General features: G+C 45.1%; 2 protein-coding genes and 1 non-coding gene across 3 annotated transcripts; all 3 read right to left on the bottom strand.

The window, feature by feature from the left end:
- Positions 1 to 18599: 18599 nt before the first annotated feature.
- Positions 18600 to 28180, bottom strand: LOC109758376 (uncharacterized). The gene is made up of 18 exons (XM_020317227.4): positions 27649 to 28180; positions 26923 to 26992; positions 26343 to 26834; positions 26082 to 26267; positions 25852 to 25965; positions 25171 to 25229; positions 24992 to 25058; positions 24828 to 24879; positions 24634 to 24726; positions 23834 to 23917; positions 23293 to 23705; positions 22297 to 22358; positions 21438 to 21507; positions 21117 to 21197; positions 20929 to 21030; positions 20283 to 20422; positions 19955 to 20072; positions 18600 to 19137 (listed from the first exon to the last, which is right to left on the bottom strand). The coding sequence occupies exons 1-18, from the start codon at positions 27690 to 27692 to the stop codon at positions 18904 to 18906; spliced, it is 2481 nt and encodes an 826-aa protein (XP_020172816.1). The 5' UTR covers positions 27693 to 28180; the 3' UTR covers positions 18600 to 18903.
- Positions 28181 to 31664: 3484 nt separating this feature from the next.
- On the bottom strand, positions 31665 to 31737 carry TRNAE-CUC (transfer RNA glutamic acid (anticodon CUC)). The gene has a single exon. It is a non-coding gene; the product is annotated as a tRNA-Glu (tRNA).
- Positions 31738 to 32825: 1088 nt separating this feature from the next.
- Positions 32826 to 35912, bottom strand: LOC109758375 (protein RMD5 homolog). The gene is made up of 2 exons (XM_020317225.4): positions 35664 to 35912; positions 32826 to 34203 (listed from the first exon to the last, which is right to left on the bottom strand). Exon 2 carries the CDS (start codon positions 34166 to 34168, stop codon positions 33008 to 33010), a length of 1161 nt encoding a protein of 386 aa, XP_020172814.1. The 5' UTR covers positions 34169 to 34203; positions 35664 to 35912; the 3' UTR covers positions 32826 to 33007.
- Between the last annotated feature and the right edge of the window lie 36177 nt (positions 35913 to 72089).

Below are 72089 nucleotides of genomic sequence, written 5' to 3' on the forward strand. Positions count from 1 at the left end.
ATGGGCAGGGAGCTTGATTGCTATGCCTGGCTCTCGAGGAGATCTTACTTGTCTCTAAACCGCCGCCGGGTCGTCCCTTTATATAGAGAGGTTGACGCCCAGCAGCTCTCAGAGTCCCGGCCGGCTCATAAGAGTGTCCGGCTCGGACTCTCAACTATTCTTGCCTTACCCTACAAGTTCTACCATAATAGCGGTTGTAACTACGGGCCTTAAGCCACGTCCGGGTCTTAAGCCCATCTTTGGCCCGCCGTCTTCAAGCTTGGCGCCGGGCTTCAGGCGATGACCATTATGAGTAACCCGGCCCCTCCGGGCGGGTGACTCTAAGGCCTATATCTTCAACAAAGGTGACGGTCATCTTGCCTAAAATCCCGCTAGGAAGAAGAACGAGTCCATGAAGAAGATGAAGCCACGAAGACTAACGAATCCTCACGATCGCAACGACACGGGAACTATCGAGAAGAAGCACACAACATGGTAAACACACCACACATGAACAAGGCATGATGTTCCACCAAGTATGATGCATGACAAGGCTACATGAAGCTACTCATGGCAAGAGATGATGCATACAAGAGCAACACATCAAAGCAAGTTTAAATGAGGCCGGAAACAACATATAACAAATCCGGTAAGTCCTCATATGCAAATTTCGAAATTGGTCCAGATCTGAATAAACCTTATGTTCAGGTTGTTAAACAGCAAGTTAAGATGCACCAAGATGATCTACACGAAAATCTAATCAAGTTACATATAAAGTTCATTTAATTCGAAGCTACGGCCTAGAAGATATGAGCAAAACAAGTTAACCATGACATTGATGCAAAATGCATTCCAACATCAAGCAAACACACTCAAGATAAGGATGCAACATGATAATATGAACCTACATGCAATTCTAAGCAAGTTTCATATAGAGCATGCTCAAAACGGAGCAACGGGACAACACATACACTCCAAACAAGATATAGCAACAATCTGTCCAACACAGCAACTAGGCATATTACAAGCATCAAAACAATATGCTACGGTAACTCAACATGAAAACAAAAGGCATGGACATGATGTACAGGTAAAGCATCACAAAACATGAACACTGAGATATCTCCAGAAATCAATAGAACATGCTCAAAAGGACATGGCAAGATTGCAAATAATAACAGGTTCACAGACTTAGCAGAAATTACTGAACATGGCAGAAATAACATCAGGTTGCGAAGTTTAGAGCTATCAAACAACATTCTACAGGAACTTATCAAGACAACAGAAAGCATAGAATGATTCTACTCAAAGCATATAACAAATGTCCCTTACTGAACATGAGCCAAAAAGGCACAGAAGATATGATGGCACCCATGTAAACATAGCAAGTAATATGACAGTTTCAGACTTGGTGAAAATAACAGGACATGGCAGAAACAACGATAAGTAGGCATGTTGGTGAGCTAGAACCACTCACCACAGAACAATACATGGCATGGAAAGGTAACCAGCAGTAATATGGCATATATATATGAAGCTAAGAATGGCAATAGCATAGTCATAGGGTACATGGATCACTAGTAACAACCATGGCAAAATTGATTAACATGTAAACAATCTGCCAGGAACATTCTATAGCAAAAGTAGAGCAAGATAACAACAAGCTACAGCAGGCTATCAATGCAAACAAGGGCATGGATGGATATATCATAATATGTATAACAAAACATCCTTAGTGAACATATCCAGATTTTGCATAGAATGACTTGTAGCAACAGGTTTACATGGGAACAAAATATAACAGACTCAGACTTAGCAGAAATGACTAAGTCACAGAAATCAGCAACATCATGGAGGCTACTTTGCATGCTTGTGCTAGTCACCACAGAGGTCCTAAAAGTACACTACAAACACCCCTGTAAAGATGGCATGATTTAGTTCAAAACACATGTAGACATTAAGCTCATAGGACGCACACACAAAATACAATGAAAAAGACAAATCACCAAGTTCTGTAAACAGACAGCAGTTAACAGCATATAGCACTCTTGCAACTATGATTAGGGCATCAAGATGAACTCTAACAAGCATGGCACAATGGAACAAAATGTAGAGCATCTCATGACGAACATTTACATATATTATATGTATGAAACGGAGAAGTATACACAAAGTTACAGGGTACACAAGATGCATGCATGATGTTGAAATCTCGGGACTTGGAAGAAAAACGGGGTCAACCTGCTCAGATCTAGGGTTTCGGGGCGCGGATCCCAGGTTCGCCGGCATCTTCGCCGGAGTTGGGGAGGAAGGTGGCCGGGGTCGGAGAAGGGGCGGCTCAGGGCGGCGCTCGCTGCCGGCGCCAGCGGGAGGCGGCGGACGGGACCGCGGCGGAGGCGGCGGACGGCGGGTGGCGAGGTCGCCGGCCGGCGCGGGGAACGGCGGGCGGCGGCGCGGGCCGCGTCGGTGCGGGACGGCGGGGCGGCGACCGACGGGAGGCGGAGAGGCGATCCGGCGGCGGGCGCGGGAACGCGCGGGGCTGGCGGCGCGGCGCGCGGGCCGAGCGGGCCGGCGGCGGAGGGAGGGCGCGGGGCCACGTGGCAGCTTCCCGTTGGCTGCGGGCAGCGACGGCGATGCGTCCGGCGCGGGCGGACATGTCCGGCGGCGCGCAGGGGAGAGGCTAGGGTTAGGGGTAGGATTCATCCGCGAATTTCGGGGGAGGGCACCTATTTATAGATAGAGGGAGTTAGGAGAGTCCAAATTAGGAGCGGTTTTCGCCCACACGATCGTGATCGAACGACCGAGAGCATGGAGGGGGTTTGGATGGGCTAGGTGGGCTGTGTGCAGAGGTGTTGTGCTGCAAAGAGAAGGGGGTTTTCGGGGTACGCGGTTAACCGTTGGGGTATCAAACGACCTCCAAATGGAACGAAATTTGACGAGCGGTCTGTCGGTGCTATACCAAGACCACTCGGCAAATCTCGGTCCATTCCGAGAACGTTTTTCTCCCGCTCACGAAACAAGGTCTGAGAGGGGCGACGGGCGCGTGCGAGAGTGTCGGATCGCGAAACGGACAACGGGGAAAAGGACCGGATGCAAGTTTTGAAAAACATGATGATGCAATGCAGATGATGACATGGCAAAATGCAACACGCAAGCAAATGACATGGCAACAACGACGAATAATTGGCAGACACCTGGCGCATCGGATCCGGGGCGTTACAAGTTCATCTTCATGGGAATCTTGAGCAAGACCACCGACAATGCTCTCGCTCGTGCTCGTGGGGTCAAGAAGCCCAACCTTGCATTGAATTCGAAAGTGGTGCAAGGAGAAGAGGAAGAAGGAGGAGAAGAAGAAAATGTGTCACACAAGGTGGGCGACACGACGGCTGTTTTTTTAAGAGATGGACAAAAACCAAATTATTTATTTTTTTGCGGGATAAACTTCCAATCTATTCATCATCTTTCAAAGTAGTACAAAGAACACTAGAAGTAAAAATTACATCCAGGTCCATAGACCACCTAGCGACGACTACAATCACTGGAGCGAGCCAAAGGCGCGCCGCCATCATCGCCACTCCCTCACTTGAGCCGGACAAACCTTGTTGTAGTAGACAGTCGGGAAGTCGTTGTGCTAAGGGCCAAAAGGACCAACGCACCACGACAGCAATCGCCGCCGATGAAGAGAAGCGTAGAACAGAAGGATCCAATCTGAAGACACGTGAACACAAACTAACGAAAGCCAGATCCATGTGGATCCACCGAAGACAAACCCGACCGGATCCCGCGAGATCCGCCGGAGTCACATCTCCACACGCCCTCCGATGATGCTAGACGCGTCACCAAAACGGAGACTAGGCGGGGAGAACCTTATTCCAACTTCAGGAAGCCGCCGCCGTCTCGTCTTCATGAGCAGAACACAAACCCTAAACTCACTCAACATAAACCCTAAACGCACACAGGAAAATCTCCAAAAACGAAGCAGGAGCCCTCCCGCCGGCAAGAGCCAAGATCCACCGCGCCTTCATGCCCTAAGGCCTCAGAAGACAAAGCCGATCTGCGGCGGCGCTGACGTGAGGCATCAAATCCGGATCGGCCTCGCGCGAGACGCATGAGCCGAGAGACGTACGTGCGAGTCACGTAATCCTATATTTACTTCAACACGCGTCCTCTGTGCTCCACCTTCTAAAAAAGCCAAATTATTTACTTTTGATCACAAAAATAGCATTTTCTGACATCTTGCAAATTATTTTTTGACATCTTGCAAATTATTTTTTGCAAGATTATCTTCGGTAAGAACTATCATGCGACGAGGTTACTGTTCCGGTACCTCGCAAAAAAAGAGGTTACTGTCCGGTGCCTCGCCTAGTTTTTTTTTAGGTATTTCAGAACTTGTAAAATATCATCCGCACATCATCCCAGTGTATTCAGTTCAGAGACTTCAGAGTTGGACATGTACCGAGGTAACCCATCATCCCAGTGTATTCAGTTCAGAGACTTAGTTGGACAAATCCAGCGAAACGACAGCGGGGAGACGCATCAACCTCAGAATCAGAACTGTAATTCTCATTACTATCTCCAATCACCGTACATTTCTTCACTCATGGACAACGTAAAAATTGTCGAGGAAGCGAGATCTAATCGGCAAACCTCAAGGCACGCAGGGACTGGGCCGAACGGGGAAAACTCGATACTACAAAGAAGCACACCTAAACTAAAACAACTCTTGTTCAACCTGCACAATCCCGGTATACATCAAGCACCAGACCATATGATACTCGTAGATTGGCTGAGAACATGCTGCTTGCCCTGATTGAGTGGCTGCTCAGGTGATCATCTTCTGAAGCTGAAGCTGCTCTTGGCGCCCGGCACCACGAGGCTGCCGAGAGTCCTGGCGATCTGCAGCTTGAGCTGGCCTCTCTTGAGCGGAGGCCTCTTCTCCTTGTTGCTGCTGCAGCTGTTGCAGGGGTGCCCGTACTCCATTGCTCCTCTCTTCTTCCTCCTCTCCGCGCTTGAGATTCAAGTGGTGGCTTGTGTCGCAGGGAAGGCGATAGAAGGGTTGTGGATGGAGTGTGCAGGCGGAGCTGATTTATAGTGCGAGTTTTTTAAGCACGTTCCGTTAGTCAGATTGCGCGTGCTTCTTTGTTTGTTTACTTCCCGTGCTGGGGGTCCGGAAATAATAAGTTTGCTTTGTTTGGAGTCGTGTGGGGTAAAATTTGCTCCTGTTGTGGGTGCGTGCAGAGTCATCACTTGTCACTGACACTCGTCGAGGAGCGAGGGAGGGAAGCATCCGTGAAGGACATACATAGCGACTAATGATAAATCACGAGCCAGATTAGGGAGCAGTTAATCACGTGGCAATTAGATTAGACGGCCGGCTGCCTGTGGAGCCAGATGCACGCTAGATTCTTGAGCGCGTCTTTCCCGGACTAAATCTATCGTTAGTGCTAAGTGGGCATGCTTTTGAGTTAAGTAATGCAACTGTGCCGTTAGGTAGGGCTGAAGAATCTAAAGCAGATCTAGCATTATTGTGCTACAAGTGGTTACACGAAACAAAAGTGGTGGGTCGGAACAAACAACGGATCCAGCCAGGGTTTATTGCTGGTGACAAAACCTGTCGATCGAGAGAGGAAGAGAGATTCAGATTAACGCCCTCGACCGTGTCACGTGGTTGGTAGTACGGCCTCTTTTGGCGCACCTGCAGACTAGCACGAGGGAGTGGCAGTAGGTGCCGGCCTGCCGGGGGAGAAAGCATGTATCACATGCCACAAATGGATGGGTTCGAGGAGTAGTTGTACAGGCTCCGGTGGGGTGAGTGGTGACTGGTGGCCTGGTTTTGGTTGGAGCGTCATCCCCGCCGGGCCCGACGGTGAGGCGCAGCCGCGTAGCCAACTCCACAACTCCATCGATCAGTGCGGTTAAGTTTTCTTAGAGCAAACTCTAATGGGGCGACTTAAACGGATGACGATTCGCTTTATGTTTGTTTGGGTCGGCTACCTGTCCGGCGTCCGCCCTGTTTTCGATATGGGTCGGCATCGCGCCCAACGCGCTGACCCATATGTGCCGACGTGGCCGGCTGGCCGTCCTATTTCAACAAATAGCTCAATTTTGCATTGATGAATTTGCATTTAAACATATAGTCAAATAACATAGTTTGAACCGAATAAAATAGCATACTTTTACAAGCCGAATAAAAATAAAAATGTCTCACATAGTTTTGCAAGCCGAATAAAAGAAGATACATCTATTGGTTGCCAACATGAGCCCACATATGCTCAACCAAATCATTTTGCAGTTGCACGTGAGTTTCCCAATCACGCATGTCATGATGAAATTGGGTGAACTGTTCAAATGTTGCCGCTCCTCCATGCTCAGGCACAATATTCTCACCCTGAAACTGAAACCCTTAATCGGACAGACGTTCCAGGCGCTCGTCTTCTACGATCATATTATGCTTGATCACACAAGCAGTCATCACTTCCCATAGTTTCTGCGTGCTCCAGGTATTAGCAGGATACCGAACGATGCCCCATCGAGATTGCAAAACAACAAAGGCACGCTCGACATCCTTCCTAACACTCTCTTGCTCTTGGGCAAATCTTTTTCTCTTCTCTCCGACAGGGTTGGAGATTGTCTTGACAATAGTGGTCCACTGAGGATAGATACCGTCACCCAGGTAGTATCCTTTGTCGTAGTTGTGGTCGTTGATAGTAAAGTTCACCGGTGGGCTGTTGCCTTCGGCAAGCCTAGCAAACACCGGCGAGCGTTGAAGCACGTTGATATCATTGTGTAATCCAGCCATGCCAAAGAAAGAGTGCCAGATCCAGAGATCTTGAGACGCCACGCCCTCTAGTATGACAGTGCAAGCCCTGACATGGCCCTTATACTGCCCTTGCCAAGCAGAAGGGCAGTTCTTCCACTCCCAGTGCATGCAGTCTATGCTGCCAAGCATCCCTGTGAAGCCCCTGCTGGCATTCATCGCCAACAAACGGGTTGTATCTTCAGGAGTCGGCTCTCTCAAGTACTCAGGGCCAAACACAGCAATAACAGCCTTGCAGAACTTATACAGGGACTCTAGGCATGTAGACCCGCTCATACGCACGTACTCGTCAAAGAGATCACCGGGCACTCCGTATGCAAGCATTCGGATGGCGGCAGTGCATTTCTGATAAGAGGAGAAATCAATCTTGCCAACGGCATCCTCTTTGCACTCGAAATAGTCATCATAGCCGACCATCCCCTTTCTAATACGGTTGAAAAGATGCCTACTCATACGGAAACGGCGGCGGAATTTTTGATGTTTGAACTGTTGGAAATATGCCCTAGAGGCAATAATAAATGGTTATTATTATATTTCTTTGTTCATGATAATTGTCTATTGTTCATGCTATAATTGTATTGTCCGGAAATCGTAATACATGTGTGAATACATGGACCACAAGGTGTCCCTAGTAAGCCTCTAGTTGACTAGCTCATTGATCAACAGATAGTCATGGTTTCCTGACTATGGACATTGGATGTCATTGATAACGGGATCACATCATTAGGAGAATGATGTGATGGACAAGACCCAATCCTAAGCATAGCATAAAAGATCGTGTAGTTTCTTTTGCTAAAGCTTTTCCAATGTCAAGTATCTTTTCCTTAGACCATGAGATCGTGCAACTCCCGGATACCGTAGGAGTGCTTTGGGTGTGCCAAACGTCACAACGTAACTGGGTGACTATAAAGGTGCACTACGGGTATCTCCGAAAGTGTCTGTTGGGTTGGCACGGATCGAGACTGGGATTTGTCACTCCGTATGACGGAGAGGTATCTCTGGGCCCACTCGGTAATGCATCATCATAATGAGCTCTATGTGACTAAGGCGTTAGTCACGGGATCATGCATTGCGGTACGAGTAAAGAGACTTGCCGGTAACGAGATTGAACAAGGTATTGGGATACCGACGATCGAATCTCGGGCAAGTAACATACCGATTAACAAAGGGAATTGTATACGGGATTGATTGAATCCTCGACATCGTGGTTCATCCGATGAGATCATCGTGGAACATGTGGGAGCCAACATGGGTATCCAGATCCCGCTGTTGGTTATTGACCGGAGAGGCGTCTCGGTCATGTCTGCATGTCTCCCGAACCCGTAGGGTCTACACACTTAAGGTTCGGTGACGCTAGGGTTGTAGAGATATGTGTATGCGGAAACCCGAAAGTTGTTCGGAGTCCCGGATGAGATCCCGGACGTCACGAGGAGTTGGGAATGGTCCGGAGGTGAAGAATTATATATAGGAAGTCAAGTTTCGGCCACCGGGAAAGTTTCGGGGGTTACCGGTATTGTACCGGGACCACCGGAAGGGTCCCGGGGGTCCACCGGGTGGGGCCACCTATCCCGGAGGGCCCCGTGGGCTGAAGTGGGAAGGGAACCAGCCCCTAGTGGGTTGGGCGCCCCCCCATGGGCCTCCCCCCATGCGCCTAGGGTTGAAAACCCTAGGGTGGGGGGCAAGGCATCCCCCTTGGCCGCCGCCCCCCACCCTAAATGGGTTTGGCCGCCGCCCCCCCCCCTCCCAGGGGGCCTATATAAAGGGGGGGAGGGAGGGCAGAAATAACACAGCCTTGGGCGCCTCCCTCCTCCCCTGCAACACCTCTCTCTCTCGTATAAGCTCGGCGAAGCCCTGCCGACATCCCGCTGCATCCACCACCACGCCGTCGTGCTGCTGGATCTCCATCAACCTCTCCTTCCCCCTTGCTAGATCAAGAAGGAGGAGACGTCGCTGCACCGTACGTGTGTTGAACGCGGAGGTGCCGTCCGTTCGGCACTCGGTCATCGGTGATTTGGATCACGGCGAGTACGACTCCGTCATCCACGTTCATTGGAACGCTTCCGCTCGCGATCTACAAGGGTATGTAGATGCACTCCTTTGCCCTCGTTGCTAGTATACTCCATAGATGCATCTTGGTGAGCGTAGGAAAATTTTAAAATTATGCTACGATTCCCAACAGTGGCATCATGAGCCAGGCCTATGCGTAGTTATTATGCACGAGTAGAACACAAAGAAGTTGTGGGCGTTGATGTTGCCAATTCTTCTTGCCGCTACTAGTCATTTCTTGTTTCGGCGGTATTGTAGGATGAAGCGGCCCGGACCGACCTTACACGTACGCTTACGTGAGACAGGTTCCACCGACTGACATGCACTAGTTGCATAAGGTGGCTAGCGGGTGTCTGTCTCTCCTACTTTAGTCGGAACGGATTCGATGAAAAGGGTCCTTATGAAGGGTAAATAGAAATTGGCAAATCACGTTGTGGTCATACGTAGGTAAGAAACGTTCTTGTTAGAAACCTACAAACCACGTAAAAACTTGCAACAACAATTAGAGGACGTCTAACTTGTTTTTGCAGCAAGTGCTATGTGATGTGATATGGCCAGAAGATGTGATGAATGATATATGTGATGTATGAGATTGATCATATTCTTGTAATAGGAATCACGACTTGCATGTCGATGAGTATGACAACCGGCAGGAGCCATAGGAGTTGTCTTTATTATTTTGTATGACCTGCGTGTCATTGAATAACACCATGTAATTTACTTTACTTTGTTGCTAAACGCGTTAGCCATAGAAGTAGAAGTAATCATTGGCGTGACGACTTCATGAAGACACAATGATGGAGATCATGATGATGGAGATCATGGTGTCATGCCGGTGACGAAGATGAGCATGGTGCCCCGAAGATGGAGATCAAAGGAGCATAATGATATTGGCCATATCATGTCACTATTTGATTGCATGTGATGTTTATCATGTTTTTGCATCTTATTTGCTTAGAACGACGGTAGTAAGTAAGATGATCCCTTATAATAATTTCAAGAAAGTGTTCACCCTAACTGTGCACCGTTGCGAAGGTTCGTTGTTTCGAAGCACCACGTGATGATCGGGTGTGATAGATTCTAACGTTCGAATACAACGGGTGTTGACGAGCCTAGCATGTACAGACATGGCCTCGGAACACACGCAATACACTTAGGTTGACTTGAAGAGCCTAGCATGTACAGACATGGCCTCGGAACACGGAGGACCGAAAGGTCGAGCATGAGTCGTATAGAAGATACGATCAACATGGAGATGTTCACCGATCTTGACTAGTCCGTCTCACGTGATGATCGGACACGGCCTAGTTAACTCGGATCATGTTTTCACTTAGATGACTAGAGGGATGTCTATCTGAGTGGGAGTTCATTAAATAATTTGATTAGATGAACTTAATTGTCATGAACTTAGTCTAAAATCTTTACACTATGTCTTGTAGATCAAATGGCCAACGTTGTCCTCAATTTCAACGCGTTCCTAGAGAAAACCAAGCTGAAAGATGATGGCAGCAACTATACGGACTGGGTCCGGAACCTGAGGATCATCCTCATAGTAGCCAAGAAAGATTATGTCTTAGAAGCACCGCTAGGTGATGCACCAATCCCAGAGAACCAAGACGTTATGAACGCTTGGCAGTAGCGTGCTGATGATTACTCCCTCGTTCAGTGCGGCATGCTTTACAGCTTAGAACCGGGTCTCCAAAAGCGTTTTGAGAAACATGGAGCATATGAGATGTTCGAGGAGCTGAAATTGGTTTTCCAAGCTCATGCCCGGGTCGAGAGATATGATGTCTCCGACAAGTTCTTCAGCTGTAAAATGAAGGAGAATAGTTCTGTTAGTGAGCACATACTCAGAATGTCTGGGTTGCACAACCGCTTGTCTCAGCTGGGAGTTAATCTCCCGGATGACGCGGTCATTGACAGAATCCTCCAGTCGCTTCCACCAAGCTACAAGAGCTTTGTGATGAACTTCAATATGCAGGGGATGGAAAAGACCATTCCTGAGGTATATTCAATGCTGAAATCAGCTGCGGTAGAGATCAGAAAAGAACATCAAGTGTTGATGGTGAATAAAACCACTAAGTTCAAGAAGGGCAAGGGTAAGAAGAACTTCAAGAAGGACGGCAAGGGAGTTGCCGCGCCCGGTAAACCAGTTACTGGGAAGAAGTCAAAGAATGGACCCAAGCCCGAGACTGAGTGCTTTTATTGCAAGGGAAGTGGTCACTGGAAGCGGAACTGCCCCAAATACTTAGCGGACAAGAAGAAGGCCGGCAACACCAAAGGTATATGTGATATACATGTAATTGATGTGTACCTTACCAGTACTCGTAGTAGCTCCTGGGTATTTGATACCGGTGCGGTTGCTCATATTTGTAACTCAAAACAGGAACTACGGAATAAACGGAGACTGGCGAAGGACGAGGTGACGATGCGCGTCGGGAATGGTTCCAAGGTCGATGTGATCGCCGTCGGCACGCTACCTCTGCATCTACCTACGGGATTAGTTTTAAACCTCAATAATTGTTATTTAGTGCCAGCTTTGAGCATGAACATTGTATCTGGATCTCGTTTAATTCGAGATGGCTACTCATTTAAATCCGAGAATAATGGTTGTTCTATTTATTTGAGAGATATGTTTTATGGTCATGCCCCGCTGGTCAATGGTTTATTTTTGATGAATCTCGAACGTGATGTTACACATGTTCATAGTGTGGATACCAAAAGATGTAAAGTTGATAACGATAGTCCCACATACTTGTGGCACTGCCGCCTTGGTCACATTGGTGTCAAGCGCATGGAGAAGCTCCATGCAGATGGACTTTTGGAGTCTCTTGATTACGAATCATTTGACATGTGCGAACCATGCCTCATGGGTAAGATGACCAAGACTCCGTTCTCCGGAACAATGGAGCGAGCAACCAACTTATTGGAAATCATACATACCGATGTGTGCGGTCCAATGAGTGTTGAGGCTCGCGGAGGATATCGTTCTCACTCTCACTGATGACTTAAGTAGATATGGGTATGTCTACCTAATGAAACACAAGTCTGAAACCTTTGAAAAGTTCAAGGAATTTCAGAGTGAGGTTGAGAATCAACGTGACAGGAGAATAAAATTCTTACGATCAGATCGTGGTGGAGAATATTTAAGTCACGAGTTTGGTGCACACTTAAGGAAATGTGGAATAGTTTCACAACTCACGCCGCCTGGAACACCTCAGAGAAATGGTGTGTCTGAACGTCGTAATCGCACTCTATTGGATATGGTGCGATCTATGATGTCTCTTACCGATTTACCGCTCTCATTTTGGGGTTATGCTTTAGAGACTGCCGCATTCACTTTAAATAGGGCTCCGTCGAAACCCGTTGAGACGACACCGTATGAATTATGGTTTGGGAAGAAACCTAAGCTGTCGTTTCTAAAAGTTTGGGGATGCGATGCTTATGTCAAGAAACTTCAACCTGAAAAGCTCGAACCCAAGTCGGAAAAATGCGTCTTCATAGGATACCCTAAGGAAACTATTGGGTATACCTTCCTCAGATCCGAAGGCAAGATCTTCGTTGCCAAGAACGGGTCCTTTCTGGAGAAGGAGTTTCTCTCGAAAGAATTGAGTGGGAGGAAAGTGGAACTTGATGAGGTGATAGTCACCCCTTCCGAACCGGAAAGTAGCGCAGCGCGGGAAAATGTTCCTGTGGTGCCTACACCGACTGGGGAGGAAGTTAATGATGATGATCATGAAGCTTCGGATCAAGTTACTGAACTTCGTAGGTCCACAAGGACACGTTCCGCACCAGAGTGGTACGGCAACCCTGTCCTGGAAATCATGTTGTTAGACAACGGTGAACCTTCGAACTATGAAGAAGCGATGGCGGGCCCGGATTCCGACAAATGGCTAGAAGCCATGAAATCCGAGATAGAATCCATGTATGAAAACAAAGTATGGACTTTGACTGACTTGCCCGATGAGCGGCGAGCCATAGAAAACAAATGGATCTTTAAGAAGAAGACGGACGCAGATGGTAATGTGACCATCTACAAAGCTCGACTTGTCGCTAAGGGTTATCGACAAGTTCAAGGGGTTGACTACGATGAGACCTTCTCACCCGTAGCGAAGCTGAAGTCCGTCCGAATCATGTTAGCAATTGCCGCATACTATGATTATGAGATATGGCAGATGGACGTCAAAACGGCATTCCTTAACGGCTTCCTTAAGGAAGAGTTGTATATGATGCAGCCGGAAGGTTTTGTCGATCCTAAGAATGCTAACAAAGTATGCAAGCTCCAACGCTCAATCTATGGGCTGGTGCAAGCATCTCGGAGTTGGAACATTCGCTTTGATGAGATGATCAAAGCGTTTGGGTTTACACAGACTTATGGAGAAGCCTGTGTTTACAAGAAAGTGAGTGGGAGCTCTGTAGCATTTCTCTTATTATATGTGGATGACATATTATTGATGGGAAATGATATAGAATTCTTGGAAAGTATTAAGGCCTATTTGAATAAGTGTTTTTCAATGAAGGACCTTGGAGAAGCTGCTTATATATTAGGCATCAAGATCTATAGAGATAGATCAAGACGCCTCATTGGTCTTTTACAGAGTACATACCTTGACAAGATATTGAAGAAGTTCAGTATGGATCAGTCCAAGAAGGGGTTCTTGCCTGCATTGCAAGGTGTGCAATTGAGCAAGGCTCAATGCCCGACCACAGCAGAAGATATAGAAAAGATGAGTGTCATCCCCTATGCCTCGGCCATAGGGTCTATTATGTATGCCATGCTGTGTACCAGACCTGATGTAAACCTTGCCGTAAGTTTGGTAGGAAGGTACCAAAGTAATCCCGGCATGGAACACTGGACAACGGTCAAGAATATCCTGAAGTACCTGAAGAGGACTAAGGATATGTTTCTCATTTATGGAGGTGACGAAGAGCTCGTCGTAAAGGGTTACGTCGACGCTAGCTTCGACACAGATCTGGATGACTCGAAGTCACAAACCGGATACGTGTATATTTTGAATGGAGGAGCAGTAAGCTGGTGCAGTTGCAAGCAAAGCGTCGTGGCGGGATCTACATGTGAAGCGGAGTACATGGCAGCCTCGGAGGCAGCACAGGAAGCAGTCTGGATGAAGGAGTTCATTACCGACCTAGGGGTGATTCCCAATGCGTCGGGCCCGATGACTCTCTTCTGTGACAACACTGGAGCTATTGCCCTTGCGAAGGAGCCCAGATTTCACAGGAAGACCAGGCATATCAAGCGTCGCTTCAACTCCATTCGTGAAAGTGTTCAAAATGGAGACATAGATATTTGTAAAGTACATACGGACCTGAATGTAGCAGATCCGTTGACTAAACCTCTCCCTAGGGCAAAACATGATCAACACCAGGACGCAATGGGTGTTCGATTCATCACAATGTAACTAGATTATTGACTCTAGTGCAAGTGGGAGACTGTTGTAAATATGCCCTAGAGGCAATAATAAATGGTTATTATTATATTTCTTTGTTCATGATAATTGTCTATTGTTCATGCTATAATTGTATTGTCCGGAAATCGTAATACATGTGTGAATACATGGACCACAAGGTGTCCCTAGTAAGCCTCCAGTTGACTAGCTCATTGATCAACAGATAGTCATGGTTTCCTGACTATGGACATTGGATGTCATTGATAACGGGATCACATCATTAGGAGAATGATGTGATGGACAAGACCCAATCCTAAGCATAGCATAAAAGATCGTGTAGTTTCGTTTGCTAAAGTTTTTCCAATGTCAAGTATCTTTTCCTTAGACCATGAGATCGTGCAACTCCCGGATACCGTAGGAGTGCTTTGGGTGTGCCAAACGTCACAACGTAACTGGGTGACTATAAAGGTGCACTACGGGTATCTCCGAAAGTGTCTGTTGGGTTGGCACGGATCGAGACTGGGATTTGTCACTCCGTATGACGGAGAGGTATCTCTGGGCCCACTCGGTAATGCATCATCATAATGAGCTCTATGTGACTAAGGCGTTAGTCACGGGATCATGCATTGCGGTACGAGTAAAGAGACTTGCCGGTAACGAGATTGAACAAGGTATTGGGATACCGACGATCGAATCTCGGGCAAGTAACATACCGATTAACAAAGGGAATTGTATACGGGATTGATTGAATCCTCGACATCGTGGTTCATCCGATGAGATCATCGTGGAACATGTGGGAGCCAACATGGGTATCCAGATCCCGCTGTTGGTTATTGACCGGAGAGGCGTCTCGGTCATGTCTGCATGTCTCCCGAACCCGTAGGGTCTACACACTTAAGGTTCGGTGACGCTAGGGTTGTAGAGATATGTGTATGCGGAAACCCGAAAGTTGTTCGGAGTCCCGGATGAGATCCCGGACGTCACGAGGAGTTGGGAATGGTCCGGAGGTGAAGAATTATATATAGGAAGTCAAGTTTCGGCCACCGGGAAAGTTTCGGGGGTTACCGGTATTGTACCGGGACCACCGGAAGGGTCCCGGGGGTCCACCGGGTGGGGCCACCTATCCCGGAGGGCCCCGTAGGCTGAAGTGGGAAGGGAACCAGCCCCTAGTGGGCTGGGCGCCCCCCCATGGGCCTCCCCCCATGCGCCTAGGGTTGGAAACCCTAGGGTGGGGGCTTCCCACTTGCCTTGGGGGGCAAGGCACCCCCCTTGGCCGCCGCCCCCCACCCTAGATGGGTTTGGCCGGCGCCCCCGCCCCCTCCCAGGGGGGGGCTATATAAAGGGGGGAGGGAGGGCAGAAATAACACAGCCTTGGGCGCCTCCCTCCTCCCCTGCAACACCTCTCTCTCTCGTATAAGCTCGGCGAAGCCCTGCCGACATCCCGCTGCATCCACCACCACGTCGTCGTGCTGCTGGATCTCCATCAACCTCTCCTTCCCCCTTGCTGGATCAAGAAGGAGGAGACGTCGCTGCACCGTACGTGTGTTGAACGCGGAGGTGCCGTCCGTTCGGCACTCGGTCATCGGTGATTTGGATCACGGCGAGTACGACTCCGTCATCCACGTTCATTGGAACGCTTCCGCTCGCGATCTACAAGGGTATGTAGATGCACTCCTTTGCCCTCGTTGCTAGTATACTCCATAGATGCATCTTGGTGAGCGTAGGAAAATTTTAAAATTATGCTACGATTCCCAAAATGAACAACGGGTTTGTTGTATCAAAGTAGTCCTTCCAAAGAAGGAAATGCCCGCTCTCTCGGTTGCGATTCAACACCGGAAGGTGGCCCGGAATGGAGCCACGAAACAACGGCCGCTGGCTGTTGAGGTGGTGATGGACCAACACGGCAGCCAATATCTCCTCCTCATCATCGGACGACGAATCGTCGGAGTCACAAAGGAAATTGTGAAAAAAGAACTCGTCGGCGGAGTCCATTTTGTACCTTGGCAAACTGACGAATAACTTGCGGGCGTCGACGAAGGAGACGGCCGGCGAAGGGAGTCACGGCGCGCACGGACCAGCTAGCTGCCCTGCCGGCGTCCAACGAGTGGGCCGGCATCTGACGAGCGTGCCGGTGAGGATCTGGCCGGGGCGGCGAGGCGGCTTCTTGGTCGCGGGCAGCTGTGTGGTGGGGGCGGGGGTGGGAAGCAGTCGACTCCCGGGCGGCAAGACGGCGGTGGCGGGCGACGTGGGAGTTGGCGGCGTTGTTGGGCGGATGTGGAGGCGCCGGCAAAAATGGGCGGCGGCGTCGGCGACGAAGGAGGCGGGCGAGGGTTGCTGTTGGATGGGGGTAGGCCAATGTGCCACCGACCAGCGGGCCGGGGAGGAGAAGGCGAGCGCACGCGTTCGTCTCGTGTCCGCGCCGACGCAAATCCGGCTTAAAAATGGGCCGGGAATGGGTCGCCCGCGGATGAAAAGCAGACACGCGTCCATTTGGGTCGGCGCGTTGAGCTGCCTTTTGTGTCCGCGCCGATTCAAACAGATGCCAGCGGACGAAATGGGTCGCTCTGTTGGAGTTGCTCTTATGTCCAGCAGCTCGGGAATGTTTTGAGTGTGTGACTACTAATGACTACTAAGACCAATTTTATTTGAGTCCTCACGATGCATCAATCGTCATAATAACTATGGATACAGCCATACAGCGATTCTCATAAAAAATACAGTCGTAATACTTGTCTAAATGGTTATAATTTATGAAGTGTCTTCTATATCTGATCTCTCAACCTTTATCTTTGGTGTCTCGGAACCAACTTTTAGAACGCCCTTCATATCTTACCTATGAGGCTTCATGTTTGACGTCTCACGGTCAATTTTTGGACCGCCTCCAATGACAGTCGAATGTGCACGTGTAGGAAGTTCCATCCCCCCCCCCCCCCCCTAACGCTTTTACGTGAGGATGACAGATTAGGAAAAAAGAATACCCCATTGATGAGTGGGTCTCACGATATTGTAGGCAACCAATATGAAGACTCTAAGTTTACGCAACATTTAGGCAACCTCCATAATCCATATGAGTCGCGCTTAATATACATATGAAGGCTGCCAATGTAGCACTCTGCTAGAGTTGATCTAATGGCATCTCCACAAGGAAGGTCAAACCTCCCTCAATTGTTCACCGAAATGGTCACAAACATATTTAGCGCAAGCCTCGTCTCTAACATGGACCTCATTTGTTTGTGGACAGTCCGCAAACAACCAATCCCCAATTAGACCCAATTGTGAGGGAGAAACGGGGTGTCCATGAACATCATGTCCATCCGCACAATGTCCTGACTCCATGCCGACCCCGCCTTATGTCCCACAAAATCCCCATTCTCACTCTTCATGTTGTGTCGGCTCTTTCTCTCACCAACCAAAACTCCAATGCACAATCCCATCGCCACCGACCAAAATGGTGCGCTGCCACACCCATGAGGAGCTACCCGAGGCCTCCCGCACCACCTGGTTACTCTCGAGGTGTCGGCGCCAGCCCCTCTCGTCATCACGGAGTTCCAGTGGATGGCACTAACTCCTCTCGTCGGCGCCTATCTCCACCACCAGATGAAGTGAGTCATCGTGCGCGCCACGCTGTTGTTGCTTGGTGCATCCACCTCAGACTGACCCGTGTCGCCACCCCGCGTAGTGACGCGGCCACGACGTCGAGTGGCCGGTGCTCGAGGCCGACTCGAATGGCTCCGACAATGGCCAGACGGTGCAAAACTCCATCCTGCAAGATTAAAAAAAACTAAGGTACAAGATTACCAAAATAAGTAAATAAATAAACTAGCAAAGGAAACTCTTTTCACCATAGGGGGCAGCGGGCGACCCTAGCCAGCCGCAATGTAGCTCCTGTGTCAAGGCCTTGTACAACGCTAGGTGCTTAGAAAAATAAACCGGGTTTTTCTAAAGCATCAGTGTCTATTTCTACAGGAAAAACGCCTAATTAAGCGTCTACTCTTTACAAATAAGCACTGGTGCTTAAAAAATGTTGTTTTATTTCTCTAGGCACCTTTCCTAAGCGTCTTGCATTATATAAGGCCTAACAGTTGCAGTTTCAAGTGCAAGAATGTTAAAACTTCAAACTTTTAATAGCAATGTATAAGTGGGAGTTAGATTTGCATAGAGGCAAATGTGCAGAATTACCTGAACAGAACCACCGTATCAGGTCTTACATCATACTCCTTCGGATGTTGATCGCTACCACCATGGTGATTGTGCAGCTTTTTCGCCCTTTTCACGTTTTTCTTTCAGTACAAGACACATTGAGGCCCATGTTCGAAGAAAACAATTCCTTCAGATATGTTGCAGAGACCATGTTCTACAAAAATTGCACTTTCATTCACGTCGTATGTCTTTCATGTATACATATCCATAACTTACACTCTTACAGCCATCTTAACAATGAACAGGAAAAACATAACTTATTATCTTTTGGCGAGGTATGGTTGGAAAGGTTGAATCTATGAACCTAAACGAAGTGACACAAGCTGGACACAGGGAAGAATAGGGGGGGAAACTACAACAATACACGATTTAAAAATTGGAGCCGAATGTCGTGACTTCAGCTTCCTTTCAAAATGAGAAGGCACTATCTACCACCAAATGTGATCGGCTGACGGATCAATCCAGTTTTACTTCTTCTAAATGTTCTTCCTGCCCGTTCATTTTATCCGTGGTCGTCTCGACAGTTGGCACATCGCCGTCCATCTTGGCCGTCTCCAATCTGGGTGTTTCTACTTGCTGTTCACCCTCTTTTGGCGTCGCCTCCTGATTTCCATGGTCTGTCTTTGGTGTCTCAACACTTTGCTCAGTGTTGTTATTAAGCTTGCCGTTTGTTGACTCATCTTGTTTGCCCTGTAAAGAATCCATGGCACCAGTAACATAATATAAGAAAAGGGAGAACTTTCATATTGATCGCATATAGCTAGTCGAACGTACCAAAAGTGAGAAAAAGCATAAGGGTGTTATAAAACCAAAGAACAAGAAACCTTGTAAATTGCTAGTGAATGTGCGCTTTAAATATATGTAGAAACAAAGAAGGCAAAACGCCACGTGCCCCTTCAATCGCATTTATCAGCACTATTCAGGATATATTTAAAGAATACAAATCGTTTAAGCACTCAATAAACACATTTTTCATGTACTCTCGTAGGCCATGGAGCTAAGATTACCATGTCTTCCCCGTCAGCATCCCCCTAAACCTAAATGGCAGGAGATGAAAGCCCACTTGTAATTACAACTAGCAGAAGAGCATTTATTATAATATATTTTTTACCACTGATAAGACCTTGAATGAATCAGAATGTTCTCTCAGGTAACAAGCTAGCAAAATATTTTCCTGCTTTTGCAGTAAGATGGAAGCTAAGAGCAAAAACAAAAACCCTGCAGGATCGATTCTTTCGAAATGGACTTGGTGGGTGTTTATGCAAAAAAAGGGCTTATTTGCAAAACATGTGGAGTCAGTCAGATTCAAGCTATGCCAAAGAAAAGTACACTCAACCCAACAGCTGCGTGTACATGGCAAAATTTTCCAACACGAATATGCATAAAAGGAACAATATTGTGTTATCCCTATTTTGGAGTTTGGGAGAAGAAGCCAGTATCCTAGCATTACTACTAAGAAAAAAGGATTACAGCTCGAACATACAATTCACTTGCCAGAAGAAAGTACCTTGTTCTTGTCACGCCAACTGAGTGAAAATGGGGCAAGCAAACTTATTTTTCTAGGCTGAAACTCCTGTGACGAATCTTGGTTCACTTGGCCAGGAGATGCGTCTCGCGTTGGTGTCCTGGAGGAGAAGGGGCAAGGTATCATATCAGATTAGCACCGGAGTACTACAACAACAAATGGCTGTGAATTAAGCAATAGGACACTACCAGTCTCAAGGTATAATTCATGGGTCACTAGATATACCATAGTAACAACAAGATTAGCATAGTCTTTCCTTGCCACTGTGTGTAGTTATCTGGTCTAATACCATCAAACAAGACTACTATACCTTGGAGAAGGGGAAGGGGATGGTAGTTGTGCTTTCTGATGGCTAGATTGGTATTGAAGTGTTGCCTCCAACATTGTTTCTGCCATGACTGCTCTGTTCTCCATTTGCGCGAGTGAAGCCATAGCTTCATCATACTTTTCCTGCATGGAGAGTTGAATGTATAACACATATAGCATAAACTGAGCAAGCAGAAACATATTTGGTTTTGTTGCATGCAAATCCCAGACAGGTGACCAGTGATGGCAAATAATCATGACCCAATATAGGTGCATTCAAGATAGTCATCACTCATCACTAATATTAATAACTAAGTAAAACATAAGTGCATGTACATTGCAATGCATGTTCTATGAACAATACCCAGCTGACCAGCGGGAAATATTTACTGCACAGATAATTACAAACATAATGCTGTCCTCAACCAGATAAGTATCATCAGGCAATGGTTGTTTTATATGTGAACGTGATTTTCAAATGAAAAAAAAATTAATGTGTAGAAAGACCACTTCCATTCGATATTGCGGGCTCCCAATTTGATCGACAAATTTAGAGGGCCAAGACTTAATTGCTCATACTGAATCAGCTGCTAATCTTTCGTTGGGCTGTAGTTTCGGTGAGACGTGAGAGAGATACAAACTGAACTAACCTGAAGGACATGTGAAGCAAATTTCTGAGCAGCTGCATCTTGCTCAGCAAAGATGCGGGCATCCTCTGTAACCTTCTGTTCTTGCTCTACACGCATGAGGACCTACAGTGAAGTAAATTCATGGTTAAGTAGATATACTTTAGTAAGAACAAGGTTAATTGAGAAGAACGCATAAATAGCAACTCTACCTGAAGCATTGCTTGTTCCTGTTCCTCCTTGTCTGATAGAGATTGCCTTAGCTCGGATAATTCTTGTTCTAACTGCTCTACCTGAGAAGTGAAACTGGAAATATTAAGAATTATCGCATTTCAAGTCTTCAAACGAGAAATTTCCAGCTCGCAGGACTAGCTTAATTTATATAGCATTTTCTAGTTGATAAACTGGTTATCAAATAGAAGGTACTATCAAAATTCAGGTCCAGTATGCAAGATGAACAACACATATCTGAATAATGGTAGTGGTGGGTGACAGTATAAGAAAGATAGTCACCAAAATGTCCAAATGTTTACCTTTGCACTTAATTCACGTCGATTATCTTGCTTAACCATCTCCATTAGTGCTGTCTCTAGTTCATCAGCCCTGGATATGGATGAAAAGAAATAATCAGACGGATACTTCGACTGTTCGAGGAACCCAGAAGAAACAATTCCACTGACTAAATGTATTCCGAACGACGAGAACATTTTCTATAAAGAAACATCTTTTGCTCAACAGTACACTAACAATACCTCCGATAGTAGGAAAATTTTCTCCACCAGATAATAGTTTGCTTACATATAGCTTTTGCAGTATTAATATTGGTCAGCAGCTAAACATGAGAATACTAAGCACGGCTGAAACAATTACTAGAAGGTTCAGGGTCACTTCTGAAATGGACTAAAATTTGGTCGATAATTTGATCGCTTTTGAACAAGCTAGTAGTTGACCTTTCTTCTTAAAGTGATTGTCCAGATTTAGTGACTTTTTGTCCATGATAACTGTTAACTCTGGTTGGGTTCGTCATGAAATAAACTAGAGTTGACTAGCTGCAGAATAATACTCCCTCCGTTCCTAAATACTTGTCTTTCTAGGCATTTCAAATGAATATCACATACGGATGTATGTAGACATATTTTAGAGTGTAGATTCACTCATTTTACTCCGTATGTAGTCACTTGTTGAAATGCCTAGAAAGACAAGTATTTAGGAACGGAGGGAGTATGTTCCATCCAGTCAGTGGTCAATAGGACCGAAGCAGCTACTACTGACAGCAGGTTCCATTTGATTTCAAATGTTACAAAGGTGAATACATCTCCGTTTACAAGTGTGTGGATATGCAAATTAATGACTCAAACTGGTGACGATCTTGGATATTTCAAACAAACAGACCTCAGAACAGCTGATCTTCTCTCCTCTAGCAATCGACATAGCTCAACCTTCAGCCAGATAACCTGAAATAATACGACCAAACTTAAATGTTGTAAGCAATCGGGTTTGGTGACCACTCAAGACTTACATAAGCATAAGTTTTTTAATGGTGGAAAGTATCAAGGTTGCAGTGCTTGTTAAAACAGATAGCCATACAAATTATAACACCTACTCCCTCTGTAAAGAAATATAAGATCGTTCAGATTTTTATATTAGTGATCTAAACGATCTTATATTTCTTTACAGAGGGAGTACATAACATTTTGGATCAGGAGCTCAATGGTTCCCAGGGATTGAAGAATCTGTCTATGCTATTTGTATAGATCATCATAGTGAAAAGTACATGTAAATTATTGGACCTCAAGCACAATGCTTTCGTGAATCCAGGCGTTGTGCTTCAGAAAGCAATTTATTTGGGGCTTGGGGGGGGAGCTAGTCATTTGCAGGGATGGAACATTAGGGCTTTTATCATTTGTATAAATCATCATAATGAGAGATATTGAAGTAAATAGACTAAGAGATCCAACAGAAGCTACTCTTTGGTGAATATGTAAATTATTGGACCTTAAGTAATTTAATTTCAGATATTCAGATGATCTACTCCAGAAAATAATTTGCTTTAATAAGAGGTTGAAGATACGTAGGGATAACATTCCATGATTTATGTGGCTGATCATTCACTCCTTCAAATTATGTTTGCACAAAATAGATAGCTGCTTTAATACAGGAAAAAGATGATGCAAACACCTTCCTGAAACAGAACTCCTTACAGATGACGGTTTACTCATTTTGTGAGTTTGCGTAAATTGACTGGAAAACATGCTAACTAAGATATTTATACACGATTAATTTATATTTATCTTTGTTCAATAATTTTTCAATTGAGTAGTTTTGCAAATATCATTTTGCAATATGGAGACAAAGGAAAAAAATTGATGAGTATATCAAGAATGATACCTGATCTTTGGGATCAGGCATAGAATCAATCTCAGTGTTGACAGTCAAGCCATGATACATATCATCAATATTTCCAGAACTGGTTTCTTGGTTAGCATCCCCATCTGTTGAGTCATTCAACTGTTCTGTTGATATTGACACCAATGGTTCAGTGTCACGCTTGAAATTATATAGCTTTGATGCAAGACCGTTGGTGCTCCTCCAGGCAAGAAGACCTTTTGCTCTGTTTTCCATCGAAGACAAAACAGATGGCCGGTGTTTATTTCTCAGATCTTGAAGCCTTGCTTCATCTACAGCTTGATATCCCATGCAAGCTGTTAAAACAAGCTGGCTGCTGTCAAAAGTGGAACCAGCTAAAGACTGTAAGAGAGTTACGGCATCCCCAGCATCTTTCGTTGTCACAAGTGCAGGACCTGCAATCAACAGTAGTGTTAAGTCTATAAGAAGTCACCTGAGATGAACTATAATGTATTCAGACTTCATATAAAGTTATATGGCTTTGTTGTTTCTGGATGAAAATAAGGTGGAGTGACCCCAGTACCATACAACTCCATAAGTGCAAGGGCTGTCCGGAAGAGCATCACACGATTTCCATCAAACAGAAGCACATCCCACACACGAAGAACTGAAATGTTCAAATAACACTAAAATGGTAAGTATATTACGGCATAAGCTAATAAGAGATTAGAAGTGTCAGTCTCTTACATCAAGTCCCTGTCAAACCATTTTAGAAAGAAAAGGACAAGAGAATGTTTGCTGTGCATTTGATTCTACAACCAACATTTGACGCAAAATCCAAAAAGGCCACACATATGTTTTTTCCATTATTGGTATGCCGTGCTTGTCGCTTTGAAAGCAAAAGCATATCCAGTTAACATATTTTATATTATGACAAGTAACTGAAAATGATGTTTATTTCTGCCACTCACTTCACTTACACTTGCCTTAGCATCACCTCCCATCGTATTGCTAATCATCCCCTTTATTGTCAAAAGGTAATAACATATAGTTTCCCGCAGAAAGATAATAGAAAATTTAAATTACAAGCCACCCTAAATTCTGTGATTCAGGGAAAAACACTATCTGATGTATGGCAAGTGAACCATGGGGCCACGTTTGGACGAGACATTACGTGGAATTTTAGTGAACTAACAACTTCATGTATTTAAAGCCCGTGGAGATCACTATGCAGATCTAACAATATCAACAACAAATTGATCTAAAGATACCTTTGGTCCCATCATCGAGGAAACACATTAAATTAGCTAAGATAGGAATTAAGAGAATGTATTTCGCGAACAATAATACTATCTTATTTTGAATATTTAACAGTAGACTGACCAGTTTCCCAGGGAAGCATGTTCATGTATATAGATAGGAACCATGGTCCAGCAACCCATGCAACTTGTACACCAAGGTAGTCCAAGTGATTTACTGCATACAAGAAAATTGCAACTCCTCAATTGTCAAACTTGGGCAGTAAATATACCTGACAAAGTCATGTAATTTTATATATAAAGGGAAATATAACAAACCTAACTTGGGGAATTTCTCTCTGACCAACTCTTCTAAAACAAGCTGATCCACCTAGAACCAAGATGCAGATCTTTTAATAACAAACAGACCAGCTTGGAGTTCTAAGTATCCAACAATCAGTATGCATAAAAGACAATAAAATGAAGAAAAAAAAAAGTAATACCTGAGACTCGATCATTTCTTCAGAGAAGTAACCCTCAAAATAGTCGTCCATAATGCCTGTCAATGCCCTGTGGACCCATAACACATTTATCACATTATTTAGTTCAACTGTTCTACTACGTAATCAACTGAAGTAAGTTGAAGGAATGCAGGTACTTGATGTTGTGCCGCAAAACCTACCAGAATGCGTTCTCCTCAGACATCAATAGAAGTAATAGACCAGCAAAGAAGTTCATTGCCTGCATTACTCATACGATTAATCTTAGCTCAGAGAGTCTTGGAACATGCAAGTGCGAATGTTCGAAATAATATTACTGTGCACAATAGAATCATAACCATGAAATACCAAAGTTTTTTTTTCTGTATCCAAATTTGGTTTTACAGTTCCTATAACCCAGACAATATGTTTGGGGACATGGATTTATTACACCCGAGCTTATGTGCTCATTTACAACCGACTTACAATAAATGCCATTGTAATTCGTTATACACCACTGTCATAGTGGCATTTAGTTAATCATCCGAGTGTTGGCAGTGGTATTTTTCGTAAGTTCTTCTTTCTCTGCAATGGCTTTTTGAATACAGGAAGTTGGCAATCGTATATGTCTAATTGACCCTATCATCTACCGCCTTAGGTCGAGCCAACTGTTATGGGATAGTACCAGGGTTAATATCACTTACAGGAAGCCTCAAGGGGAATATTTGAGTACTGGCAATCATTTTGTGTTTCCAAAAATTAATATTCAATTGAAATACATTTTAAAGGTGCAACAGAGTGGTCTATGTGCAAGACCTTCCAAGAAGGTAATGATGCAGTGCAATGAAAAATCAATATGAATAAGCATTAAGAGAAAGATGTACCTGGCAGTAACCGACTGATGGATTATGTCTAGCATAAGCTGTGAGCAAGCGTCTTAAAGCATTTCTGCCATCCTCGTCTAGAGCTGGATGGCCTGGAAATGTTCTAGGCAAATCCTAAAAGGGGCAATGAAAAAGAGGACGCCTTAGCACCACACTCTTAGAAACACAAAATTTTATCAATATAAGAGGGTATTGAAACCCAGTAATGAAAGTTAGTATCGCCTATCTACCTTCTCTATTTGCCCTTTCCACTTTTCTGAAGAAAGATCTTGAGATGCTTTTGGTTTCCCATCGCCACATTCCTTAGTCGGAGAATCGGAACCTTTGCTGTCTCCGCCTCCATCAACCACCCCAAGGAGACTCTCGTAGTACCCTTTCACTCGGCGAGCTCCAATACCAACAAAAGCTTGCCATAGCTGTCCTCACAAAGCAAATGGACCATCAGTTTGATTGAACCAAAATTATCATTTTAACAGAAATGTAAATCTTACCTCTCCTCTCAGAGCCATTGGCAACCCACCACGAACTAAGCACTCCAATTCTTCTTTCCAAGGAAAATACCCTTCTTGACTTGCAGCTCTATTCGTTCCTGAATCTGCATTGGTGCTGTCAGCAACAGGCCCTTCACTGGGATCAACCTTCTCTACATCATAGAATTCATCATCAGAGTCCTCTGAGGGCTTGATATCTTCAGTGTTCTCCTCATCAGCAGAAGATTGCTTCTTCTTCTTCTTGACACGTAAGCTCATCATCTCCCCAATGTGGCCCAATGAAGGCCTGATCTCAGACCATATTTGGATCTTATGTGGTCTCTGCTGTTTGGCTGTCTTCTCATCAGGCAGGTCGGTCCTGCCAGCATCGCCTATAGCTCCTTCATCCTCAATGGACGGCGCAATCTTAGCATCTTCTCCAGATGATTCATCGTCTTCTGCCTGCCTATCCAGAAAGTTCTTCCATCTATCAGACCGCTCCTCTTCCTCCTCCTGCAAAAGGAGCACCGCCACACATGCAACTCAGTAAGATCAAACAACATGGTGTAAAAATGAGGCATCACTAGGGTGGCTTTTCTACCTGGTAGATGTTGGCATACTCTCTGTACCGTTGCAAGTGCTGTGGCCGCACAGCGAAACCATAGGCGTCCCTGTTCCAATCCCTGAGGCATCAGAAACAGAAAAGGGGCAAATGCCACTAAAAGCGCACCATCAGGTGCTTCAAACAACACGTAAAATCAGTTCTATCAAAAAGCTTGGGACCAATCCATGTTCATGTGATCGTATCAGCGACTTGGTTCTGCTAATACTTGCGATGTCTACTAAAACCTGGTCCAAGTCTAGTAACAGTTTGACATTTTCGCATCGCTCAAGTAGACTGACCAAATGCAGAGAAAGTGGAGGCATGGCTCCAGCTGCAGTAGTGCAGTGCACTGTGTCCATACAGAACCCAGATCCTTCGACAGGCAAAGCATCAGAAAAACACAATTCAAACATCAAACATTATATCTAGAGGAATTATCGCACCGCGTCAGCAACGCGGAGATCTAGCGGCAGCATTGCCCAAATTTCGGCCCCAATGTCCCGCAACGGATCGAGATCCCCGGGCGTAAAAATAGATAACCGCCCCGAGAAAAAAAGGCCGAGTAAACAGCACGCATGCGGAAGTCTCGCGCGGCAGCAGGAGCATCGGAAACTCCGGCAGAAACACCCGAGGCAGCGCAGAAGGACCACCCAGCACGGAGCCGAGATGCGCGCGCGCGCGCTGGGCAGCGGGAGCATGGCAGGAGCAACAGAAGTCACGAACCGCTTGTGCTCGAAGGCGATGAAGGGGAGGCTCTTGGCCTTCATCTCCCGCCGCGGCGTCGGGCGGCCGCCGCCACCAACCCCCTGCTCCTCCCGCTGTTCTAGCTCGCCGGCGGCGAGGCGGCGCGGGGCGTACAGGGAGCGAGCGGGCGCTGCGCGGGGGAGTGAAGTGGGCCGCAGCGTGATTCAGGTTACGGGTGGTTGGGGAGGGGGCAGCGGTGATCCGATCCGACTATACTACTGGAGTGCTAGCTACTCCTGCTGGCTGCTGAGATTTGAGATTTGATCTGCGTGGAAGTGGCTCACTGGGGGGGTTGGGAAATCGGAGGAGGTTCGATTTTCCATTTGTTTCGGGGTTTTTTTTTTCTGGGGGATATACGACGCCGCATGGAGATTGGGGAGACGAGACCCCCGGCCGCGCGCGCGTGTCGTGCGTTCTTCGTCTTTGGAGTTGGACGTGGGGGAGTTGGGCGGGCTCGGCGGCACCCAGATCCCGATTCTCCGTGTCCACGGGGGCTGTATGCGTCTCTGTGTGGTCGTCTCTCAAGTCTGAACTCTTGTTTTACGTTGGGTTGACGTGAGAGGGTAAACATTGCGTCAGTAGAGGAGTACAACATGCACTTGCGTACAGTATTTTAGTTTCAGATAGAAAAAGCGTAGACGACGGTGAACTGTACAAAGGAGGATATCTGTATGTATGATGTTATTAGTTTCTTGTGTGTGTAGTACTTTGACCACCGACACCTCACACCTCTGTATATGGTAAACAGGTGTAGCTAGCGATCTCAGATTTCTAAAGAAAATGTAATAAGCACAAGCAATTTTTCTGACCTACTTGTACGAGCTAAATTTCCCTACCTTCGTACGGGAAGCTTGTGTTCCAGACTGACAAGAAGAGATCAAGAGAACGATGGAGACTAAACTCAACCACAGAGCATCCGAGGGAGTTATGTTGATGCAGGCGTGCCGCCCGCATACCGAGAGAGAGTACGGTCCGGTCCCACGAGGGAGACATCTGCAGGGTGCATCACAACCAACAGAAGCGCAGCTTTCTCCGCCACCTCTGCGGCGGTCGAATTGTAGGATCGACTGTCCTTTTTTTCTTTTTGGAAATTAGGATCGACTGTCCTTGTAGATAGACTAGTAGCGTTTCTCTGCCTCAGGAGTCACAAGTCAGAAGTCACAACCCAACAAGTTTCTTCTAAATAAAAAACTACGCCCCGAGCTTATTGTCCGTTCCCAACTAGTACTGCCCAAGCCCAACTATCTCATCTTGCACGAGTTTGTTCGTGCAACGATCCGTCTGTTACCTATGCGACCTTCCTTTTTCTTTTTCTATACGCAGCTAGGATGTTGAAGAAAATGTCGCTGCATACGCACCTGCTCCTCCCGTTCGTCCTTTTGTACATCAACTGCTCTGCTCAACCTTTCTCCCATGCCCCCGTCCGTCTGCGTAGGCGCAGTTCACGCCCCAACTGCCCGCTTCCTCCCAAGCCCAAGCAGCGCGTTGGCTCGCATTCATAATGGCGCCAGGAGTCTCCATCTGATCACCAAATGTATCTGTCACCCGGGCCTGTCACACTCCCTTAAACAGAGGCGACCTCGGGTCGGGATCAACCGTAGTACCGTGCCATGTGTAGCACTAGAACTTGGCTCACGGTTCACGGCCTAGTAGAAAATGATGCGAGGCGACCGACGAGGAGCACAAATAATTGAAGATGCTCAGGCGAGCGGGCAGGACTGCACTGCACTGGCCGTCCAGCAGGCAGGGGGCAGGGGGGCTGCGGCCGTCCTGACGCTGACGACAAAGTGAGCACTTAGGCATGCTTTGATCCGGCACCAGTTTTATTTACGGGCTGAATTCTGATCCGGCACCAGCTTAACCATTTTTTGTTGTTGCAACAGGCAAAGCCAAAGCCCATGCTGGCCTAACCCGAGCCGAACTCCAGATGCATTGCACACTCGAGCGCCAAGCCCGCTCCCACCGCCCCAGCCCGGCGCCGACATCTCACGAGGCACCGGCCGGCCAACGGCCAGGGGGGCGTACTCATCATATCCATCCGGCGAGGAAACCGCCCGGGCCCGCCTCACGAGGCGTACCGTAGGCAGGCAGTCCTTTGTTGGAAGCATTAAACAACTCGTACTCGAGTGTACGGTGTACCCGCGCGTACGTCGTGGGCGCACGCACATGGTACTGATGCGCCATATGTACATACTACTACCAGGCGAGTGTAGCCTGAACCTGCGCTCTGAGCGGATTGTGGACATAAATGATGCACCGAAACAACCATACCATTGAGATCTGTGCCCCTGCTACATACTGGACTGTCCCTATGTGATAGACACAGACACATCACTTGCAGGTCTACAGCAGTGGTGCATTCTTTACTCTGTGCGTCAACATATACACGAGTCACGGAGCCAGGGGCTTCAGATGCAGCATGGGCTTTGCCTGATCAGTGTGTGATGCACTCCGGCTTGGCTCTTTGGTAGGTGTTGCAGATGTCTTGCTCCTGGTCACCCCTGGTTATCGAGCGGCTGATTGCACAGATCCCTTGAGGTGCTCCCGCTGTTTGGAGAACGGCCACTGGACGCGTGGGTGTCGCAATGCTTGGCGTCCATTCAGCTCACTTGCATGCCTTGCCATGCCGCCATGGTCTCGCCTCGACACCGAGCATTACCGAGCTCCAACTCCTTGTGATGGTCCGATGGTATCCCAGCTCCCCTCCAAGGTGCTTCACCGCAGGTCCTGGGCATCGGTCGTTTCGCTCACGCTGAGTCAGCAACCCCATCTGATGTGCTGCTCCAGTCCACTCTAGCTGCCCAAGCTAAGCTCCTGGTGCGCGTTGGGAGCTTTCTGGAGCGAGCGGAGGCTGCTCTGGGAAAGCTCTCTCTTGTGCCGGCTGTGTTGCAATTCGCTCCTGCGCCACATCCTCCTAGTGAGGTTGATGTTGGTGGCTCAGTGGAGAACAGGGTTGGGGAGCTCTATGGTTGTTTCTCCCCTAGAGCTATGGACATCTCATCATCGCCGTTTGCCTTGCCCACTGTGATGTCTACCGTTGAGGGCGGGACCATTCCCGTGGTTGTGCCTCCGGTGCTGCAGGTGATGCCCGAGCTTCAAGTGTTATGTGCGAGCTCTGATTCGCCTCTATCAGTGGAGCATATGATGGTGGACACGCAGGCAACCACGTGTGAGGGACATGATTCAACCTTGACATGTGAGTCGAGTGAGGTGAACTCGCCTGCGCACTCACATGTGGCTTCTGCACCCATTCCACCCCCGCCAACGGATAATTCCAATGCTCTCTTTGCAAAAGAGCTTTGTGACCTGCTCGCTAGCGTGGAGACTGTTAGCCCTGAAATTGGAAGGGCGATTGCTTGCCTCCTGACGGGAACGACATTCAAGGGCAAATACAAGAAGGCGAGTGATTGCCCTCGGACTGGTATAGTGAAGGAGAAGTCACTGAGGTGCAAAGGCAAAAAGAGTGGCGCCATAGGTAAGGCGCCAGGTAAGGCGCCCGCAGCTGCTTAATGGATGATTCCCGGTCCCTCGGCTCATCCTCACGGTTTGGGTCGTCATATGTGGTTTCGGTGTGGTCCACTATCTTTTGTTGGGATGTTCTTGTTGGGTTTAAAATTGTGGTGTACAAGCGTGAGTTGTTGTGTGTTAGGAGGGTTTGGTGGGTTGCACGAGTGCTCGTGGGGTCATGATTCGTGAATGGCCCAATTATGGTCTGACTGTATTGGTTTTAGCCCGGTTTTCCGTAGATTAACCAGACAATTCTCTTCTTCTTAATTAATCGACGAGGCAATTTTTTTTGCCTCCGTTTTAAAAAAAACAAAAAATGGTTAGGCCAGCGGCCAAGCCACATTAATTTGGCTGGCCGCGTGTGCTGAGAGAACCGTCGGTGATGGACACAGCAGGCATCCAATCATGCGCCGGAGGAGAGCGTGTGCCCGCACGCAGGGGACGCTTCAGGCCGCAGACAAAAATGGCTGACAGGGCAAATAAAAAGATTCCGTCGCCGGGACTTGAACCCGGGTCTCTCGGGTGAGAGCCGAGTATCCTAACCACCTAGACTACGACGGAGGTGATGACAAATGGTTGCCACGAAATATTATGGAGCAGATAACTCCCAGTTGATCTACGAAGGCAACAAAGGCCAAGGTCGTGGACCGTGGTGCTAGATCAGGCAGGACTATTCGGCAAGGAATGTACCGCGTGTACAGGCAGATACTAGCACACGGCAGCACGAGAGCAAGCGTAGTCCATCATTTCGCCGCCACGCAATTGGTCTCAACAACTCTCTCAGTAGACTCAGTTCAGCAAATCAGGTTGAGTGTGTAGACAAGAGTTGCCTCGCTACAAATGGCTTGAGCATTTTTGAACTAATAATGCATGAACAATCGCGACCCCTTTCTTACAGCTTTCCCCTTCACAAGCCTTTCTGTTTTTGGACGGCAGCCAAAAACAATGCACATATGCATACCATATATAACCCCACAAAACAGCCACAAGAGTAAAGAAGCTAAGCCACAGCTACTTTGTGCCATGAGCAGAAAAATACCCAGTTCTCCATTTGGTAAAACAGTAAGGCCCATCCCCATAGCAGCAGCATTGGATTTTAACAGCAGACCAAACCGGCAGTGAAACACTTATTATTGTGTTTATTATTCCCAAGAGTATAGAAGCTAAGCCAGACGAAAATCCATTTCTGCACCTGAGTTCATCTGCACCCGCGCCGACGAAAAAAATCAAAACAAATACTAGAAAAATTTAAAAAATTCCAAATAAAATTTGTGTGGTAGACATATGAACAGTAAACATTTTTACAGACCCCCAATTTGTCTTTTTTGCTGAGAGCTGCTCATATGTCCAAATGACTTGAAATTTGAAGCGGGCCTCACGCATCAAATTGTCTACCACACAAATTTTGTTTGGAATTTTTTGAATTTGTTTTGAATTTTTTACGAATTTTTTTCTAACCGGGTGCAGATGAGCCTGGGCACCAAAACGCCCTACTCCTAAGCCAGAGCGGTACTTTGTGCCATGGGCAAAAAAATTATAAAGTTTTTCATCTGGTAAAACAGTAAGGCCCGAAATTCCCCATAGCGGCAGCACTGGATTTTAACAGCAGACCAAGCTTGCTCAAAAAAAAAAAAAGCAGACCAAGCCGGTAGTGAAACGCTTATTATTGTGTTTATTCCCAAGAGATAGCTTAACACTGGAACTCGCTACTGTACAGATTAACATCCAGGTTTCAATAAAGGTACAAGGTTATAATACAGGCAAACGATTGGATGAGCAAAACAGAAGCATGTTGTATAAACAGTTTTGATCTGGGGGGGAAATGAAGCATTTAAAATTGAAGCTGCTTGCACTGCGAAGCCACCGCCTCCGAGGGGCAGTAGGGGCACTTGAAAGGCCTGGAGCTGCTCTTTGATAGCTTCATGATCGACTGCTTCGATACAGCATGTCCACAGGGCATCAGCATCGGAGGGTTATCCTCACTCGACTGCTCCCTGAGCACCGGGCATACGAAAACAGAGTGGTACTGGAACTCTGGTCCGATGTCTATGGGGACCGGAAGCTGTTTCATGGTCTGCCACTCCTGCTTTTTGGCGGCCATTACTGTGCTTAGCTTCAACAAGGTTGGTAGTCCTTGAAAACCAGCTGATATGGCTACACCAAGTGGGCTCTCGCTAGACTGTCCTAGGAGGCTGCAGAACTGATGGATTAGCTCCTCAGATAGCTTCTCCCAGTGCGTCGACGACACAAACTCGGCATATGGGGACTGATCAAGCCGGTCCGCCCAGATAAGGCAAGCCATTAGCTTCTGGATCTCTGCCGTGTGCAAGGAGGCAAATGGCACAAAGTGAGTCCTTGCATATTGTAAAGCATCATCTCTACTTCTTTTAGTAAGTATCTCAATAAACTGAAGAGAATGGAGCTTCATCTCAAGCATTGAGCTATTCTGCAACAAATGATCATGGTTCTTAGCAGCCCAACTGAGTGCAGGTTCAAGGTTTCTTGCTTGCATCGCCTCAAGTATTCCATACATCTCCTGAAATGAAAATTTCAGGTGAGTCCCATCTGATTCACCACACTCATTGACAAAGGAGTCTCCAAGATCAAAGAGGCCCTGGCGGTAGAAATGATTCTTTATTATGTTGTTTACTGTGCAGGCATCATAATCCACATTTCTATATGCCTTCGCTATATCTGGACTAAAAGACTTCTCTAGGAGCTTGAGATATTTGCTCAGGGCAACATTCAATTCCTTTTGACATCCTTCAAGTTGGATCAATGGCACCATTTCGTTTAGCTTGGCCTTCAGTTCTGCAAGGATGGATGAGTGGTCACAACTGTCCATGGTATCTGTATTCATCATCTGCATCTTCGATATTGCCTGCTCAACTTCATTCACTATCTGACCAATAGCTTCCTGAACTTTAGCAGAAGATAACACACGCTTTTCAACAACTCGGTCAAATGCCTCTCTTAAACTGTCGATCTCCATTGCCGTGCACCCAACTAAGCAGCACGGTTTTGGCACTGCATGTACAAGATAAAAATCACACATACATAAATAATTTGTTGAAAAAACTACCATGAAGCAAAACAAATTGAAAGACACGTAACATGTCTAACTACTAATAAATCAAAACAAAGAAATTAAAGGTAGGTTTATAACTAAAATATTGTGAGTAACCTATACTAGTGATCAAGAAGCAACAAGAAAAAAAATACACAATCAGTATCACTATTCACTGCTAACCTTTTACGGCTTTAGTGGTACATCATGAGTGAGATAATGGAATGTTGGGCAGCGTTTTAATTTTTTCATCAAATTAAAACGCTGTCCAACATTCAACTATCTCACTCATAATGAACCACACTAAAGCCGTAAAAGGTTAGCCGTATACTAACAGTATTCACATTATCTTAGGAACTCGCCATCAAGACACATACAAAATATGTGGTAAAATGATCACCAGTTCTCCTTAGGCAGCAGCACTAGAGTAAATAGAAGGCAACAATATGTTATCAACTCATCATCATCTAACAATTCACAAAAAACTAATAATGCCTGGGCTTACCACCTGAGAGCAGCGTGCAACTTTTTTCATCATGAACCCATAATAAGTCAGTGGGTTCCATGAAATCAATTTGTTAAGGTGCCGCATGCATAAGAAAATGTATGTATTGGCTCTTGATAGCATGGTTGCAAACACAATATTTTATACATAGAAGGAAGAATTTTATTGCTCTCTCCCACACAGCCAAATAGGTTATTACAAGTTTATAAGTGATAAAACTCCACGACAAAACTCAGCTGAACACCAAGCACCAAATAAAAGGAATGCACAAGGACCTCATAATACCAAAATAAATATGCCCATAAAGAGAGCAACAAAGACGGCAACCATGCACTCGGGAAAAGAATACCCCAGTGGTGGCTAGATGACACCTCACGCGGCTCACTATTAAGATATATTAAATATAATAAATCATATGTATTACATCTAGCCGCCCAATTCGCTCAGGTCACCCTGCTAGTCAGTAGCTTAATAGTGGCAGTATACTATTTTTTCCTAGTTACGTAATTGGATTTGTGATGATCGCTGAATTCACTCTCAATTAACTAAGCCAGAGATAGAAAAAGATTGACTTGTGCTTGTTAAACCAAAGGATGGAACCAAGAAAACATGGAGGAAATGCAGGCACACAAAAATAACCTGACTCTCCCGAATCCACCACCCAAACCAGCCATGGAGCGAAACCTTAAGGCATCACGCGCACATTCAACAAGACGCTACAAAGTTCCTCACGAACCACAGGATCCCAACCATCAGCACCACAGGGTCGACCAGATCTACAGCCCTAACCACGACGGCTCGACCAAAACCCTAGAACTAAGCCAGATCGGTAAAGGCCAGTGAAACAGGATCGATCCGGCCACCAGAGAACGAGGAACCTAATGGAGGAGGGAGGGAAGAGGGGAGGCGGCGCACCGTCGCGGTTCTTGTCGGAGATGCCCCGGGAAGGGAAGGTAGAGGTCGGGCGTTGCTGCTCGGGGCTCGTGGTGGAGGAAAGGGGCGGCTAAGGGAGGTTGCCAGCGTTGGGGCTCGTGGGTCGGCGACGGGAGATCGCCGGCGCGCTGCTCGGTGCTCGCGCTGGAGAGAAGGACCAGGACGAACGGAGAGAGAAGGCGGCGTGCGGTGTTGTCGTTGGATAAACTGAACCTCAACTTTCTTTTTCTTTTTCCTTTTTTGCGACGAAAGGAACGTCTGCTTGAAGTTGAGGGGGAATAATCACATCACAGCTAACCAAATCGCCATCGTACTAACAATCGATATTAGGTCGAAAATACCGCTCCATAAATTATGGGTGTTTTATATTGAGCCCGCGAGATTTCATATTTGAAACTTATGGGTGTTGCCCGCGCTTCATCGCAAATCGTTCGTGCGGAAGAGAAGTTTCACCCGTCATCATCTTCACGTGCGGCTACCTCCCCTTCATGTCAATGGTGTAGATAGTCAGATGTCCATTGCACCGAGAAGCATCAATTAATGATGGTCGCCACGTTATCCCTCTGATCGTATCCCCCCCCCCTCCCCACACCCTTTTCCAGGCATGTTTTCCCGCCGTCCAACACCCGTCCGCCACATATTTACGTCGCTCGCGGATATAAAAAGGTCGCACCTCTCCACTTTCATCATATCGAACAGAGCGTTCCTTTCGCTCTACTTTCCTCTTCACTTTCACTATGTCGCTTCCCCTTCGGCCGGATTGGGTTCCGTTGTCAGAAGAGGAGGAACAACTGCTCGAGGAGGAAGCGGCGGAGGCGGTTGTCGGCATCATGGAGGAGGAGGAGTGGGATCACTGTGACATGGAGAAAACCGCGCAGGAGGATCCTGCCCTCCTCGATGAGTGGCCAGATTGGGATCCCAAAACACACGCCATTGATTGGGATCTCGACCATGGCTATGCGCAGACCCCGTATGGGGAAAAGAGGCCTCACCCACACTGCGTCCCAGCACGGGCTCCCCGTCGCCTCACTATTAACGAGGCATGGGATGAGTGGTACATCGTCTCGCGTCGACCTTCTGCCTCAGCATCTTCGAGCAGACCGCCACTTGGAAGATGCTTGCATATGATAGAAACATCGTAGTACGACTCCTTTATGACGAGAAACATAGGGATTTCACGGTGGAGCGGGAGCATGTCAGATGGTGCCAATTCGGTGCCAATATAGTAAGATTTGAGGAGATGAATCGCACTATGTTGGGCCTTGCCCCGTTGAGGAAGCCGTCTTCGACCTCGACGACCACACATGGAAGAAATGGGACGAAGACGAGGTCGCCAGACTGTCATATCGCTGCACATAGAGGACGCGTGGACTCGTCTCATATACATTGCATATGCCTCGTGCATAGCATTCACCATCGACGTGGTAGGGAGCGGTAGATGGCTTTATCAGATGCTTCTCTCAAGAGGTAAAAAGGCATCAATGCTTACTAATATGGAAATGTCACCAATGGATTTTTCTACCCCTATGTAAGAACTTTGTAATGCAATGTTATCTCAAATCATTGTTTTAGTCACTCGAATTATGTGTGTAATATTGAGTTGATGAAAAAAATGGAGACGACCAATATATCGACTCTGACTTTGCGCATCGCCTCAGTAGTCTCCATGTCATCATGAAGCCAGCTCCATATGCATTATGAAGGTCGTCTGACTTTAGTAGAGTTGCTCTTAGTATTTTGCAGAACCACGGATCGAATCTGTTGCACCAAAATCCTTGACCACACATCTGCCGACCCGGTCATGCCTAGCAGGCCCCACATGGACTAGTTGTTCTTTTTTAGACTCCCAGGTGGACTAACACATGAGAAGCGTGCCCATTTGCCCAGTGTGACCAAAATCAAGCCTTTTGTCTCTGATTCTAAATCATCCATGGTGCCGGTGCTAAAACTGGTGGATCTCGGGCAAGGGGTCCCGAGCTGGTGGTCTCGGCTAGATGGTAATACGAAGTAGAGAAAGACACGATGTTTACCTAGGTTTTGCTGGAATTTAGTCTTTTTTGGGACAGCCCGATAGCAATTTCAGAAATTTCTAATAAATCCTAGAGGCTCACTTGGCCCATTAGTGCAAGGTTAGGGGTGCTACTAAACTTTAGTCCCACATTTCTAGTTTGGTAGGAGTTGGGCCTCCTTATAAGGGAGGTTATTTCCTCACATGTATGCATGAGAACAAGAGGGACATTCACGCGCACTCCTCCTCCTCCGCCGCCCGCCTCGCCACGTTGCGCCGCGGGTTGCGGGAATGAGCTGAGCCAATGTCTAAATTTTTTCCATGCACGACTGGTATACGAAAGGTCACACAGACGTTGTAAAGATTTTTGTGCCTCTTTCTCCTGTGCCTATAAAAGGGAGGTCGCTCCTCTCCAGGGATGCACATCAGAACATCATCTTCCTCTCGCCATCGTTCCTGAGCACTGAGCTACTGCTACGATCTTCCCCATCCCGGCTTGCGGCGTGCAGCGCAGGTCGGGACAGTAGGCCTCCGAAACTCCACCGCTTTGAGTCATGTACGGGAGAAGGGTGATAAGGTTTTTGGGAGCGCTCGCGCGACTACTGACCTCTTCATCACGGACGCCCAGACTCCGACGACAACTTCTTCCCCGACGTCGACAACCTCTTCGACGACATGGCTGGCGAGGACACCGACCCCAAGACTAGTGCTTATGTCGTTGTTCCGTATGTCTTTGTGTTCTCTTTGTTTAAGATCTTGCCTCAGTTTCTTGCTCTAGTTTTTCTTGTTTCACCCTCTGTTCTACATATGTTCTGTTCTAGTTCATATGTTCAGATGCTATTTGCCTTCACTCTGCTAGATTACATGACTTGTTTCATCTCTACTACATTAGTCATGCTTTATCTAGTATTTCTGTTAATAAAATCATATGGTAAATTGCTCACTTTTCCAACAATCCAAAAACCTTATTATCGGCAATTTACCCCAAGTGGTTTTGCTGCTTCCATGAGGCCTCCTATGTTTGAGGGTATCCGCGTGTGAGAGTCGCTCTTTGGTTTCAAACCATGAGCTGCTACGACGCCACTCTTGGGAAACCTGAAAGAGATTTTGATGCTCAACAGGAGCAAGCTTTTCAGAAAATGGATACCCTGTTTAAGGCTGCTCTCTTGAGTGTTCTTGGTGAGAACATAGTTGATGCTTATGCGTCAGTTGATAATGGAAAAGATATGTGGGATGCACTCGAGGCCGAGTTTAGGGTCTCAGATGCCGGCACTGAGCTGTACATGATGGAACAATTCTATGACTACAGGATGACTGAAGAGCGCTCCGTGGTTGAGCAAGCTCACGAGATACAGTCATTTGCTAGAGAACTTGAGCACTTCAATTGTATGCTACCGGACAAGTTTGTTGCCAAGGGCATCGTCACTAAGCTTCCTCCTCCGTGGAGGAACTTTGCTACCTTACTGAAGGATAAGAGGTGGGAGTTTCCCGTTTCGGATCTCATTGGTACTCTTGATGTGGAAGAAAAGGCGAGAGAAAAAGACACACGTGCTCGAGGTATTGAGGGAGGATCTAGTGCCAATCTGGTACAGAAGAAAAACTTCCAGTCCCACAAGTTCAAGAACAAGGGCAAGTTTGATGGTAAAGCAAAGTTTGATGGGAAGAACGAGGTTGTACAGCACACCAACTTCAAGAAGAAAGGTGTTTTTCATGTGTGCGGAGATCCTGATCATTGGGCTCCTAGTTTCCCTAATCGTTATGAAAAGCGTCATCTTGGGAAAGGCGGAAAGACCACTAACGTGGTCATTGGTGACATTGACATGAAGGCTGCTGGGTATGGTATATTTCCCACTATTCTTTCAGTATGTCATTCCCCTTATTGGTTGATTGACACGGGTGCTAATGTGCATGTATGGAGTGATATGTCAGACCGTAGGGACTTCAACCGTGCTGATGGGCAACGGTTCAAGTGCTTCTGTTCGTGTTTTTGGCATGGTCGATCTGAAGTTTACTTCGGGGAAGATCGTGCGGCTGAAGAACGTGCATTATGTCCCCTCCATCAATAAAAATCTTGTTATTGGATCTCTTCTGTGTAGAGATGGCTACAAGCTTCTCTTTGAGTCGAATACATTTGTAATATCCAAGTATGGAACTTTTGTTGGTAAAGGCTATGAGTCAGGAGGCCTGATTCGTGTATCCTTGTCAGATGTTTGCAATAAAGTTGTTAATCATGTTTGCAACAATAGTGAATCAAATGTGTGGCATTCACGTCTCTGTCATGTTAACTTTGGTTGCATGTCGCGACTAGCCAAATTGAACTTAATCCCTAGTTTCACCAATGTCAAGGGATCTAAGTGTCAAGTTTGTGTGCAAGCTAAGCAACCTCGTAAGTCTCACACGACCGCGGAAGCGAGAAATCTTGCACCACTAGAGCTCACACATTCAAATCTATGTGAAATGAATGGTGTTTTGAAAAAAGGTGGAAAGAAATATTTCATGACGTTAATTGATGACTCCACTAGATACTGCCATGTGTATCTTCTGAAATCTAAGGATGAGGCTTTGAACTTTTTCGATCTATAAAGCTGAAATGGAAAACCAACTTGATTGTAAAATCGAGAGGCTTAGATCCGACCGTGGTGGAGAGTATTTTCCAATGAATTTGATGCTTTTTGTGCGGAACATGGTATAATCCATGAGAGGACGCCTCCCTATTCACCTCAATCAAATGGGGTAGCCGAAAGAAAGAACTGTACTCTAACTGATTTGGTACACCATGTTAGACACATCGGGTCTCTCCAAGGCATAGTGGGGGGAAGCCATATTGACTGCATGTCATGTCCTAAACCGAGTTCCCACAAAGAACAAAGAGATAACTCCATTCGAGGAATGTGAGAAGAAAAGGTTGAAACTCTCTTACTTACAAACTTGGGGCTGCTTGGTGAAAGTCAATGTGCCAGTTCCAAAGAAGCGCAAGCTTGGACCAAAAACTGTGGATTGTGTTTTCCTTGGGTATACTTTTCATAGCATTGGTTATAGATTCTCGATTGTAAAATCTGAGGTACCAGACATGCATGTTGGTACAATCATGGAGTCGAATGATGCGACTTTCTTTGAAGATATATTTCCCATGAAGGATATGGGTAGCTCATCAAATCAGGAGATGCCTAGTTCATCGAATCATGAATTAGTTACAATTACTGAACCTACCATTTTGATGGAACACTTTGAAAATCCTGTGGAGGAAAACAATGATGAGAATCCTAAAAGGAGCAAGGGACAGAGGACTGCAAAGTCCTTTGGTGATGATTTTCTTGTGTATCTCATAGATGACACTCACAGTTCTATTTCAGAGACCTATGCATCTGAGGATGCTGACTACTGGAAGGAGCGGTCCGTAGTGAGATGGATTCCATCTTGGCAAATGAAACTTGGGAGATAACTGATCGTACTTATGGGTGCAAACCTATAGGGTGCAAATGGGTATTCAAGAAGAAGCTTAGGCCTAATGGTACTATTGAGAAGTACAAGGCACGGCTCGTGGCTAAGGGTTATACCCAAAAGGAAGGTGAAGACTTCTTTGATACTTACTCACCTGTGGCTCGACTGACCACTATTCGAGTACTACTTTCACTAGCTGCCTCACATGGTCTTCTCGTTCATCAAATGGATGTTAAGACTGCTTTCCTAAATGGAGAGTTGGACGAGGAAATTTATATGGAACAACTAGATGGGTTTGTAGTAGATGATCAGGAGGAAAAGTGTGCAAGTTGCTGAAGTCTTCATATGGACTCAAGCAAGCACCTAAACAGTGGCATGAGAAGTTTGAAAGAACTTTAACAACTGCAGGCTTTGTTGTAAATGAAGCTGATAAATGTGTGTAGTATCACCACGGTGGGGGCGAGGGAGTTATCCTTTGCTTGTATGTTGATGACATACTGATTTTGGAACAAATCTGAATGTTATTAAGGAGGCCAAGGATTTCCTATCTCGTTGTTTTGAGATGAAGGATTTAGGACGGCTGATGTTATTTTGAACATCAAGCTGTTGAGAGATAATAATGGTGGGATTACATTGCTTCAATCTCACTATATGAAAAAGATCTTGAGTCGCTTCGGCTATAGTGACTGCAAGCCCTCTCCATACGATGATAGCGTGTTGCTTCGAAAGAATCGAAGAATTGCTAGAGATCAATTAAAATATTCTCAAATTATTGGCTCGCTTATGTATTTAGCCAGTGCTACAAGACCTGACATCTCTTTTGCTGTTAGCAAACGAGCGGGTTTGTCTCAAAACAAGGAGATATTCATTGGAAAGCTCTAGAGAGAGTTATGTGTTACTTGAAAGGCACTGCGAGTTATGGAATTCACTACACTGGGTACCCAAAGGTACTGGAAGGGTATAGTAACTCAAACTGGATCTCATATGCTGATGAGATAAAGGTCACGAGCGGATATGTATTCACTCAGGGAGGTGGCGTTGTTTCTTGGAAGTCTTGCAAGCAGACCATCTTAACGAGGTCAACAATGGAAGCAGAACTCACAAGACTAGATACAACTACGGTCGAAGCAGATTGACTTCATCGGCTCTTGAATGACTTGCCGGTAGTTGAGAAACATGTATCGAGTATCATTATGAACTGCGACAACCAAGCTGTGATTGCAAAAGTGAGCAGCTCAAAGGATAACATGAAGTCATCAAAACATGCTCAGAGAAGGTTAAAGTCTGTCAGGAAAATGAGAAACTCTGGAGTTACATTGGATTATATCCAAACATCTAAAAATCTGGCAGATCCTTTTACTAAGGGTCTATCGTGTAATGTGATAGATAATGCATTGAAGGAGATGGGTATGAGACCCACAATGTGAGTTGTTCACAGTGGTAACCTAGTCTATGTGGTCGGAGATCCCGTGAATTAGATGTGGAAGACAAGTTGTTGGTCAACTGAGAGGAGAGTATCCTTACTATTAACAATACCACTCCATGAAGATGCAATACTCTCCTAATCTGCATGGCAGGTTGATGTATATCTTAATGTGTTCTAAGTGGCTCATTTAAGCAGAGATGTTGTCTTGTAGAACATCTTTTGAAGAACACACCTATATGAGTCAGATTGTTAAATGTTGCAATCTATGAGAGTATATGGTGCTCTCTAGTAAACTCATGAAAGGTCTCAGAGTATGACGCATAAGTTTCACTCGCGGGAAAGACCCACGGTAGCCTAGTATCGGTCAAGGCTTTGTGTGAAGCTAGATTCGCAGAAAACTTGCAGTTCAAGGTCTAGTCCACTGTTCAAGTTGCTTACTAGTGTAGCATAGAGTTCTAGGTGGAAGTTCAACTTAACAATATCCACTGCAGTGCCGGTATATAAAACAGTGTTTTGTAACCAAAGGCAAATTTTGTGTGCCTTTGAGATCTTGTGGGGGATTGCTGGAATTTAGTCTATTTTGGGACAACCCAATAGCAATTTCAGAAATTCCTAATAAATCCTAGAGGCCCACTTGGCCCATTCGTGCAAGGCAAGGGGTGCTACTAAACTTTAGTCCCACATTGCTAGTTTGGTAGGAGTTGGACCTCCTTATAAGGGAGGTTGTTTCCCCACATGCATGAGCATGAGAACAAGAGGGGCATTCTGATGCGTCTCCAACGTATATATAATTTTTTATTGTTCCATGCTATTAAATTATCTGTTTTGGATGTTTTATATGCATTAATATGCTATTTTATATTATTTTTGGGACTAAACTATTAACCTAGAGCCCAGTGCGAGTTTTTGTTTTTTCCTTGTTTTTGAGCTTCGTAGAGAAGGAATACTAAACGGAGTCCAAACGGAATAAAACTTCACGATGATTTTTCTTGGACCAGAAGACACCAGGAGACTTGGAGTTCAAGTCAGAAGAGCCACGAGGCGGCGACAAGGGTGGAGGGAGCGCCCCTACCTTGTGGGCCCCTCGTGACCCCCTGACCTAGTTTTGCCTCCTATATATTCACATATATTCCCAAACCACCAGAAGCATCCACGAAAACACTTTTCCACCGCCGCAACCTTCTGTTCCCCTGAGATCCCAGCTTGGGGCCTTTTCCAGCATCCTGCTGGAGGGGGATTCGATCACGGAGGGCATCTACATCAACTCTATTGCCCTTCCGATGTAGCGTGCGTAGTCCACTTCAGACCTACGGGTCCATAGCTAGTAGCTAGATAGCTTATTCTCTCTCTTTGATTCTCAATACCATGTTCTCCTCGATGTTCTTGGAGATCTATCCGATGTAATACATTTTTGCGGTGTGTTTGTCGAGATCCGATGAATTATGTATTTATGATTAGTTTATCTATGAATATTATTTGAATCTTCTCTGAATTCTTATATGCATGATTTGGTATCTTTGTATTTCTCTTCGAATTATCGGTTTGGTTTGGCCAACTAGATTGGTTTTTCTTGCAATGGGAGAGGTGCTTAGCTTTGGGTTCAATCTTGCGTGGTTTCACCAAGTGACAAAGTAGGGGTGGCGAGACACGTATTGCATTGTTGCCATTGAGGATAAAAAGATGGGGTTTTCATCATATTTCTTGAGTTAATTCCTCTAAACCATGTTATCTTACTTAATGCGTTACTCTGTTCTTTATGAACTTAATACTCTAGATGCAGGCAGGAGTCGGTCGATGTGTGGAGTAATAGTAGTAGATGCAGCCAGGAGTCGGTCGATGTGTGGAGTAATAGTAGTAGATGCAGCCAGGAGTCGGTCTACTTGACACGGGCGTGATGCCTATATTGCATAATCATTGCCTAGGATATCATCATAACTTTGCACTTTTCTATCAATTGCTCGACAGTAATTTACCCACCGTATTATTTGCCTTCATGAGAGAAGCCTCTAGTGAAACATATGGCCTCCGGGTCTATTTTCCATCATATTAGTTTCCGATCTACTATTTTCCATCATATTAGTTTCTGATCTACTATTTTCCATCATACTAGTTTTCGATCTACTATTTTGCAATCTTTTATTTTCGGATCTATAAACCAAAAAAAGCAAAAATATTTTATCTTTTGTTTAGTTCTATTTATCTATCTCTATCAGATCTCACTTTTGCAAGTGGCCGTGAAGGGATTGACAACCCCTTTATCGCGTTGGGTGCAAGTGTTTGATTGTTTGTGCAGGTATTGGTGATTTGCGCGTTCTTCTCCTACTGGATTGATACCTTTGTTCTCAAACTGAGGGAAATACTTATCTTTACTTTGCCGCATCACCCTTTCCTCTTCAAGGGAAAAACCAATGCAAGCTCAAGAAGTAGCAGGAAGAATTTCTTGCGGCGGCACCAGTCAAGACATACCAAGTACCCATAATAAAACTCTCATCTCTTGCATTACATTATTCGCCATTTGCCTCTCATTTTCCTCTCCCCCACTTCTAAAACGATTTTTGAAAGATTTGCCCTTTTTCTTTCACCCTCCTTCCGACCGTATTTTCGTTTGCTTTTTGTTTGCTCGTGTGTTTGATTGCTTGCTTTGACACAATGACTCAAGAGAATACAAAATTGTGTGACTTTTCCAATACTAATAATGATGATTTTATTAGTACTTTGATTGCTCATGCCACTAGTGCGGAATCTTATGAAATTAATGCCGCTTTGCTGAATCTTGTTATGAAAGATCAATTTTTTGGCCTTCCTAGTGAAGATGTCGCATCCCATCTAAACAGTTTCATTGAGTTGTGTGATATGAAAAGAAGAAAGATGTGGATAGTTATATTGTTAAATTGAAGCTATTTCCGTTTTCACTTAGAGATCGTGCTAAAACTTGGTTATCATCTTTGCCTAAAAATAGTATTGATTCATGGAATAAGTGTAAATATGCCTTTATTTCCAAGTATTTTCCTCCTGCTAAGATCATCTCCCTTAGGAACGATATTATGAATTTTAAGCAACTTGATCATGAACATGTTGCACAATCTTGGGAGAGGATGAAATTGATGATACTAAATTGCCCTACTCATGGTTTAAATTCGTGGATGATCATACAAAATTTTTATGCCGGATTGAATTTTGCTTCTAGAAATCTTTTAGATTCGGCCGCGGAAGGTACTTTTATGGAAATTAATTTAGGAGAAGATAATAAACTCCTAGATAATATTATGGTTAATTATTCTCAGTGGCACACCAAAAGATCTTCTACTAGTAAAAAGTGCATGCGATTGAAGAAGTTAATGTTTTGAGTGGAAAGATGGATGAGCTTATGAAATTATTTGCTAGTAAGAGTGCTCCTATTGATCCTAATGATATGCCCTTGTCTACTTTGATTGAGAATAATAATGCATCTATGGATGTGAACTTTGTTGGTAGGAACAATTTTGGTAATAACGCATATAGAGGCAATTTTAATCCTAAGCCGTTTCCTAGTAATTCCTCTAATAATTATGGTCATTCCTGCAACAATTCTTATGGAAATTATAATAAGATGTCCTCTGATTTTGAGAATAGTGTTAAAGAATTTATGATTTCGCAAAAGAGTTTCAATGCTTTGTTTGAAAAAAATTTGCTTAAGATTGATGATTTGGCTAGGAACGTGGATAGAATTTCTCTTGAGATTGATTATTTGAAAATCAGATCTATTCCACCCAAGCATGATATTAATGAGTCTCTAAAATCTATGAGAATTTCCATTGATGAGTGTAAAGAAAGAACCGCTAAGATGCGTGCTAAACGAGATTGGATTGTAAAAGCGTGTTCTTCTAGTTTTTGTGAAAATAATGATGAAGATCTTAAAGTGATTGATGTGACTCCTATTGAATCTTTGTTTTCCAATGTAAATCTTCATAAAGATGGGACTGGATATGAGTCAACTTTAGTTAAAGGCGTCCCAATGATTCGGAGTTTATAGATCTAGATGCAAAAATTGATAAAAGTGGGATTGGAGAGGTCAAAACTTTAAGTTGCAATGAACCCACTCTTTTGGATTTCAAGGATTTTAATTATGATAATTGTTCTTTAATAGATTGTATTTCCTTGTTGCAATCCATGTTGAATTCTCCTCATGCTTACAATCAAAATAAAGCTTTTACTAAACATATTGTTGATGCTATGATGAAATCTTTTGAAGAAAAGCTTGAATTGGAAGTTTCTATCCCTAGAAAACTTTATGATGAGTGGGAACCTACTATTAAGATTAAGATTAAAGATTATGAGTGCCATGCTTTGTGTGATTTGGGTGCTAGCGTTTCCACAATTCCAAAAACTTTATGTGATGTGTTAGGTTTCCGTGAATTTGATGATTGTTCTTTAAATTTGCATCTTGTGGATTCCACTATTAAGAAACCTACGGGAAGGATCAATGATGTTCTTATTGTTGCAAATAGGAATTATGCGCCCGTAGATTTCATTGTTCTTGATATAGATTGCAATCCTACATGTCCTATTATTCTTGGTAGACCTTTCCTTAGAACGATTGGTGCAATTATTGATATGAAAGAAGGAAACATTAGATTTCAATTTCCGTTAAGGAAGGGGATGGAACACTTTCATAGAAAGAAAATTAAGTTGCCATATGAATCTATTATGAGAGCTACTTATGGATTGCATACCAAAGATGACAATACCTAGATCTATGTTTTATGCCTAGCTAAGGGCGTTAAACAATAGCGCTTGTTGGGAGGCAACCCAATTTTATTTTTGTTCTTGCTTTTTTGGTTCCGTTTTTTCAATAAATAATTCATCTAGCCTATGGCTAGATGTGTTTTTGTGTTTTAATTAGTGTTTGTGCCAAGTAATACCTTTGGGATGGCTTACGGTGATAGTTGATTTGATCTTGCTGAAAAACTGAAACTTTTGCGCCCAGCAAAAAAAATTCATAAATTATAGAAGCGTGCTTTTGATCTGAATTTTTTACACAAGATTGATATACAAATTGCACATGTACTAATTTTTCAGATTTTTTGGAGTTACAGAAGTATTCGAAGTTCTCCGATTGCTACAGACTGTTCTGTTTTTGACAGATTCTGTTTTCTTTGTGTTGTTTGCTTATTTTGTTGAAACTATGGGTAGTATCGGGGGGTATGAACCATGGAGAAGTTGGAATACAATAGATATTACACAAATATAAATAAAGAATGAGTTCACAACAATACCATAAAGTGGTGATTTGCTTTCTTATACTAACGGATCTCATAAGATTTTCTGTTGAGTTTTGTGTTGTGAAGTTTTCAAGTTTTGGGTAAAGATTTGATGGACTATGGAATAAGGAGTGGCAAGAGCCTAAGCTTGGGGATGCCCAAGGCACCCCATGGTAATATTCAAGGACAACCAAGAGCCTTAGCTTGGGTATGCCCCAGAAGGCATCCCCTCTTTCGTCTTTGTCTATCGGTAACTTTAATTGAGGCTATCTTTTTATTCACCACATGATATGTGTTTTGCTTGGAGAGTCTTGTATGATATGAGTCTTTGCTTATTAGTTTGACACAATCATACTTGCTGTGCACACCTTTTGAGAGGGACACGCATGAATCATGATTTATTAGAATACTCTATGTGCTTCACTTATATGTTTTGAGCTAGGCAATTTTGCTCTAGTGCTTCACTTATATCTTTTTAGAGCACGACGGTGGTTTTATTTTATAGAAATTGTTGAACTATCATGCTTCACTTATATTATTTTGAGAGTCTATAAACATCATGGTAATTTGCTTTGGCTATGAATTTAGTCCTAATATGATGGGCATCCAAGAGGGATATAATAAAAACTTTCATATAAAGTGCATTGAATACTAAGAGAAGTTTGATTCCTTATGATTGTTTTGAGATATGAGGATGGTGATATTAGAGTCATGCTAGTGAGTAATTGTGGATTGTAGAAATACTTGTGTTAAAGTTTGTGATTCCCGTAGCACGCACGTATGGTGAACCGTTATGTGATGAAGTCGGAGCATGATTTATTTATTGATTGTCTTCCTTATGAGTGGCGGTCGGGGACGAGCGATGGTCTTTTCCTACCAATCTATCCCCCTAGGAGCATGCGCGTAGTACTTTTTTTTGATGACTAATAGATTTTTGCAATAAGTATGTGAGTTCTTTATGACTAATGTTGAGTCCATGGATTATACACACTCTCTCCCTTCCACCATTTCTAGCCTCTCTAGTACCGCGCAACTTTCGCCGGTACTATACACCCACCATATACCTTCCTCAAAACAGCCACCATACCTACCTATTATGGCATTTTCATAGCCATTTCGAGATATATTTCCATGCAACTTTCCACCGTTCCGTTTATTATGACACGCTCCATCATTGTCATATTGCTTTGCATGATCATGTAGTTGACATAGTATTTGTGGCAAAGCCACCGTTCATACTTTTTTATACATGTCACTCTTGAGTCATTGCACATCCCGGTACACCACCGGAGGCATTCATATAGAGTCATATTTTGTTCTAAGTATCAAGTTGTAATTTTTGAGTTGTAAGTAAATAAAAGTGTGATGATCATCATTATTAGAGCATTGTCCCATGTGAGGAAAGGATGACGGAGACTATGATTCCCCCACAAGTCGGGATGAGACTCCGGATGAAAAATAAAAAAAGAAGAAAAAAAGAGAGGCCAAAGAAGCCCACAAAAAATGAGAGAAAAAGAGAAGGGGCAATGTTAATATCCTTTTTCCACACTTGTGTTTCAAGGTAGCACCATGATCTTCATGATAGAGAGTCTCCTATGTTGTCGCTTTCATATACTAGTGGGAATTTTTCATTATAGAACTTGGCTTGTATATTCCAATGACGGGCTTCCCCAAATTGCCCTAGGTCTTCGTGAGCAAGCGAGTTGGATGCACACCCGCTTAGTTTCTTTTTGAGCTTTCATAAACTTATGGCTCTAGTGCATCTGTTGCATGGCAATCCCTACTCACTCACATTGATATCTATTGATGGGTATCTCCATAGCCCGTTGATATGCCTAGTTGATGTGAGACTATCTCCTTCTTTTTGTCTTCTCCACAACCACCATATTCTATTCCACCTATAGTACTATGTCCATGGCTCACGCTCATGTATTGCGTGAAAGTTGAAAAAGTTTGAGAACACCAAAAGTATGAAACAATTACTTGGCTTGTCATCGGGGTTGTGCATGATTTGAATATTTTGTGTGATGAAGATGGAGCATAGCCAGACTATATGATTTTGTAGGGATAGCTTTCTTTGGCCATGTTATTTTGAGAAGACATGATTGCTTTATTAGTATGCTTGAAGTATTATCGTTTTTATGTCAATATTAAACTTTTGTTTTGAATCTTATGGATCTGAACATTCATGCCACAATGAAGAAAATTACATGGATAAATATGATAGGTAGCATTCCACATAAAAATTCTGTTTTTATCATTTACCTACTCGAGGATGAGCAGGAATTAAGCTTGGGGATGCTTGATACGTCTCAAACCTATCTATAATTTTTGATTGTTCCATGCTATTATATTATCTGTTTTGGATGTTTTATATGCATTAATATGCTATTTTATATTATTTTTGGGACTAGCCTATTAACCTAGAGCCTAGTGCCAGTTTATGTTTTTTCCTTGTTTTTGAGCTTCGCAGAAAAGGAATACTAAACGGAGTCCAAACGGAATAAAACTTCACGATGATTTTTCTTGGACCAGAGGACACCCAGGAGACTTGAAGTTCAAGTCAGAAGAGCCACAAGGTGGCGACAAGGGTGGAGGGCGCGCCCCCTACCTTGTGCCCCTGATGCGGCTTGAACTACGTCAGTATTTCCTCAAAGAGGAAGGGATGATGCAGCACTGCTACGATAGGTATTTCCCTCAGTGATGAGACCAAGGTTATCGAACCAGTAGGAGAACCACACAACACCACGTAAACAGCTCCTGCACACAAAGAACAAATACTTGCAACCCGACGTAAGAGAGGGGTTGTCAATCCCTCACTGGTAAAAGGATAGGTAAAATTGTAGTAGATTGGATAAATAGATCTCACGGGAACGCGAGATAAAATAAATAAATAAAAATTGCAGCAAGGTATTTTTGTGTTTTTGGATTAATATATCTGGAAATAAAAGCAAATAAAAATAGATCTCGAAGGCAAATATAATAAAGAAGAGACCCGGGGGCCGTGGATTTCACTAGTGGCTTCTCTCGAGAAAAAATAGCATACGGTGGGTAAACAAATTACTGTTGGGCAATTGATAGAACTCCAAATAATCATGACGATATCCAGGCAATGATCAATTTTCTCTTACACTAAATGATCTAACAGATCTAGAAGCAATTTTTATTGCCTAATTGCACCTATGACAACTTACTTGAAGGATCTTACTCAATCCATAGGTAGGTATGGTGGACTCTCAAAGCAAGATTTGGGTTTAAGGGTTTTTGGATGCACAAGTAGTATCTCTACTTAGTGCGGAATTTTTGGCTAGCAAAGATAGGCGGCAAGCACCACATGTTAAAGGATCTATGACAATATAACTTCTATGTGAATATGAACAAACATAAGTCATTACATTGTCTTCCTTGTCCAACATAAACAATTTTTGCATATATTATTTTGATGGGGGCTCACAATCATAAAAGATGTCCAAGATAGTGTATTTGCATGTGAATCTTCTCTTCCCTTATTAATTCTTTCATGAATTGCATCATTGACCAATGCTCTGTTTGTCAATCTCCAATAAATTTTACTACTTATACTCTTCCTTATGTGATGTCATCACTTACCATAAGATTAGCATATGAACTTTTTATTTATTTTCCTTTCTTTTTATTGAACATGAAAGTAAAGAAAGCAAAACTCAAACTAAACTTTATTATATATCTTGCACACGATTACAAGGATAGATAGATCACTAAGCAAAAAACTTGAAAAAAGATCAAACTAAATTTTTATTCAACTAAATCAAAAGATAACTAAGGATCGAACTAAGATAAGTAAAGGCAAAAGATAGTGATTGTGATATGATACCAGGGAACCTCCCCCAAGCTTGGCACAGGCCAAGGGGAGTGCCCATACCCGATACTCAAGTCTCCTTTGGTGATGAAGAAGGTGGTGGTGGTGATGAGGTAGTAGCGATCTTTTCTTTCTTTCTCAGCTTACGCTTGAGGATGGAATTTTCGTCCTTTAAATCACCGATCTCCTGCTCAAGCTCTAATATCTTTTTGCATAATTCTTGCTTGTTTTCCTGTAAGAGACGAAAGGGGATAAACTGAATCTTAGGTTTATTTGATTTGTTGGGGAGACTTGACTTCTTGAATTCCATGTGCATGTCCCAGGTTGAGGCAATGGAACTTCATCTTCGTCTGAGCTTGTCTCCTCCCCTCCTTTAGGATCATAGTCTTCTTCCTCCTCCGAAGTCCAACTATAACGCTCCACATCCCCATAAACCTTGGGGTTTGCGATATAATCAGCAACATAGCTCTCACCCTCTGAATCTTGGGATGACATATTTTCCAGATCTGTCAGGAAACAACAAGAAAGAAGAACAGAATATTTCTCCGGGATACGTCGGTCAATAGGTTTGGGAGGTGTATAAAGATTTTTTTATCTTGGGAAACAAGCAAACGAGAGAAAACGGAGTCCGGAAGGTACCCGAGGTGGGCACAACCCACCTAGGCACGCTTGGCATGCCAGGCGCGCCTTGGTGTCTTGTGCCCACTAGGGTTGCCTTCCTGGTTGTTTCTTATTTTCCTAATTTTTGTTATATTCCAAAACTGACAAAAAATATTTTTGCGGATTTTTTGGAGTCTGTTTACTTACCGTATCACGTACCTCCTCTTTTTTCACGATTCTAGAGTGTTCCAAAAGGTTTCTTTTATGTGTTCCTCTGGTGTCATGGTTTGAATAATATTGCTTTCAACATTAATAGGCGTACCTGAGATATAGTGTTTAATTATTTGCCCATTGACAACCTTCGGGTTAGTGCCTTCGGCATTATTTATTTTGATAGCTCCAGAACGATAAACTTCTTCGATAACATAAGGTCCTTCCCATTTGGAGAAAAGCTTCCCTGCAAAGAATCTAAAATGAGAGTTGTACAAAAGGACATATTCACCCACTTTGAACTCACGCTTTTGGATTATTTTATCATGCCATCTTTTAACTTTTTCTTTAAACAACTTGGCATTTTCATAAGCTTGGGTTCTCCATTCATCTAGTGAGCTAATATTGAATAACCCCTTTTCACCGGCAAGTTTGAAGTCATAGTTGAGTTCTTTAATTGCCCAATATGCTTTATGTTCTAACTCAAGAGGCAAATGCCAATCTTTTCCATATACCATTTTATAAGGAGACATACCCATAGGATTTTTGTAAGCTGTTCTGTAAGCCCAAAGTGCATCATCTAATTTCGTAGACCAATTCTTTCGGGACCTATTGACAGTTTTTTGTAGAATTAATTTTATTTCTCTATTGCTAAGTTCAATTTGACCACTAGACTGAGGATGATAGGGTGATGCAATTATATGGTTAACATCATACTTAGCAAGCATTTTACGGAAGGCACCATGAATAAAGTGTGAACCACCATCCGTCATTAAATATCTAGGGACTCCAAACCTTGGGAAAATAACTTCCTTAAGCATTTTAATAGAGGTGTTGTGATCAGCACTACTAGTTGGAATAGCTTCTACCCACTTAGTAACATAATCAACAACAACCAAAATATGTGTATACCCATTAGAGGAAGGAAAAGGTCCCACATAATCAAAACCCCAAACATCAAATGGTTCAACTGTAAGAGAATAATCCATAGGCATTTCTTGACGCTTACCAATATTACCAATTCTTTGACATTCATCACAAGATAAAACAAACTTACGGGAATCCTTGAAGAGAGAGGCCAATAAAAACAAGACTGCAATACCTTGTGAGCAGTCCTATCTCCCGCATGATGTCCTCCATAAGCTTCGGAGTGACATTTCCATATGATTTGTTACTGTTCATGCTCAGGTACACAACATCTAATAATACCATCTACTCCTTCTTTGTAAAGATGTGGGTCATCCCAAAAGTAATGTCTTAAATCATAGAAGAATTTTTTTCTTTTGTTGGTATGTGAAACTAGGTGGTATATATTTTGCAACAATGTAATTAGCATAGTCAGCATACCAAGGAGTGTTATGAGAAACATTTATTGCAGCTAGTTGCTCACCAGGAAAGCTATCATTAATAGGTCATCAAGAATATTTTCTAACCTAGACAAGTTATCAACTACGGGGTTCTCAGCTCCTTTTCTATCAGTGATATGTAAATCAAATTCTTATAATAGGAAAACCCACCTAATGAGTCTAGGTTTAGCATCTTTCTTTTCCATAAGATATTTTATAGCAGCATGATCAGTGTGAACAATCACTTTAGAATCAACAATATAAGATCTGAATTTATCACAAGCAAATACAACTGCTAAAAATTCTTTTTCAGTAGTAGCATTGTTTCGTTGAGCACTGTCTAGAGTTTTACTAGCATAATGAATGACATTTAGTTTCTTATCAACTCTTTGTCCTAGAACAGCACCGACAGCATAATCACTAGCATCACACATGATTTTGAAAGGCAAGTTTCAATCAGGTGGTTGAACAATAGGTGCAGAAGTTAAGGTTTTCTTAAGTGTTTCAAAGGCTTCTACACAATCATCATCAAAAACAAATGAAACATCCTTTTGTAAAAGATTTATAAGAGGCCTAGAAATTTTAGAGAAGTCTTTAATAAACCTCCTATAGAAACCAGCATGACCGAGGAAACTATGAATACCTTTGATATCTTTAGGACATGTCATTTTCTCAATTGCATCAACTTTAGCTTTATCCACCTCAATACCTCGTTCAAAAATTTTATGCCCCAAGACAATACCTTCATTAACCATAAAGTGGCACTTCTCCCAGTTCAAGACAAGAGTAGTTTGCTCACATCTCTGTAAAACTCGATCAATGTTGCTTAAGCAATCACTACAAAAAATACACATCCGTGACATTTTGGGCCGAACGAAACTTTTTTCTGTCATACTTATGACACTTCTATGATGATAATTGTGACAAAACCCGGTATCATCATAGATGTGGTGGGATCCTACTTATATGACAAAAAATCATGAATGGGCTTTTCGTCCTGGGCGGGCCAGAGACGCAGCTGCATGACATTCTTTGGGCCGTCCATGACGGAAAAAACCGTGGTAGAAGCGAGGGCGAGGAAAATATCAGGGTGTTCCCGGTTACGGTGGGTGGTCGGGGCCGAGCAATGCATGGAGGTTTGCGCGTTTCTCTCGTACAGGTACGCGCGTGGGTGCGAGGCGTTGGGCTCTAACTGAACCCGAGTGAGGCGTTCGCCTAACTGAACCCGAGCGATTGCATTGCAGGCTACGCGTTACTGAACCCGAGCGATCGATTGATGGCTGTTAACTGAACCCGATCGAGCGATTCCTTCGCTACTGCTGCTAACTAAAGCCGATCGATGCTGGCTCTGGATGAACAGTGAGTGTTGTTGGGGGGTTTCGATGAATAGTTCCCGGTGGGGGGTTGGATGAACAGGACCCCGTGGTAGTAGAGGTCGTTGCCGCTGGATGAATAGGACCCCGTGGAGGGCTGGATGAACATGACCCCATGGAGGGCTAGTTGAACAGTATCCGATGGAGGGCTGGATGAACAGTAGCCCGTGGAGGGGTGGTTGAATAGGACCTTGTGGAGAGGGCTGGTTGAACAGTAGCCGGTGGAGGAGCGCGCGGTGGCGGCTGGATGAACAAGAGCCCGTGGATGAACAGTCGCAGGTGGAGGCTGGAGGAGGTCGATGGTGGATGAACAGTAGCCCGTGGAGGCTAGAGGAGGTCGACGGTGGAGATGAACAGTATCCCGTGGAGTCCCGTTTTGTGGTACGCCACACCCCTCCCGATGAACATGACCCCCGTTTCGAACGTAGCGTTCCAACACAAGTCCGTTTACTCCGTTTTGCGGTACGCCACACCCCTCCCGATCAATAGGACCCCATTTCGACCGTAGGAGGTCCAAGAGAAGTCCGTTTCCTCCGTTTTGCGGTACTCCAGACCCCTCCCGATGAACATGATCCGGTTTCGACCGTGGCCGGTCGAACACAAGGTCGTTTCCTCCGTTCCGCGGTACGCCAGGCCTCATTTCCATCGGCTGTTCCATCCAAGCCGGTTGGCTCCCGATGAACATGACCACGCATTCCGTTCTGACCCAGCCGGTTGCCTCCCCTTGAACATGACGACGACGCAGTTTCTCCGTTCTGACCCAGCCATGTACACGAGACCTGGCCGTACGTATGCGCGAGTAAGCGTTTGAGACCCCTCCCGTATGTACGTACATGGCCGTATTTACTTTCTTGCACCTTGGCTGCTGTACGTACGTGTACATGCTACGTGTGCGCCTCTACTACGACACGTGCGCGCCTCTACTACGACACGTGCCCTTTCTTACACGGCCACAGTTCATCGCTGCAGCCTACAGACAGACCGATCGACCAGTATGTACGTACACGTTCGCGACCAGAATGACAACGCTACATATGCTTCGACCAGGTGAGTCCATAATATGGACGCACTTCCTTGCGTGCGAAGATGTAGCTGGTGGGTCCCAGCAGTCAGGGGGCAAATCATTTTTTTGCCCATAATATGGACGCACTTCCTTGCGTGCGAAGATGTAGCTGGTGGATCCCAACAGTCAGGGAGGAACGTTTTTTTCATGAAATACGGTGTCCCGTCCGGTGGGTCCCTGCTGTGAGGTGGAGGAATAATTATTTTGCGCGTAATAAGGAGGCACTTCCTTGCTGCTCCCGTGGACCCAGCTGTCAGCCTCTCCACGTACACTACTCTTCCGATGGAAGTCGTTCCTTGACCATGTTGACCACGCCGCGACGAGAGCACCAGGGCGGTGGACGACGGCGAGGCCTAGGAAGGGGACGACGCGGAGCCAGGGAAGACGCGGCAAGTGGATGCCCACGCGGAGAGGAGTACGAGGTTTCACTGGTTCGGCTGCGGTGTGAGGCTGCCGTCGCCGCAGAATAACAGGGGGTGTGGGTGAGTAAAGGGATGGCCTGGCCAGCGGTGGGAGTCGTAGGGGGCGGTGAGGCCTCTGCGGCATCACAACCAGCCACGGGAGGCAGGAGCACGCGGCACGACCGACGCTGGTTTGGGCGGCTGGAGCAAGAAGACCAGAGGTTGAAGAAGCACTACGGCCATTGGATGGACATCGTACGGTCACTGGAGCTAAAATCGTTCATATTGACTAAGTTGACAAAGCCCTCCGTCCCCCTCAACTTAGTAGGCCCACAAGTCAGCCTCCCACTATGGTGGGTCCCAGCTAGCAGGGGAGTATTCATTTTTTTGTGCGTAATAAGGAGGCACTTCCTTGCGTGCGAAGATATAGGTGGGTCCGACCTGTCAGCGGGGGGAACATTTTTTTTGCGAAATACAGAGGCCATTTCAGTGGGTCCCAGTTATCAAGTGGAGGAATCATTATTTTGCGCGTAATAAGGAGGCATTTCCTTGCGTGCGGTCGTGGACCCAGCTGTCAGCCTCTCCACGCACAGTCTACTTCTGATGGATGTCGTTCGTTGACCACTCCGCGCCGAGCGCATCCAAGGTGGTGGACGACGGCGAGGCCCCGGACAACAACGAGCCGGAGATGGGAAGACGCGGGAGTAGAGTCGCAGACGGAGAGGTGTACGAGGGTTAACTGGTTCTGGTGCGGTGTGGTTCAGCAGTCGGTGGAGAAGAACGAGAGGTGTGGAGGGGTGGAGGGATGGCCTGGCCAACGGTGGGGTACCGCTTCACAGCGAAGCGTGCTAAGCAGAGTTGCTAGCAGCAGGAGGCGGGAGCAGGTGGTCCCGGCGGCGCTGGAGGAAGTAGACGAGAGATTGAAGATGGACGTCGTTCGTTGGATGTAAATCCAACGACTAACGATGTCAGAATCATTTGTTGACTAAGTTGATAACGACTTGCGTTGGCTTCGACCTATTGGCCCACATTTCAGCCTCCAAAAATGTGGCACGTATTCAACCCATTTTTTTGGAATTTATAGTCAATTTTGATCTTCTTTTTTTAGAATTATAGTCCATTAGTTGGGCTGGATGAACAAATAATGTAGCGTCCATGCGACCCATTTATTTTTTTCCTAAAAAATTACAGGCCATTTGCACTTTCTCAAAATACACGATTTTGCTGGGCTGATTCTAATTATAATGTTGGGTTGGGCGCAGCAATGTTATCAAAAAATAAACAGGGGCTAAGCATTTCGTTATAAATGTATTTAAATAATAAGTGATTTATGATACGTCTCCGTCGTATCTATAATTTTTTATTGTTCCATGCCAATATTCTACAACTTTCATATACTTTTGGCAACTTTTTATACTATTTTTGGGACTAACATATTGATCCAGTGCCCAGTGCCAGTTCCTGTTTGTTGCATGTTTTATGTTTCGCAGAAACCCCATATCAAACAAAATCCAAACGGGATAAAAACAGACGGAGAATTATTTTGGAATATTTGGAAAACTCCGGAAGAAGAATCAACGCGAGACGGTGCCCGAGGTGGCCACGAGGTAGGGGGCGTGCCCCTGACCCTCGTGGGCCACCCGTAAGGCGGTTGATGCCCTTCTTCGGCCGCAAGAAAGCTAATTTTCAGGAAAAAATCACGGCGAAGATTTCAGTCCAATCGGAGTTACGGATCTCCATATATATACAAAACGGTGAAAGGGCAGCAAAAGAGAACGCAGAAACAGAGAGAGACAGAGAGACAGATCCAATCTCGGAGGGGCTCTCGCCCCTCCCATGCCATGGAGGCCAAGGACCAGAGGGGAAACCCTTCTCCCATCTACGGAGGAGGTCAAGGAAGAAGAGGAAGAAGGGGCCCCCTCTCCCCCTCTCCTCCGGTGGCGCCGGAACGCTGCCGTGGCCACCATCATCATCACCGCGATCTTCACCAACATCTCCACCACCTCCCCCCCTCTATCTACAGCAGTCCACTCTCCCGCAACCCACTGTACCCTCTACTTGAACATGGTGCTTTATGCTTCATATTATTATCCAATGATGTTTTGCCATCCTATGATGTCTGAGTAGATTTTCGTTGTCCTATCGGTGGTTGATGAATTACTATGATTGATTTAATTTGCTTGTGGTTATGTTGCTGTCCTTTGGTGCCCATCATATGAGCACGCACATGGATCACACCATAGGGTTAGTTGTATGTTGATAGGACTATGTATTGGAGGGCAAGAGTGACAGAAGCTTCAACCTAGCATAGAAATTGATGCATACGGGATTGAAGGGGGACCAATATATCTTAATGCTATGGTTGGGTTTTGCCTTAATGAACGTTAGTAGTTGCGGATGCTTGCTAATAGTTCCAATCATAAGTGCATAGAATTCCAAGTCAGGGATGACATGCTAGCAGTGGCCTCTCCCACATAAAACTTGCCATCGGTCTAGTAAACTATTCAATTGCTTAGGGACAATTTCGCAACTCCTACCACCACTTTTCCACACTCGCTATATTTACGTTAGTTGTGTCTTCACTTTAACAACCCCTACTTTTTATTTTCGTGCTCTCTACATTCTTGCAAACCTATCCAAAAACACCTACAAAGTACTTCTAGTTTTATACTTGTTCTAGGTAAAGCGAACGTCAAGCGTGCGTAGAGTTGTGTCGGTGGTCGATAGAACTTGAGGGAATATTTGTTCTACCTTTAGCTCCTCATTGGGTTCGACACTCTTACTTATCGAAAGAGGCTACAATTGATCCCCTATACTTGTGGGTTATCAATTTATTATTACATTGGTCCTTAATTCTTACCAAGGTTTTGTACACAATCACCAGGATTTTCGTTGCCAAAAAAATCGAGGATTTTATTGTTAAGAAATTATTTTTATAAGTTAATAAGATGTGGGATATTGTTTTCTTACATATGTAAGTATCTGTTAAATATATGATGACAATAAAAATAATATATAATAACATATAAAATAATTTAAATATATATAATATAGTTAGAAGGGAAACATAAGTTGAACCAGGCGTTCCTATTCTTATATAGAAAAATAGAACAGACCTCTGCGTTTTCTTCAAAAAAATACATAAATTGGGTTGCCGATGCTTCAAGAAAAATAAAACTTCGGATGGAGGTCCACAGGCCGGTCGATACACGACGGCACTCAAGAAAATACAAACCGGCATGTCGTGGGCTGCGCATGTCCTAGACGGGGCAGCCCAAAACCCAGCTGATACTTGCTTCCCCTGTGATAATAAATGATACCTGCCAGCTCCCCGGCTTCGTTGTGAATTTATCTCCTATAGTAACTACGTTGAAGCACCTAAAAAATGTAACTATGTTGACAAACCCGTGGGCCCCAACGTCAGTATAGCATTAGGAGGAAGTATTTTTTCGATGAGGCACTTGCTTGCGTACAGCCATAGACCTGGTGGGTCCCGACTGTCCGCCTCTCCACGTACAGTCCTCTCTAGATTCCTCTCATTTGTTCAGCATGTTCACAATGGCAGACAGCGGTGCCGCGGCGAGCGCACAAAGGCGCAGGAGGAGATCGGACCACCTGAGGCAGTGCCTTATTTGTAATGAAAGTACTGAACTAGCCCAGTGGCCAAGTGACACTACCCGACAGCTGTTCCGCCCGGGTTCGATTCCACCTGATGCAGGGTAAATATCTCCAATTTTTTTGCCTCTCCCATTATTGACATGTGGGTCCCCATTGTCATCTACGCACACCACGTCCAACACTTGCCAAAACTTCATCCCTTGTCTTCTCTGTTTTTCGGAGACTCGACATTGTGTGGGCATTTTGAAAATAGCATATCTTTTTGACTGTGCATCATATGAAGATGTGCTATGCATGAATGTTGACCAGCATGATGTTAACTGGCTGGTAGTTCCATTTTCGACCATGAATAAAACTTCCAACATGATGTTAACCCTGTTTGAAAAGGCCGTGTTAATATAAATACTCTGCCTCTGAAAGTTGAAGTTTCTTATCTAAAACTGAACTTGCAGTTTCTTCTTTGAGAATCACATTGTCTGCACTTTTATATTCCCATGAAACAACATTTTTTTAAGTGCTAAAAATAGATCTCTAGAATTAATAAAATACTTCATATGCTCAATACTGCAAATCTAAAATTCAAAAGACATTCATATCTGAAAGTACTCTCAAAATACACAACACAAAACACAATTCACAACCTGCAAATACTGACAACCCTAAGCTCCTCCTGACAATTCACAACCTGCCCGACTATTGGGCTGGGGGGCAGTCCCCTCCTATTCCTCGGCGGCAGACAGCCGCCCCGTTAGACGATGGGAACGACGAGGGAGAGGATGGCGGGGAAGCATCATCGGGCCAACTGCTTTTCTCCTCTTGCAGTTGGGTTCGGTCGACAAAGACTCCATCGGCTCACTCTGGCACGACACCCTCACAAACGGCACCCTGTAGATGCTCGATCCTTCAATCTCTGATGGATGCTCCATCTGGGATCGATACTCCCACCATCGCCCCCTCACGATCGGATTCGGTGAATCTGTTTGCTCCATGGCCTAGAGGAGCAGCTCTATGTACTCCCGCGCGACTCCCTTCGGGAGTATCGCCGCCTTTTCGCTCTGTTGCAGATATTTGGCCATGGATGTCGCTGTCGCCGCTAGTTGGTCCTTGTTGTCGAACCAAGACTATATCTCCAACATCCTAGCTAGCTTCACAGGGTCACCGTCTGCGATCCTCATGTATCGGTTGTAGTCCTCCATCGATCTACTTCTCCACAGCACCTTCACTCGCCAGCGGTGGTTTTTGAATGGAAGAGGAGAGGAGCAGCGCTGGTTTTGGATTAGAACGGGAGAGGAGCGACGTTGGTTTTGGATTGGAACAGGAGAGGAGGGGCGGTGGTTTTGAAATGGAAGAGGAGAGGAGCGGCGCTGGATTTAGATTGGAACAGGAGAGGAGCGGCGGTGGTTTAAGAGGAGAGGAACGGCGCTGGTCTTGGAAGTATTTTTTTGTTTTGCGTATTTTGGGTCAAAGTTTGACCAATTACTGTATTTGACAAGCAAAATGTGAATGCATGTCACTAAAAATTGTATCGTTTGGTTCGTGTCTGAATGTACTTTCAAATTATATTATTTTTGCAACGTATAACATATATTTTATTTGTGAAAATCATGGTCAATTATGACCCAAAATAAAAGGGAGACTAGTTAATGTGGGGTCGCTTTCTTAATTGAACGGTAAATTGATTTTGATTTTGATCCAGTCACAGCGCGCCGGCCCTCTCGTCCAATCCTAAATCGCTGTCGCACGCTCCTCTCCCTCTTCTCCATTGCAAAACCACCTCCTCTCCTCTCCATCATCTCCATTCCAAAACCACCGTCTCGCCTCTCCCTCTTCTCCATTGCAAAACCACCCCCTCTCATCTCCATCATCTCCATTCCAAAACCACCGTCTCGCCTCTCCCTCTTCTCTATTGCAAGACCACCATCTCTCCTCCCATCTTCCAAAGCTAGCACCGGACCACTCAGAAGGACATCTATGGAGAGGATGCAGCAGCGAATCAGGCAGATCACCGGCGGCGACCAGGAAAAGTTAGCCAGGTTGAAGGAGATCCTTACTTGGTTTGACAATGAGTGGGAGATTTCAAGGACGGTGAGGGCCATGTGGCAATTTATGCGAAAGAGCAAGACGGTGGCGATGTACTCCTCGGCGGCAGTCACGCCGCAGTCCTTCAAGTTCATCGAGTATCTCCTTTGGGCGATGGAGCAGACAGATTCGCCCGAGGCAAAAGTCAGGCGGAGGTGGTGGGCGTATAGGTCAAAGGTCGAGCACCCAGAGGATAACAAATCGATCAAGTATGGTGTGCCGTTCGTGAGGGTGTAGAGCGAGCCGGAGCCATAGGAGTATTCGTTCTCCCACCGCAAGAGGAGGTCGGATGGCGTGACCTCGCTTCCCCGCCGTTCTCCATGGTTCCCTCGACGCTCACCTCGTTTCAACGGCGGCGGTAGGGTTTAAGGTAAGCTTCGCACTAACCTAATCTTCCATCTGCTCATGCTTACAATCAGTGTGACAGCTAATGAAAATCATGCTTACAATTAGTCTCTGAGTACTACGCCAATCACCCTAAAATAGCTCTGTACCTTTGGGTCAAAGTTGTGACACTGTGTGCAAATAAAGAAAAATAGATTGGTGCTTCTTTCAGAAAAGAGTACTCCCTAGAAAACTGCCAATATAAGCTACTAGTATTTGGTTAGAGGATTTGCTGCCGAGAAAGATCCGTCCACAGAGAGCGCCACACATCCCACTGGTGGTGGTGGATGCCAATGCGTGCATGGAGCATGGTTGGTGTCGGTAATTTTTACTTGGCACACCTCGCACTCTGCATATATGTTGGTTCCATCCGTACATTTGTGCAGTTCCACCAAAATGCAGCTGAATAACCTTGTTTGCACAGATAATGAAAAAGCATGATTACATTATAGTGTCACTAGTTGATGAAACATACACTAATAAATAGAAGAAAATATTGCGATAGTATCATAGTATGCCATGCTGCGAGGGCGAGATGGGCCCTGCAACACCTCATACGGTATGCCTCATACTGGAAATCGACCAAAGTCTCCCCGATACACCTTCTGCCAGTGATGAACACCAGTGTACAACGGTAGTACAAGGAGGGGCCTTGAGACATTCCAATCTCTATTTTTGTGCAGATCAACTCAAATTAAGCACCCCAGTTTGCATAAACGCTTAAACATTAACAATGGGACTAGTTGATGAAACATATACTAACAAAGAGAAGCACTTTCTTTATCTACATTGGAAATGAAATGATAGAGAGGACACTCGCTCTATTTTAATTGCATTATTACTTCATTTTATCAGTGACACTAGGGTCGAGCAGGTGGCAAACGAGGTGTACCGTGCGTCGCAAGGATGGAGGCCGGGGGTGCTTAGACTGGGATGCTGAAGTTGGCTCTTTCAGTCCCTATCTTCCCCCCTGATGTTTCTGTGGTAGCATTTGGGTTGTAATCCAAACTTGGTCGAGCTAGTGTTGCGTCCCCCTACCTGCCTAGCTTATGTGGCGAACTTGTCTCCTGCTAGTACTCAGTCCGTTCTAGTAGTAGTTGCATAACTGCCCGTTTACACTGAGATGTTGTTGGATAATGGTTCTCTATGGTTGGGTTTCTTTAATGAAATCGGAGGAAACCCCCTCTTTCGATATGTAAAAAAAATCAGTGGCACTAGCGGTGCCAAAACATTGCCTCAATTTAATAGTGCCACTAGATTAAGGTGCAAAATAATAACATTACTGCTTTATCATGGCAGTGCCCAAATAGTAGCACAAGAGCAGACTCAACATGCAGGATCTTTGGCAAACGGCCAGACCAAAAAGGAACATACCTCATGATGGGAACCATATCTGCAGTCAACGCCATCGTAGAAGGGATGACACCAGTCACCAACATGGATGATTCAATTCATGGGACCTTTTAGTGCAGTTCACCTAAAATGATGCAATGTCCGATGAGCTAGCAACTTCTTCTTTTTTTTTAAGAAAAGGGCTCCAGCCCCGGTTCCATTTCCATCAGAAAACGAAAACCACAGAGCTTCTTCTTCATTAGTTGCAATAAAATTGAGCAACATCAAGGTTGGTTGTGAAGCTCCTAGAATGTTCAACTATAATTTGGATATCATTTGTGCAGTTCAACTAAGATCAAGCGTGAAATGTATATCTCTGTTTGCACAAAAAAGGTGGAAAGGAGGGTGACTAACAAGTGATAAACATACATCAAATGAAAAGAAGCATGTTCCTTATCTGAATGGAAATCCTACAAGGACAGTAGCAATTTCTAAAGCAACAACATTGCTAGATATTAGTGTGGGCATTAGGATTAACTATGAAAACCGTTAAATACGACATTACTTTAATGGTGCCATTGCTTCATTTTACCAGCAACATTACATTAACAACTGCTACAGAGTCAGTATTTGGGCACGGGAGAGTAGGCGGACCAGGACAGTTGCATTTCTAACGAAAAGAAGCAACTTATCTTAATGGGAAATTTAGCAGGACATGAAAAAAAGTGCCATTGATTCATATTACTAGAGGCATTACATTGAAAACAATATTGGTTTAACGTCTCCTTACTTTTAACAGTGCGACTGCTACATTTTACCAGTGGCATTATATAAGAGTGGCTCGGGGCAACAAACATCAGAACATGATATCTGGGTTGGTCCCATTTTTGTTCGGTATAGCCACCTTATACTGCGTGAGGCTAGCAAATCTAGTGCTGGACTTACTCTGTTGACTTGTCCCCCAGTCCCCACTTTCTTTCCTTTTTCAACCAATAGATCAGGTTTATATTGAGTTTGTACTGCGTTTCCCTTTATTTCCCTATTAGACCTAGAGACCAGTTGGATAGCCAGTCTCTGCTACTTTTCACCCCCATTATTTCCTCTTTCGACCAAGTCCTAGATTCAGGTAACAAATCTTCCCCCACCCCCACCCCCACCCCCTTCTTCCTTATTTGAAGAAAGTAGTACTAGATTCGAGTGCATGAACTAGTTTTACCTCTTAACAGTAAAAATTTAGGTGGCTTTTGAACATCCGATCGATCCTATCTACGAGGGGCCCTGAGAAATAGTAAAAGATACAAATGCAGCGACGTCAGGAGCTCGGGAAGTAGAGCAAGGCCGGTTTTGAAGGAAGTTATACATGAGGGTCGCTGGGATGTCGCTAGGTGGGCGGCGGGAGGCCGGATCTGCCCACACTACGGCAGCAAGGAAGAAGGGGTCAGAGGCCCTCCCTAGCCAGCGGTGCTTGGGAGAGAACGGCAAGGCACGCTGATCGGGACGCGCCGGCAGTGGGTAAGAGCCGTCGCCGAGGACGACTGCGTGAATGTTGCACCCTCTCACCTTCCCCAGCGGAGAGGATCCGGCTAGATCTGTGACCAGTGGTGAGAAGAGAGAGAGAGAGAGAGTGTGTGTGGCCACCGTTGTCGTGTTTAGATCTGGAGAGGACGAGACAGTGTGAAGAGAGCAACACTAGCAAGAAAGCGCGGAGGCTCCTGCCTATATAGTGGAGTACTTGTTTTCTTTTGTCTACTGGAGCCGGCTTGACCTCGTCAATGACTGTCGAGAAGTCTTCATGCACGTGCCCCAGAGGCGCAGTTGTCGTCATTTTGATCTGAAGCACCGGATTATAACATATAACACGAAAAAATGCCACATGACAAGAAACCATAACCTCACTGCCCAAAGGAGACAACATGAATCCCGACGGACAAACTAGACGAGGATTAAAGCTCATATTAAAGATAAACTCGTAGAAAAGGGGTCCATCGATAGATGTCCTAATTAACATAGCCGGCTTGACCTAGATGGCAGCTGAGTAGTCTTCGTGCATGTGCCCCCAATGACCAGCACCTTGGAGGAACTCAGTTGTCGCTGTTTAACCCTCGCAGTGATCCGAAGCACATGACACCTAATATTGCGAGATGACAAGAAACCTTTTTTTAGATTTCTCATGAGAACTACAACCCTGTACAACACAGTCTGCAGCCCTGCACGATATGTAGACGATAGCCAATCCAGGCGTGTCTGCTGAAGTCTGGTCACATGCATGGACGAACTGATCTTCCGTGTCATGCAGGGATCGTCGAGGCACCAACGTCTGTACAACACTTCTCTAGTACTATCGCTCGTATCTCTCTTTTATTAACTCACCGACTTGCGGGGCCGGGGAGTGTGCCTATGGTCGGTTCTCAATTGCGGTCCCACATGTGTGTGCAAACGCAATATGACGCACGTTCCATTTGGAGAGCGGCGTGCCAGACCGACCGACCGTCTGGGGTGCGACGCGAACGCGATGGGCGTGCTGTATATTCCGTACATGTGTATGGCCGTTTTCTTGAGGCTTTGCTCCATGGCGCAATCCATGGATACAAAATTAGTATATTGTACTATTTAAAAGTTGAGGGCGGGGCTTTTCCCGCGCGGTAGGCGGGGCAGTTCCGCCTAGTCGGTTCGACAAAGACGCGAGAAGATGAGGGAGTAGGCTGCTGCAAACGTAGGGCTGTGTGATTTGACAGCGAGTTACTGTTGGACAGGTGGGCCCCCGTGATTTGACTTGCCATTATCATTTTAACTGCGGCGCTATGACCGGTGTGAGTCTCCCGATTCTTGACCACCTCCATACAGGTGCCTCTCCCAATGCTCCACCATGTAGAGGCTGGCTCTTGCATGAGAGCCCACTCCTCCACTTTTTCCTTGCCTCTTTCCTCCACATATGCAAAAATACCATGTAAAGCGGGCTTATAGCCCACTATTGTACTTGCTCCTACAGGTGCTAAGCCTGCCACATAGGCATAAAGTCTGATGTGGCAAGTTAATTAAGAAGAGAGAGACTAGTTTGGTGACCCCAGGAAGAAACGGTGCTAAGCGCGTGTACCTAGGTGAAAAGACAATTTTGAGTCTATAGCTAATTAAATGAAGCAAACTTAGCAACAAAAAACTAAGCACCTATGCATTGGGGACTTGAGTTGCTAAGCCATTTAATGCCCTTAGCACCTCATCTAAGCACCATTTCATTGGAAGAGGTCACTCCTTGGCAAATGCAATAAATACTACGAAGAAAGAGATGGAGAGAAGTAAAAAGGAATACTCTTATAGCCAACCTTATAGCTAACCTTGTTGTAGTATGAGTGACTAAGTGATGACTATGTATGACATGCCAACATCAGATAGCCTAACGCACCGCGTTAAATCTCCAAGGGCGCGACCGCGCGAGTGAGGCGACGGTCGTGGTAGGCGCGACCATGATACGGGCTGCTAGCAGCCCTTGGATCCGAGATCGAACGGTCGCATGCTAAGTTGCTGAAAATTTGCAGAATAACCCTCCAGGATAGGATATTCACCCATAGGTCTAGAACCACGCCATGCAACCGTTTGATCTCGGATCCAAGGGCTCTCGGAAGCCTGTATCATGGGAGAATGGAAAGCTTCGTATCATCTGTAATTTTCCCAACGCTTGACATGACATCGAAAGCCATTTAATTGGGCGTCGAGTAGACATGACATCTAATTGGGCAATTTGAGGAGTGTGTTGTGCTGAGTTTTATTTGAGGAGTGTGTTGTGCTGAGCCCCCAGCAGAACTATGTTATTATTCTTCTCGTTACTTTAACTCTTTAGTACGTACATACTAGTATTTCTTACAGTTCATCTTTTAGTTGGTATAGTACTACCACTCATTTCTTCACATTATATACGTAAAATATATATGGCCAACATCATATAGCCAGCAGTTTAGTTGTCAAAGAATTTCAGGGTGCTTAGTTTTATTTGAGGGGTGTGTTGTGCTGGACACCATTATTGTGACTCAAATCTCTTTTGCCATGTTATAATGACATAAATACCAATGGACCAACATGCCAGCTCTCCCTCCATCTCACTACAGTAAAATAAAGTGTGGGGCCTACTTGATCCCAACAACGTTCTTATTTTCCTGTAAAATTGTTCGCTTGGTTACTCCTGACAAGCGGCGCCACACTTATCATTGTGAGAATCGGCTTATTTTTGTCATGTAACATGGTCAACGGGTTTGACGTGAAAATAACAATGTCTAATGGCATTTTTGAGCAAACATCTAACTTAACGATGGCATTTTTGAGATATCTAATTGCATTTTTGAGCAGGCATCTCACGGATCGATGGCATTTTTGAGTAGTTGTAACTTCTAATGGAAAAACTGAGTAGTGATACATAACTAGTGGCAGAATAATAAGAACCCAAGAATTAAATAGGTATGCTAATTTCTTTAATAGAATTTAGCACCCCATTTAAGCACGTACTAGCTTTTTTAATAGTACTATATTCATAATTTGGCGACGAGCACTCTCTATATGTACCAACTTTTTTCTTTAATTTCATCTTATTAGTTTTGCTCCATGGCGCAATCCATCAATCCTACTACTGTGCAAAAGTATACATTTTTTAAAAGGCTAGAGGGCGGGGCAGTCTAGCTAGGTCGGTTTCAAGAGACGCGAGGGCCTTTGTGATTTGACGGCTCATTACTGCTAGAGGGCGGGGCAGTCTAGCTAGGTCGGTTTCAAGATAGGCGAGGGCCTTTGTGATTTGATGGCTCATTACTGCTAGAAGGCGGTGCCTTGTGATTTGACTGCTCGTATAAATGTGCCGACGACTTGAGGAGGAGCAAAGAACCATGCGGTATACTCAAGTTTTCCACTGGAGTACAGCGGAGGAGCACGAAACACGGCAGCCCAATGCCATATGGCGATAAAAATGATCTAATTTGCTAGTCATGTCATTGTTAGCATTGTTCTATTCATGCCTAGCAGAGAACGTGACACGTGCGGCGAAACACCCGAAGCAAAAGAAGAAACATAGGAGAAAAAGAAGAAGGAAGATTATCACCCCAAAATAAGAAGGAAGACACACACACACAAGTCTGGGGCGCTGCTCTCTACTACATGAAGGGTTGCTGTTCACAGAGTCGTAACCGCTTCTTCATCGCCTCCACGATCTCCATCTCCTTGCGCGTCTCCTCCGCCTTCTTCTTCATTCTGTCCATAACGCGGGATTTCTCGACGCAAGCCTTCATCATCTGTTCCACGGCCGCATTATGTACCTTGACAGCAGCCGGGTGCTCGATGCGGAGCTTCGCCAACTCCTTCTTCTGTTCCATGACGAGGGCCTGCAACATCTTCATCGAGGAACTACTATTCTCATGCAGCTTCTTCCAGCCAGCGTTCTCCTCCTTCAGCAGGTCGAGCTCATGGTAGAGCTTCGCCTTGTCCTCCTGAAGTTGCAGGATTTTGCCGGTCGCCTTCTTCTCTGAGGCAATTCTCTTCTTCAGCAGCATCACCAAGCCGGCGGTCAACTCCCCCTGCTCATTGAGCTCAGCGGGCATGTCGTCTCTCCTTCAGCAGTTCCACCAAGCTGTGGATGAACTCCTTCTGCTTATTGAGGTGCTTATTGAGCTGATCGGGCATGCCGTCGAGGTATAACGACTCCAGCACCGCCAGCTCGGCATGTTCGCCTCCACGGCTAGGGCGCTCCTGAGAGCCATCGCCTGCCCATGAGAGATCTTTCGAGGTCTCTGCATGGAGGCGAGCCCTCTTTTTTTCCATAGCCTTGGTTGCCGCTCCCTTGTTACGAGTAGTTCTTGACCTAGAGCTCTGCACACCGGCCATGGCAAGGATGGACGAAGAAGAAGGACTTATGAGGAGGAAGGTAGAGTAATTTTCGGTTAGGTAGTTCCCCTTTTTATAACCTAAGTACTAGCAGTAGTACTAAAACCTGCATAGTGGGAACACGTTCAGATTTGGTACGTACTAGTAGGTGTGAGCAGGCTTGCACTTAATTGTAGCACTAGTACTTTGGAATGTGATGGGAACAAGGTAAAGACTAATTGATGGTTTCGGTTTCGAGGCCCGAAACGGCTCTCGATGAGTTTAGTGGAACATAAATTTCAAGGACTCCCTCCATCTCAGTTTACAAGGCTTGCACGTGTACCTAGGTCGTCAATGTAACTTATATAAAATAAATTGTTTAACATAAAAAATATATCATTAAAAAATAGAATATTTGAATTTTGTAATGATATATTTTTCGTAATGTATGCCTCTTATTAAGTCGGTCAAATTAACGACCTAGGTATATGTGCAAGACTTGTAAACTGAGATAGAGGGAGTACTACACTGCTCAAATGCGGTCGCACAAGTCAGTGATGTAACTGGTCGTACATGTCAGACCAAGCCGATGCGTGTCCCTTCGGTGAGACGCGGGTCCGACCGACTGTCTGTTGGTGCGACCGACCGTAAAGTATTACACGATGGAGACTTCTGGTCGTGGCTTCGGTTGATTATCACGAGCAAGCATTCTAAAACTAGTGATATATCAATTACCATCTTTTTCCAAACGACCAAGTATTTTCACAGGAATAGAATACATATAGATGGAGTGATTGTCAAGGTTGCAAACCGACATGGCGTTGCAAGTTCACTGCAGCAGCAACCGACTAGGTCACTGCATCACTGGCAGGGAAGGAGGGCAGCTCACCTCGCCTACAATGCATGCCCAGCAACGCCGCCGCAACTGGTCCCAGGATTTGGCTTCTCCTACCGCCCATTTGAACAGTTGCACCGGCTGCTCATGCCATTGCGCAGGCATGCATGTTCTTTCCTCCGCAGTTGACTCCGTGAATATGATCTCTGCCATTAGCCCTAGCTCGAAATCAACGCGACGCTGCCAGATGCTGACATCCCTCAGCATCTCTCCCCTGAGATCGACTTGCGCCTCCGCCTTGTGCTGCGCCAGGCGCAACTCCTTGGAACTTCTCTCCAATCGATGCGACGCTTCCTCGATCCGATTTGCCCTTGCTGCCCACCACCTGAAACGCAGCCCTGGCATGTCCTCCGGCGCCACCGATTTGTGATTCCAGAGCAATGGATCCCCTCTAAAACACATGTGGTTTTCACTCAAAGTCGGCAGTGCTGCGGGCCGCAGCGAGAGGGCAGCGCGCGGGATCCTGAGATCTAAGGGATTATCCATGGCGGGATCCTCCATGGCGGGATCCGGTGGGCGAGGCGAGCCTAGGCGCTGGGAGAGCCCTACGAGGCTAAGATAAAGATAGTACTACTCCACTCCGTCCATATTTAAATACAAAGGCCACCAACAGTAGCCCTGGCAAAAATTGATCATGCTGCGTGCGTCCTGGTTTATTGGCCCCCTTTTTTTGTGCCACTTTTTATGACATGCATAAATATTATGTTACTTACAAATATGGTCAAAAATTGGCACAAAATACGAAGGAGACCAATGGAAGTACTAGCAACCCATGATTTAATTACTCGCATGTGCGCAGTGGAGTAGGAATGTCTTTCTTCCGCCCTCACGTCCATTCAATTTGCATGCGCTGTATTAATTGACCATCAATTAAGTGAAGGACTTTACACGCGTCAAATTATCACATGGGGTGGATCTTCGTACAAAAATGCGTCCCCCCGTGTACCCGCATGTGCGTGCGAGAGAATGAGTGCGTGCGTGGTGTGCGTGCACATCTTCGCTTCGTGCATGTACCGCTAGTGTGGCTCAGAGAGGACGAGTACATTCTTCTGGAACCAGCAGCACGTCACTATGATCAATCCACACAAGGAGGTCGCGACAACGCCTCCACATGTGCCACGTGGCTTCATGAACTGTAAGAGAGGCACTGTGTAGAGTGCCATTGGAATTCTAATTTACGTGTCTTGCACATACTCGAAGTACTAGTAAGGTACACGTGCATTGCACGCATCAGATTTGGCAACCAAATTATGAATAAATACCACACTATAGCATGTAAGCTCTGAGTCATATATTCCTGCTGTAGACCTTCTTTAATT

The sequence above is a fragment of the Aegilops tauschii genome, chromosome 3 (genome assembly GCF_002575655.3).
Source record: "Aegilops tauschii subsp. strangulata cultivar AL8/78 chromosome 3, Aet v6.0, whole genome shotgun sequence".
NCBI classification, from domain to species: domain Eukaryota; kingdom Viridiplantae; phylum Streptophyta; class Magnoliopsida; order Poales; family Poaceae; genus Aegilops; species Aegilops tauschii.

What these genes read in the sequence shown, in the direction of transcription:
- LOC109758376 (XM_020317227.4), bottom strand. Translation starts at nt 27,692, where the DNA reads ATGAAGGCCAAGAGCCTCCCCTTCATCGCCTTCGAGCACAAGCG. An exon ending in AAGAAATGATCGAGTCTCAG is followed by an intron (nt 24,880 to 24,991) that starts GTATTACTTTTT and finishes TCTTGGTTCTAG; the next exon opens with GTGGATCAGCTTGTTTTAGA. An exon ending in TTGCTTCACATGTCCTTCAG is followed by an intron (nt 20,423 to 20,928) that starts GTTAGTTCAGTT and finishes CTCTCCATGCAG; the next exon opens with GAAAAGTATGATGAAGCTAT.
- LOC109758375 (XM_020317225.4), bottom strand. Translation starts at nt 34,168, where the DNA reads ATGGAGATCGACAGTTTAAGAGAGGCATTTGACCGAGTTGTTGAAAAG.